Source organism: Calypte anna, chromosome 10 (assembly GCF_003957555.1).
Source record: "Calypte anna isolate BGI_N300 chromosome 10, bCalAnn1_v1.p, whole genome shotgun sequence".
NCBI classification, from domain to species: domain Eukaryota; kingdom Metazoa; phylum Chordata; class Aves; order Apodiformes; family Trochilidae; genus Calypte; species Calypte anna.
In genome coordinates, this window is record NC_044256.1 from 10,477,448 (window position 1) to 10,549,536 (window position 72,089).

Consider the following 72,089-nt stretch of genomic DNA (forward strand, 5'->3'; position numbering starts at 1 on the left):
TTGTCTTCACCTGTGTTTTCTCTTTGCCACCTCAAATCCAGCTGTCATATAACTTGTGGTCTTTCCTGGCCACCGATACTGGGTCTCAGATTTCTTGTACTGCAAATTTGTTTTCTCAAATCTCAGCAAACATAATCTTACCCAACTCAAATAATACTGCTAGAAAACTCCTTTTGCTAGGGTTTATTTGTTTTGTTTTTCTTTCCCTGTGTCTCTTTCTGACCATTACACTCAGGTGTTATGTGGCTTTCCCATTTCTCTTTTAGGCAGCTTATTGGTCCTTTCTCTATTCTGTGTCATCACTTGGTCAGTATGAAACCAGCAGCTTCAACCTGAGTTTGAGTCATAATGTCCATTTCCTTCTCAACTCAGATTTTCTATCCAGCACCTTTGTGGTTTCTCCTGTCAAAGCTTTTCAGACACTTCTGCAAAACTGGTTCTTCATCTGCCATCAAAATGTGCCTTTGCTGGGCTTCCTACCAAACTAATGCTTGCTGTAATGGGTAATTTTTTAAATTTTTTTTTTCTCCTACTTCATACTGACACGTTTCCTTTTGTCCTCAGTTATAAATTCTTAGAAATGTTTTTCACAGTGCCAAGTGCTAAGTGCTTAGAAAGGGCCAATACTGTGAAGTCCTGGTCCGTGAGCAGAACTCAGAGGTGCCATGGTAAAGTAAACAGCTCTGAGGAGAACAGCAAAGGCCAGGAGGAGTTGAAGTCATGGCTGTATCCCTGCAGAATGGGCCTGGCACAGGCTCTGAACAGTTAATATTTTTGGCAAAAACACAGATATGGAAACTATGTCCATGGCCAGATGTGCACACAGAGAGCTGCCAAAACAGTACTATACACTGTGAGCTGTGCTGTTTTCCCCAATAACGTATGCAGAGATGCTAGTCCTTACCTTGGAAAAAGTGAAACACTGAATAAATTCTAGGATCTGCTGCTATGGTTCTGGGGTGATTTAAAGCATCGTGAACTGATGTTTAACCAGCTAAGTCATTCCCTCCAGCACCCTTTTGTTGTAATCTCCCTCCAAAGATATTAAAAACACAGAAAGCTTGGCCAGGTTGTAGTTGATCTAATTTATAAAACATTTTCTGAGTATTAAAAGCTAGGGCAATAAACTAGTAGTTTTGAAATTGTGTTAAATATACTGTAAACTCCCAGAAAAAAACCTTTCATTGAAGATTATTGTATGAAGATTTGAAGATTAAAGTGTCTAGATTAAAGATTAATGTGAAGTGCGCTGGGAAATCGTTTGATGTCTAAGGAGCTATATAGTATATTAATCGTGCACTTTTGAAAACTGCCTCAGGGAATTAGACACCCAGTTCTCTTAAATGTCTTTGAAAATCTCACTCTAAGGAATTTGTTGTTATGTAGCAAAAATGGTAATATTTTCATTGGGAGCTTGTGTAAAAGAGGAAAGGATAGATGTGGAGGCTGCTGGTGTTCATCTAGGACTTCATGTTAACTCTTTACAGTTTTTCCTCTTGAATTTGCTCTGTTATTGTATAGATGCAACTTGGATTTGAGTGTTATGAATTTGTAAAAATAATCTGATCCAAGGACACTTCTCTGCCTGCCTATGTATTTCTTGTCATCAAATCAATTTCTTCTTTTCTTTCCCCTCAAGACCATTTTCATGTTCTCCTAAACATAAGTAATTTGAATATTTTTTTAATAACCATGTAAACCTTAATGAAACCAATTTATACATGTAAAAATTTGTATTTACAGTATAATATCCATTAATTAAAAGTAAAGAGCAAAAATAATCATATGTTATACATGCATTTAGTAAAATAATCCTTTTGCTCGAGCTTTTCTCAGCCATGTTTGTTTGTATAGAAATTTCAATACTTCAGTGAAAGAAATGTTCCACATATGGTAGAAATTACAAGTCTGCTCGTCCCTGAAGTGCTGCAATACAAATAAGCTGTTAAATGCCAACTCTCAATGTTATTTTTTAGATGTTAAGAGAGATAATCTTGTACTAAAACTATTAGGAGGCAAATTTGTTTGAACTTCAAAACCTCTTTGATCTGAAATGAAAATGAACCATGTATGAGTATGGTTCATTAATTTGGGGTTGGCCAGTTGTGTGCATTTTTGTTTGCTTGTTTTTTCCATGAGGCATCTTTCTAATGCATTTTATTAAAACTAGTAATGCAATAAACTGTTATTTTTCCTGATAAAATCTGCTGCTTTGCTGTCATGAAAGGAAAGTTTCTCTATAGTAGGTACCCTTTGGGAATCAATATTCAGGTTCATAGTCACTCGAAAAATCAATGTGCTGGTGTGTTGAATTCAGATCTACTTTAGTGGTCTTATCATTAAACCTGCAGTAAGCATTTAAAAAGTAAGACTTCCATGGGTACTGGGAATGTATGATTAAAAATAGTCATCTGTCTGATGAATATTTTCCTCTGACTTTTGGTAGGATCACCCAACTGAATTCCTGCCAGGCTCTACAGGAACACTGATGCCAGCAATTTAAGGATCTTCCCATTCGGTCTCAGTGGTAAGTTCTAAAGATGCCACAGTAAAACCACATTAGAATTTTACTGTTTTCTGTTGTGTTACACTGAAACTGAATCTGTGTGAAAAACAAAAGTATTTGTCCTTGACCAGTGCAAGGGCAGAGAAATACAAACATATTGATCTGCAAGAGATTGAGCTCAGGACTAAAGTTCTAAAATCAGAAAGACCATTTTTATTGTCCTCTCTACTAATGTGACTTCTCTTGGAAGGTTTGACCTCCTATATTTTAAGGAGTGTAACCATTTACAGAAGGATGGTGGGCAGGGTCCAAAGAGGAAGTAAAATGCAAAAATAGGTAGATGTGTAGTTTTGTCTGGCTGAAAACTGAGCAGTCATTGGAAAAATACAAATTATTTTCCCTCAAATGCTATCTTTGTTGTAACTAACCTGACTGCTTAAATCTTGAGTCACATTCTTCAATACTGCTGTGGAGACTTTGTGAAGGGATGTAATCTATCTGCATCTTGAGCTCAGAATTTCTTCAGCAAAGATTTTTTTCTCAGTTTTGGTAACAGCGAAAAGGAAGACAGAATATCTGAATCCCACTGTACTTTTGCATCCATTTGGAATGCAACTGGAAACCTGCTGTTGTGTAGTGTGAAGTATTCTTTAACAGGAAAACATGCTGGTGTGTAAGCATTCAGATTTTTGAGGAAAAAAGATGAACTTGTTAGATTATAATATTTTCTGTGATGATATTTTGGTCAAAGTCATTCTCACTGCTTTGCTGCAGACCACATAAAATACTTGGGGACCTGGGGAAATAGGAGGGCAGGGGGGACTTAGCATTGTGTGCTGTGTTCCTCCACTGGGCATCAGCTGATGATGACTGTCAGGGGCAGGAGACAAGCAGCCCTCTGACCTCACCCTGTCCAGTCATGCTGCTGCTGGCTTTAGGTCACTATGAAACAAATGTCAAGTAGCACTCCTTCCAAGTCCTGCTGATTCCAGGCTATTGAGCTTTATATATTTTTGAATTAGATTGCATGGCAAAACCTACAACTCTTCTGACATGGAAACACAACCTGTGTTCAGCATTGCTCAAGCAATTTATTGGCATTTACCAAGTAGTTCAATAAACTCTCTGCTTTAGTTTAAAGATGTTTGCAACAACAATAGCATTCCTATCCAGTCCTGCTCTCTTCAAATATACAAATATGAGCATAAAAATGTGTTACCATGAATCCTAAAGACAGATTGCATTTCTTTGTTGCTGGGTAACTTTCAGGATGTTGGAATGTGTTCCTAACAAAGGTCAGTATCTCCCTTGGAGCATACTGTACTAGTAATGGATTTTTTTAGAAATAAAAGAATACAGTGTTTGGATCATGTTGCTCGATCACATAACCAAGGTGCAGAACAACAAATTACCGAGGCAATTTTGTAGAGAAATAATATGTTTCCAGTGACACTATATTAAAGTTTTCAAATAATTGCTTGATACTGCTAAATTGTGTATGCATTGTAAGTCAGAGTGTTGAAAGTCAATGTTGTTCTGACAGACAGAATTCAAGGGAGCTGTAAGTGACTGGTACTGAGCTACTAGGCCTTTTTCCTCTGGAAACAGAAGACACAAGTAACCTAGTACAGGAAAGCAAGAAAGCTTCATCTACTGTATGTTAACTAATGCAAATGGAAATTCATTATAAGCCATTGAAAGTCTAGGCCTGTGACAAAACTCCCATTCAGTTCAGCAGGAGCAACTGCTTTAAGAAAAAGTTCTTTAGGATCTCGGAGAAAAATTTGCCAACTATAACTATATGCAGTGGAGGGCATTTCATATTCATGTTATGAGTAAATATTTAGCGTATGACTTGGAAGGATAATGACTTTCAGGCCATGCAGTTGATCAGTTTACTTGTTCCACTCTTATGGAGTCAAAAAATAGTTTGATACTCTGCATAATTAACAGAAAAGCATGTCTATGTGCACATGTGTTAAATTGAGAAATAAAAGTGTTCCTTTGCTTTTCTTTATTTTACCATCTCTTCACACTTCATTTCAGCTGTTATATGGGGGTTTTTTGTGTTTATACTTTGTTATATTTTCTTGAGGCAGAAAGGATTTCAATGAAAAGTTGATGAATGTCCATATTGAATCGGATCTCCTTTTTAAATTAAGTTCATCTAAATTTAATTTTGCAATTTTACTTCAGTAAACTCTTCTGACTCCAGATGTTGAATGTACTTTTCCTGTTCCAGCTTTCACATAATTGTACCTGTAAAAGATTTATGACTTAAAGTGACATTTCTGAACGCTTTCAAGTGTTTTCAGCATATGTTTCGTGGATGGATAGTAACACGAGTAATTAGCATCCAGGAATACTTCTCTGTGTCTAGGCTTACTTTTAATAGAATGTCAATTTTATTAGCTTGAGCTTTAAACAAATAATAATTTTAAAAGAAACATTATCTAAGCATTTCAAATGATAGATACTACGATCTACAGAAATTGTAAAAGTGAAAGAAAGGTCTTTAGAAACTGCAGGATGCCATAAGAAAAAAATATGACTGCAAATTACTCACTTTGATTAAAGAAAACCCAAAATAATTTGTGGGGTTTTTGAGCCTCTTCCTTTCATTACAGCTGTAGCAGTGAATTGTTTGGTGCTGTCGGGATGTGACTTACACATTGTAAACATGGGAAATAATCAAATGCTTACTGGTATTAAAGATATGAAAATGCATTTAATAATGATGCTAATATGACCTATGACTTCACAAATTAACTACCACCACATGCTTTTGATGTTGTGTCATGACTTATGGGTCAGTGTGAATGGTTCTTTTTTTTTAAGAATTACCCAGAATTGACTCTAAATCTGATGATATCTAATAGTATTGTATCTGACATACATGAGGAATTGCCTCACGAAGGCTCTGGTTCTCATCAGAGAAAGATACCCCAATTAAACTTTTGGATAATGCTAAAAAGAAAGTAGTCCAATGGTAAACAAAAAGGTGGTTATGCTCTCCTTTTCTTTTTTCATTAAAAATAAAGTATTTTTCCTTTAGATTTTTTTGCTGATGTGATCACTTGGGAACTGTTAACCTGAAATATTTATTTCTGCAGTAAACAAAACCATATTTGGAGATTTGTGTCAATTTAGGGCTGATAGGATGCCAACAGCTCTAGGCAAGATTGGCAGTCTGTCACTCCAGGTTTGTTTGGAGATTTCTTCAGAACAAGTAGGATTACCAGTACCAACTGGTACCAACTTCTCTGTTTTCTTTTGTATTCCTACAAGCCTCCACAATATAACCTGGCACTTCCTAAAAAATTCAAAGATGTTATTTCTGTGGTCCATGTACTCTTGGGGGAAATATTAAGTGATGCAGGAGGTCCTGTTTGAATGCAATAAGTTAGCTCCAAGACAGGCTGTGGAGCAAGATCTTTAATGGCTTTCCATAGTGAGTGGAGGGAGTCAGGGGGACCTTCTGTGGTCAGAACAAAACCATAAGCCCTGGAAGTTCAGTTCTCTGTGCTCAGACTGTATCTTTCTAGTGAAGCATGACTTTCTAGTGAAAATCTCATTTCTGTGTGAGTTAGACTTGAGCATCTTTCTCATAACACATTTTGCTGCCTTATTCTAGTTAATCTGTTTCCTAAAAGTTCTTTTCTCCAGTCAGTCATCATTAGAGGGTGCAATTTTGCATCATTTTCATCTTCCCTAGAATTCTCAGTGGTTCTGGGTTAAAGGAACTGAAATACCTGAGGCCAAGCAAGTATATGCTTACAGAGTTTGAGCAAAGAGGCTCGTGTAGCTCCTTTAATTTCTAGCAGAAGAAAGAAACATAATAATCCTCCACTGGGTGAAATGCTTCTGATCTTTAAAGGCTTTATGTAGGAGTCTGGATGGGACCCAAAGAAAGAAGCACTTTGAAATTACAAAATGACACAGTTTATGTTATTGTTAAATTGTCAAGATTTGCTATGTATTTGCTGAGATGGTAACCATACAGGGTGTTTTCAAAGACACTAACTAGAGAAGGGTATGTTAAACTTCCAAAGTCTTAAGAATGCCTAATGACTGCCTGCCAATACAGCTGGTTCCTGCTGGGTAATGGGGGAATGCCTACCATGTTAATATAAAGGGGTTATTTAGGAGACCCAGTGAGCTGTAAATTATTGCCTAGGTTGTCACACACATGTTGGGGAAAAAAAAAAAAAAAAGGCAAAATGAGTTTTGAAGAGCAAAGAACGTGCACTGAGTTTTGAATAAGTTTGTGAGAGGTTTTTTTTTAAGATGGATGGGGAAATTTATATACACTCTGTGAAGGAGAGATACCTGTTTCTTCAGATAGCAGAGGCAGCAGCCACCAAGATAACTGTGAAAAACCTGTTAGAGAAACAAAACTGTTATTTTTGTGCCTGATAAATGTACGAGTCAGAAAAAAATAATATTTGTCCAATCACTGAATTTAAGATCTGTATTGATCTGGCTTCCACTGAAGTCAGTGGGAATTTTTCCACTGGTTTAATGGGACTTGGGCTGGACCAGAGTCCCACTAGTCCCCATTATCTGGTGAGATAAAGAGTTAAGATCTGGATTAACAGAAGTAGCAGGGAATACTTTACAATCCAGTTGTATTGTTCATCATTAGCACAAAGCAGTTGAGATGTAAACTTGGAAATTTCTCCCTTAATGTCCTGAAGCTCATAATCTGAATCCCAAATAAAAATCTATATGGTATACTTCAAGTTTAGAAATTCACAAACACATTTTTAAAAACTGGAAGAATTTGACCTGACTTATGAAGCTCCTATTTCTGTTGTCCTCAGTCACTTCATCAGACAGAGAAATACCAGGGTAGTATGATATAAACAGCATGTTGTTTCTATTGTATTAAAGTCATACAATCTCTGTATTTTCTACCATATAGTAAGATAAATTTACTTATTGCATCTTCTTAAATGGAGTATGACAGTTTGTAAGCATGGTGACAGAAAGAGCATAGAAAATGAAACTAGCTTATGTCAGCTGTGTTAATTTTTTACAGCTGATTTGTGTAGCTGGAAATATTAACATGCTTTTCAAAATTAAAAATGGCTTTTCAAATTACAGCTATTCTTTTTTTTAATCCTGCTTTCAGTCGAATAAATAAAAACTTAGACAACAAAGACAATAAAAGGGGGAGACTTAAGACCACAGGAGAGAATATTTTTCAATTGGTTGGCCTTATTTTTCAATTCTAAAAGTTTGAGAAATCGCTGAAAATTAACATCTGAAATTAACAGGAAATGTAAATGTTTTTTCACCTCCATTAGGAGGTGGAGTAGAATTCTTCAGATTTCTCAGTAATTGTTGGTAAAGACCTTCTCTGTTGAGCTGAGTGATTCTAAATTAAATGATTTGTTTTTCAATATGAATAAGATTTTCTTATCAGTCAGCTTACATGTAATCAACTTAAATGCAGTTTTAGAAAGAGGTGAACCATGTAAATGTAATTCCCAAGATGACAAATGAATACCTGATGAACTTCATTCTTCCAAGAGAAAAAATAATGCATTACTTCAGTATTTTTTTCACCTGGTGATTCTGTTAAGTAGATGCTATGGGGTGGGCTCTTTTTACACGGAGAATAGTCTCTGTATAATATATACACACACTCTTCTTGTACCATAATCCCATTAGTGGTGAAATATCCCCAAATATGTTGAAGGTTTTATCAACAGAACTGTAAAGAACAATAAAAATAAATTTTAAATGACAAATTAGGCTAGTCAAAAAGGAATACTGGGTTTTGAACAAAGCCAGTAGTAGTCCCATGTAAAGGTATGTACACATGCTTTGAATCATTGCCTTATTTTTGTGAGGTTTCACTTGACAAAGGTGAAAGAAGAAAGAGTCTGAAAGTAAACTTGGGCCCCAAAGAGAAGGGGAATATTTATGGTGATGAGACAAAGTGAGGCATTACAGAGGATCTGGTGTTAAGCTGAGTTGAATTTCCTTCAAATCAGCTGTGAGATGACAGCACAAGAGTCAGTGAGAGATCTTGGGAGGGACTGCAGGCAGTTATCTGGGACCCTGCCTTGCAGTGTGGGTTATTTCTTCACTGCAGGGTAAGAGAAATAGAAAAAATGTTGTTAGAGTATAATGTATAATGTTAGAGTTAAAAATATATGTTAGAGTTAAAAATCTTATGAAAGTCTGGTGCTTCATGCCTGTAGGTTACATGTGCAGGAATGACCTCTTTGAAAACAATTCCCCTTTTAACCAGCATCCCAACTAATTGCCCAGTGTATCTCCATGTTATGGAGTGATAGGATGTTACTGTATCCCTTAAAAATTGAATGATTTCTTCATTCATGAGAATTAAGAATGCGCAATACAATAAATTCCATTTCTTCATAGTTCAACTGCTAACAAATAGTCATTAAAAACAAAAACAACAAGCAAACAAAGCCAAATCACAAAACCCCACTGGTTGCAGAATTATTAGTTAGAATGTCTTTAGGTATAAATAAATCTTTTATCCTCATTATAACTTCACTGTGTTCCTACAGTGAAGTCATCTACACAAAGCTGCTTATGGGTTGAAAGCCTCAATAGCCTCTTTTATTTATAATAAATATAGCATACTAATGTTAACAATGTCATTGTGTGATGTTTCAATAGAGGATTATGACTTCGTGTAATCAGCTTGATGTCCCCTCTGTCTTGTAATGGGGTCCATTTTCCTCACAAAGGAGATGAGAATCACTCATTCACAAACCTTGGTGCAAATATCCTGTGTACATACTGTGTTAACCCAATATTAAGGCAGGGCAATGAAGCTCAGAGACAGGAAATACAGAGTTAAAAGTTCACAGCTATATCTTAATGTACCCCTGTTGGGTGCACTGAAGTACTCTTTAAAGTCAGAAATCCTTATTTCCCCCAACATAGTATTTGAACAATGAATTGCTGCGTTTTCAGTTGTAATTCCACATATAGGTATATGGAATATTCCTGAAATGTGCATGACTATAAATAACATAATCATAAAAATGATTTTGTGGCATATAGCTAGTGTAAAGTGAGGATAAAATGTATTAATGAGCAAAGACTAAGGCAATTTTCTGTCACCTACCAGGGACAAACAACACACAGGGGAATAGGGACCCATCTCAAACAGCACTTAGGCACATGCTTAACCTCGATTATGGCATCAACAAGACTTCAGTGCAATCTTAAACACCAGGGGGAAAAAGGAACTAATGCATTGGCATAAAGGTTCATATTTATATAATAGTACAAAATATTAAGTAAACTGTAGCACAGTCATTTGTGATGCATGAATATAGATATCTTGTAATATTAACATAATACAATTGGATGCTTAGCTCCTGAATGTTTTCAAAATAATTTATCTAAATGCTCATGAGAGAAGTTCAGACTAAGATGAAAAGCATAAATCCACCTAACAGCTAACAAATAATTCACATAGCTGTCTGAAGACATGTTCAGAATACAGGATTTTCTGATAAATAAAGGGTGGAATATTCCAGCTCTTGTGAAATACCAGCTCTAATTAGCACAAGTTTGCAACTTAACACAAAAAATAAATTTAAATGAGAGTTACCCTAAAATAAAAGTTAAATAGAAACTGAATCCTTTTCAGTGGAATAGGAGATGTAGGATAGGAAATAGTTTCAGAACTAATGCTATCATTCCAATTTTTCTCATCTGTACAAAAAATAGATGTTACATTGTATAGGCCAGTGCAAGTACTGAAAATATAGATCTTTCTTATAGAGGAAGGAATGTGTGATACTCAAGAGAGAATTATTCTCACTTAAATTCTACCCATGTCTATTTTCATCAGAATATCACTTCTAACTCTACTGTATTCCTTCCTGATTTGTCTGGAGATCTGGAACATGCTTGTATTTTCATCTGTGTTACAGATGCGTTCTTAAAGAGCTATTTTATAATTTAGTAGTTGTAGGAACTGTTAGCCAGGTTTTGTTTGTGGTTGGTTTGGGGTTTTTTTTTGTTTTTTCTGCTGCTGTATATTTTAATATATTCCACAACAGTCAACTTCATTTTTAGACTAATGAATATGTACAGGATTAAGCATCTGTTCTCTAGTTGGTGTTTTCTAAGTTTAAGTGCATATTACTAACTTTTCTTGGAATATCCTTTTATTTTCATTAGACAATGTACTAGTTAGGAATAATTTTAAGCAGCAAAATGATGTGGATTCTTCTGTGATGAACAATACAGAGTATGTGTGCATGACACCCTCTGGCTGACAGAGATGAACAGTTCCTGGGCACACAAGAGATTGGTTAGGAAGCACCTGATCTTTTTGCCTGTAGTCACTGGCATAAGCATAGGTTTGAAATGTAAGTGGAGCAATGAACAGGTGTAGTTTGCTCCTGACAAGGTGAGTGTCAGCAGCTATCACTTCAAGGGCTGTGTAAAACACTCAGGTGGTGTAGATGTGGAGATCTTTCCCTCTGTAGTCATAGTTCAGATACAAAAATCCAGACTTTGTTCACTCCAAGATCAGCCTCAGTCTGTGTGTGACTCACTGTAGGATTCATAGAGTCTTAAAACTGTCATTAGCTCAGTTTTAATTTTGTGTTGCTGTACTTCGGTGGGGACTGTCCACCTGCTTAGCCAAGCACACTGTACATGTCTGCAGCAGCAGTGTTTGCCCATGGCTGTTGGGGCTCTGCCCTCTGCTCAGCACAGGAAGGGGCAGACAGTGCCCTGAGGTTTTGGTGTGATGTGAATAATAAACAGAAATGTGAGGCTCTGAACTTCAGCCAGATTTTGACTGCTCTTAAATGTATTTTAAAAAGCAGGAAAACTAGTAATTTGATCTCATTTTCATATCAAAAAAATTCTAAAGGTATTTTCCTCTGAAGTCCACAAATGTCTGCTGAAACCATGTAACAGCCCAGCACAAAAGCTGCAGTTTTGCAGAACTAAATACGAGTGAAAATGGATTTTTGCTGAGAAGATATTTTCAGTTTATGGGATGAGTTTCCATCAGGAGTTCCACCTGTTATCCCACAAACAAGGGCCAAAACCTTCCCATCCATGAGGGAATCCCCCCTTTGTACAGATTCACTCTGGCCATTATGATGGACATCAGAGGAAGAGCCTTGCTGGCAGGGGCTGCAGCTCTCCCCCACCGGGTTCTGACTCTTCTGGGGGTCTCACTGGGATCGTCCCTGTCCCACCCTGTGAGGCTGCAGGCCCCGCAGTGGCCGCTGTGCCCCACACCAGTGTCAGTGCTGGGCTGGGGTTACAGCCTGACTGCACAGCCTCTCTGCAGTGAGACCCCCTGTAAGGACACAATTGGCTTCACTATTAATTATGTGTCCAAAAATTGCCTGAAAACTGATGTTTCAAAAAGAAAAATTAAAAAACCTAATTCAAAGGTTCTAAATTTCTAGCTGCTCTCACCACATTCATTAGGAAAATCCTCCAAAAAAATTGTCTCTGAAGTAAATAAGCCTTCACTTAAACAGAGGAACTATATTTAGATTCCAGTTTAACACAAGGAGAAATTTGGCAAATCTGATGTTTTCAAATCAATTTGATATGTTTTATAAGAATAATGTCAGTGGAAAGGTTACTTTTTAAGTTTTTTATCTCTAAAAATATAAAGGAGAAGGAAGAGAGTTGGCTTTGATAAACAGAAAGGGGGTTCTTTAAATAGCCAGAGCAGTGATAAGGCAAAGAGTTTCTAAATAAATGAGGCGTGAAAGTTGTTTTTTTTTTAACTTGAAATGAAAATTGTGTATTCACCAGAATGGCTTTAAATTTTGTGGAACAGGACAGCAATATATTTTACAGTTTCAAGCAAAGAAAGAAGGGTGTCTTGCCATAATAGAATTTGTACTGCATCCCTGCAAAGAAGATAAATAACAGTATCTAAAGTGCTCTCACCTTGACCAAAGAAATTCTATAAGACAGAAGTAATTTTGGTTTTGCCACAATAAAAGAACATCAGATTTGGTGTTTGATAAAACTGTTTCCTTGCCTGAGATGTTTGTCTTTCAGTTGTGTTTGATGTGATATTTGGTTCATTTTGCCAAAACATTGTATGCCAAGTATCATTATTAAATCTCTTATGTTGCAGAGATTTTTGTCAACAGACACAGGATTGGGTTTTAAGTGGAGTTAATCATTGAACTTGGAGAAGAGAAACACTGGGGGAGTACTTCACTTGTACAAACAAACCACCATGCAATCTTCAGCTATTTCTATAATTATTACTCTGTTTTCAGAATAGCGTAGGTAAAACATGAAATCTGGCTTCCCCTCTGATCTCTATTCATGTTTAAGTCTTATAGAACCCATTACAAAAAATGGATAATTAAAACAGAAAAAGCCATGTATTTGCTGCAGCTGCTGGTGTATCAAATCTTTTGAAGTCTACTTTAAGCAATTATATCTAAGAACTTCTTTTGGACGCCTAAGAAATAATGTAAAATTTTCTGAGATAACCTTGTTTTCTGACTCTTTACAGTACTTGTAAATGCCAAATAGCATTATAATGAGAGATTAAACGCTAATCTATTTTGTCTTCAAAAAACAAACCTTAAAATCATCCCCATAAAATGAAGTAGTGCCCTGCCTTTTTTTCATCTACCCTCCAGCATACCCTGTACCAGTCACATTTTCAAATGATAATTTTAATTAGTGTTTCTGGTTTCATTTTACTATTTGTTTAAATTGTAAATTTTTGCATTTTTTAAATGCAGAGGTATATAGATATTGCAAAGGTGTGGTTAAGTGGTTTTGTTATTACTGTGCACTCAGTACTGGGAGTAGATTAGCCCTTTAATGGGAGCTGCTAATAACTGTAGACACTTTGTAAGTGATCCCTTTCCACACCAGAGAGGAGAAATAAGGACATACCTGTACATGGCTAATACTGAGTAATGTTTAGCAGATATCACTGTGGTATGACTGAAACTCTAGTTTATAATTCCTAGAGCAAGACCAACCCTCCATCACCAAAAGCAATGAGGTGTGGTAGTCAGTTGTGATTGTGATGTGGGATAGAAAATCCATGGCACGTTCCAAGACGTGATTATTAAATCTAGATCATAGCTTGGCAAGAGGGCAGCTCTTCCTACCTGATGAAGCTACAATTCCTAATGAGCTTGTCCTCCTGAACCAGAGAGCATAATGGATCTGAGCTGTTCTGGACTCCTTTCCCTGTTTCCCAGCACCTAAGTCCAACTGAGAGGAACTATGGCATAAAAGCATGACTGCTATTTTCCATTGCTGACTTTTCAGTTAAAATGATTTGTTCTTGTGTTTATTTTCCATAGAAATCACTACCAGAACTCCTTGTCCTGTAGCCTTTGTCTGTGGAAGTGACACCACAGTAATGACTCTGTCTAGAAAATGAGCAGGTAACATGAGAGCATCCCTGATAGGTTTTGTAGCACTCCATCCCAAACAGGGACAAAAAAAACATGAACCAAAAAGTCAACATGCTCAGAGCCTGCAGTTTACCAGGGCCAGCTGCAGGCCATCCCTAGTTTGGATTTTGATTAAGGCAGTGGGCAGTGGTCCTGTCTTTAGCAGCTGTCTGATCAGAAGGACCCTGGAGGGTTCAAGTGTGAAGTGGAATCCCGAGTCTTGTTTAGGAAACTGGTGCAGGGTACAACAAAGTGCTGACCTTCATTGCCTTTCTTTTGGTGTGCTAATAACTCCTTGGTAGCACAAGAGAAAAATCCCAGTATGGATGCTACAAATAATATTTCTTCCTACATGATGAGAGTTTTAATAGAGCTATCATCAAGTTTGCTGATGGCACAGAACTGGAAAGAGTGGCTGGCACACCAGAAGGCTGTGCTGCCACTCATTGAGACCTAGACAGGCCTGAGGGTTGGGCTGGGAGAAATTTAATGAAATCCAAGGGCAAGTGTAGAGTCTTGCATCTGGAAAGAACAACCCCATGTATCAGTACGGGCTGGGAACTGACCTATGAGATCAAGCATAGAGGGGAAGGGACCTGGGTGTCCTAGTGGACAGAAGATGACCATGAGCCAGCAATGTACCTTTGTGGCCAAGCAGTCCAGTGGCATCCTGGAGTGTACTAGAAAGGGTGTGCTTAGTAGATTGAGAGAGGTTGTTCTCCCCTTCTACTCTGCCCTGCTGAGGCTGTGTCTGAATATTGTGTCCAGTTCTGGGCCCCTCAGTTCAAGAAGGATGGGGAACTGCTTGAAAGAGTCCAGCACGGAGCCACAAAGATGAATAAGGAAGTGGAACATCTCCCTTATGAGGGAAGGCAGAGGGAACTGGGTCTCTTCAGCTTGGAGGAGACTGAGGGGTGATCTCATTAATATTTATAAATATGTAAAGGGCAAGTGTCAGGAGTATGGAGCCAGCTCCTCTTGGTGATGTCCAATGATAGGATAAGGGGTAATGGGTACAAGCTTGAGCAGGAGAGGTTCTGTGTAAATGTAAGAAAAAAGCTTTCTCACTGGGAGAGTGACAGAGCACTGAACAGGCTGCCCAGTGAGGTTGTGGAGTCTCTTTCTCTGAAGACACTCAAAACCTGCCTGGATGCATTCCTGTGTGACCTACACCAGCAGGTCCTGCTCTGGCACAGGGATTGGACTCTCGGGCCCCTTCCAGCCCCTAACATTCTGTGATTCTGTGTTCTTGAGCCTGGCCTGGCAGTACCCAGCAATAAGTTGTCCCCACTACTCACTTTGGCTGCAGCTCTTTCTGCTTCAGCTATAAGGCAGCATCTAAGACAGACAGACCTTGCACTAGTGAGCTTGCTATGCAGCTGCAGAAAGTTGAGCAAAGAGTAATCCCAGTAAATTGTTGGTTGAGAAATTCCTGTGCCACTTGTGCAGCTCCCTGGAGATGACAGAAAAGGCATAACAGTGACTCTTATAGAACATACAATTCCATTTCTTGTTTTAAGGAAGGTCGTGTGACTACCTTAAGCTTTGGGAGTGTGTGAAAAGGGGATAAATAGCAGCTGTCCAAGCCTTTAAACATTTTAAAAGTTGTTAATCACAAAGAAACTGTTAAAAAAAAAATATATATATATATATATCCTTCCATCAGAGATGTGTGTGTTGCAAGTACTTAAAAGTAGATCCCCGAACTGAAATTTCCAAGTTAAAGAATTTATTTCAAAATAAAATACTCTAGCACACGTTTTTCCTGAGGAAACTAATTTATCTCTCTGCTTATCTCTGCTCTAAGGGCAGTAAGGGCAGTGCATGATGCAGGTCTTCAAGTGCAGCTGGTAGCTCCAGAAGATGGAGCTGAAGAGCAGTAAGATGAAGAAAAAGACACACACCCCCCCCCCCCTCCTTATCAGCCTATCCACCCACGGGAGCTGTGGCTTGTGCCAGCTCTGGGGCTTTAGTTTAAAGAGGTTTTTTGTTTGTTTGTTTGTTTTGGGGGGAGGAGTTACCCCTGGGCTCCTACACTTGATTGTTGAGTACAGAACGAGTGTTTGTGCAGTCTGGGTTAGACAGCAGAGCCCGTGTATTTTTAAAATAGAGGAGAAAAACAGTCCAGTGTGCTGCAGTCCCACAGATGTCTGCTTTGGGCACAGTACAAAGGTAGAAATTAGGAAGATGAGGCAGAAAATATCTGGTTATTTTTAGTCAGAAACATTTTCCTCTGGGTACACAATGTGGTCTTCAAACAGTTATTTCAGCCCAGCTGGAGAGAATTCTGGTGTACATGGGCATCCATTTAGCCAAGGCTCCTTCACTGCTGTGAATGTAAATCCCTTGATTCAAGTCTTGAGAAGACCAAACCAGAAGTGGCAGGTTCTTGCACACCTGCAAGCCCATAGAAATCAAGGCTTGAGTTCAGCACCAAGATGTATTACTGTTATTTTCATTATCTGCCTCAATCATAGTATTCAGATGCCCAACAGATACAGCAATGCCATGCTGGCATATTTAAGTAAGGAATATTTTTTTGAACAGAAGTGGAAACAGCTGCTCTGTAATGGCTTTGAGTAGCCTTGAAACAAGAGCCAGAGAAAATGCAATGTGTCCCTTGCCTGTAAAGTGCCTGTGAGGTTTTAACTTTGTGCACATCAAAAGGGTTTTACTCTCCAAAAATTACTCCTCAGTTAAAAAAATGAAAGATGCCCTTTGCTACTTTTGCCTAGAGCCCAATATCTTCCAACATTCCATAGCAGCTGTGGCAGTGCTCAGCTTAATGCAAAGAACATCTGGGCTGCCTGCAGTTCTGGGAGAGAAGTGTCAAAAGTGTCACAGACGTCCTTGAGCAAAGAAGAATCTTCACTTTTATTACACAGAAGTGTCAAAAACAGCATTATTGAACATCAGCTTGCAATTTGGCGTGCAGGATATAAGTCTGAAAAGCTGTGACAAAACCTCTTCTAGGAAATTGCTGCATAGTTATTTTTTCCTAGTTTCTAATTCGTATTTTAAGAGAAAGAACAAATGGGAAGCAGCTAAGTAACTGACAATGATAGATCCTAGCATTCTTTTGTGTGTGTGTGCTTCCTACACAACCTCACTGCTGTCCACTGAGTGACTAAGACTGATTAAATCATTGTCATCATCTGTGAAATGCACTGCATTGATCCAGCCTGACTCACAAAGCCAGCCTATGTGACACAGCTAATTTGGTGTAATTGAAAGTTCCAGCTCCACAAGGTCACTGAGCTGGACTCAGGACACCAGTTATCATTTTGTCCTTGAAAAGGGTCAGCTCTCCTGATCAAGTACAATGGCTTTGTATCACATTTTTAATTGCTTATTCATGGTTTGTGTAGGGTAAACCTAAGCTTTCAGATTTTGATTGAATTTTTACAGTGGACAGAAGATAATTATCACCAATTTTTTTTTTTTTTTTTTTTTTCTAACTCTATACCAAAACATGGGATTAAGCTCTTGTTTCTTACTCAATTACAATTCTTTTAAGAAAATATTGGGATCAGAACAGTAGATGTTTTTAGGCAAGGATGGTACCATGGTACATACTGTTAAGTTTTTAATTTACAAAAAAAAATACAGCATCAGTTAAAAGTTTGTTGGAAAAGTTGTTGAAGGCAACATTCCACTCTTCTGTTACCAGATCTCTGTTTCCCACCTTCTCACCTTTGTCCAATTTCTTCTCTTCTCTCTAAGAGCTTGAGTTCTGCAGTCAAGATTTCAGGCTGAACCAAGCGTGAGCCTATGGAGTTAAGTAAACTCAAAGGTCAGACACATAGAACAGAGGAGTCACAAAAAGTCATGCAGACAGGCATCAAGACTTAGTTGTCAGCTTCTTAGTAATGCCAAGTGTTTCAGCTGAAATGCCTCTGAACAGTCCAATTTCATGATGAAAGGTTGTGCCTTCAAGGAAATGGCCACCAGGCCATTTACTTCGTGCTTTTAAGACAAACACCAAAATCCCAGGCCACTTTCAAGAAGTGTGTTTTAAGTAAGCAGTGCAGTATGAATATATATATGTGTATAAACTCTTTCTCGTAAATAAAAACAGTAGAACATGGAAGTGTTTGGAAAAATTGTTTCCTGATGCTTTACAGAATCCACTGGGCAAAGCTAAGAATTTTGGAAGGTCTTACAAGCTGTGTAATAGCTTTGTTGGCCCTTTGCTCACAGTGAAATTAGCAGAATATCTTTCATTCCATTCCCTGAGGTTGCTTTTAAAAAGTCAGCATATCCCAATAGCTCCCTTTGCTTCCCACTCCAAGTGCAGGTCAAAATGCCAGCTTTCTGTTAATGTCATGTATAATTTATCATAGAAAAAAATATTGATGAAATCTCTGTAATATTTTCTTCTTGCTTTGTTTTTCCAATAAGAAGTTTTTGTGTTTTGGAGGTTTGTTGGTTGCTTGAGCTTTTTTGGAAGCAAGCTTTCTATCAGCTCTAATGCAAGGAAAAAGGGAAAGGTACCAAAATGCTAATGCACTGGTAAGTAAGGCAAAGGATGGCTGCAGTGCTGCTGTGGAACACTAGCTTGACACAGGTTTTTTTGTAAAGGATTGGTATAGCTTAATTTCTGAGCTGTTCAGAAATGATTTTGGGGGAAGAATTCTCACAAAGCAAGTAACAGAGTCATTAGGAGTTTGGTGATACAAAAGTTTTGTGGTGATGAATAGCAAATTAAGATAGTTTGTGTACTGAAAAGTTTGAGACATAAAAACCAAATTAACCTTTATAGAAAGCTCTTAAAAATCTTGTGTTTGGACATACACACATAGAACTAGGAGGTAGGTCTGTACTGAATATGTAACTCTCTTTTAAAAATTAAAAGCTCAATCTATGACAAAGGGAAATGTCAAATATAAATACAATAGTTCTGATTGGTTTATGTTTTGTAGATCTTTCAAAAGTTTCATCCTAGATGCTTTTAAAACAGAATTTTAACTTGACAAATCCCACTAGGCTCCTATTTATAGTATCCTAATTTTCAAAGAAAGCAAATCAGGCAATGCTTTTTAACACGAATAATATTGCTCCCAGCATTCTGAGTACAGCCCACACATTGTGTTTTTTGGCACGATCGTGGCAATTAAAAAAAAATAAACAGTTCTTTTTAATATTTTTTATACATAAGCTATTACAGTCAACGCTGACACAGCTGGCAAAGAAACCCAGTGAAAGGTAAACATTCTGCTCAAAATGTAATATAACATATTGTTGCATTTCATTGTTAAAATGTAACCATCCTGAAAGAATATTTTAAAATTAATCTTGGGGTTTTAAAAATTTTTAAGAGATTTTCTAGTATCTAAATATCTGATTTTAAAAACTAGTAACCTTCTAAATAAATGACATGATACTGGATATATCAGTCAATGCCTTACTGAATTTTTAAAAATATTCTTACCAAAAATCAGGAAGAAAATGAGGTATGATGCTTTATGCTTCAGCAGAATGTAATAGTCTGAGCTAGTAAAATCAATTCCTTTTAATAAAATTCTGTCAAAAGCAGGAAGTTCAGTAATAAAAGTCTTTAACTATTTAAAAGGAAGAAAACTTCCAACAGAATTTAGATGAGTTTGTGACTTGCTGCAGCAACAGGAAGAGATTGTCTAATTCCTTGGCTTAATTACTGTGAGCATGAAGTGAGATTGTGCAGTGATTGTTTCAATACAGAAAACATGCAGAGATGTTTCTTTTCTTCCTATAGGTAAATAATTATCTGTCACGTATATCTAGAAGTCCTCGAGGTTTGGTTTTTTTTGGGTTTTTTTTGTATTTTATTTTTAAAAACTATGACTCTGTGTGATTGCTTATGATTAAGATGCTACACTCCAAACATTTTATTCCCTGCTGGAGGCAAATGCAGAGGCAGCCAAGCAGGGCTGGGTGCATGCAGGATTCAGGTGCTTTCTGCAGGGCTTGGGTGGATACTTGACAGGAGCCCAGCATTGCAAAACCCTCCTCCCCATGTGCTGCAAAACCACCTCTGCCTCAAAGTACAGTGGTGTTCACAGGAGAGCTTTGTGGGAAGTGTGCACAAACAAATCCAGAAAGCACCTGGTGTAACCATTGCAGGAACTTGTGAACAATTCATAGCTATGTGCAATCCATCTTGCTTGAAAGCTCAGTTAGGATTACTGAAAATCCTAAGTGATGTTTGCTGGCTGGTTTTTGGTAGCTAGAACAGCATTCTGGCTTTGCCATCAGTGTTCACCATAAACAGATACTGGGGGGCTGCTGGTGTGCACATGCCCATGATGGACAGACAGCAGGCTCTGCTTTTCCAGTCTAGCCCAAAGCCAATAGGAAAGGAAGTAATATGCTATGAAAGAATTTAAGTATTTTGTGATATACAGTACTATGATTATTATTATGGACCCTGTATTAGGGCTATGTAAAATGAGGTTGTTGATGGTAAACACAAAAATATCTGAGGTAATTTTATGTCCATTTGAAACAAAGACGGTCGAGGTAGAAGACAGAGAAAATGCAAGGGATCAATGTTTGCTTAATAGAAAAAACAGTGTCTGTAGGGAGAAAATTCTAATTCTGAGGTTTTTTAAGGCTTTTACAAAGAATAGAGAATAAGAATAGAGATGGAAAAAGCAATAAAATCTATAAACAATAATTCATAGCGTGCTTTTTTTTGAAGGATATGACATTTTTTTCCACAAACCCATTAATAGGGTTCTGAATATGAGTGTGGATAGCAAATCACTTTTTCCATCTCTGGGATCTATAGTTTTACCTCTATGCTTGAATAAAAATATGACCCAAGAGGCAGATACTTAATTCTTTTATTTATGCTCAGGAATTTTTCATCAGAAATAAATAATTAAATTTTTTATTGTAAGTATTGTAAATGCAACTTTGTTAAATACAGATGTATATGTGTCTCAGATAAACAAGATATTTATATCCAGATTTTTTTAGCCAAGTAACAGAATTTGTGAGGAGAGGCAGTAGGTAACTTCAGATTTGCTTGGTATATACTGTATTTGCTAAGGAGATTCAAATAAATTGTTATCTTTTCATTTTCTTTACATAATAGAAAGCAGTAGTTGGTTCTTAAGAAGAAACAGATTCACACAGGGTGTATTTCAAATCTTATAGCAAGCATGGGGTTTAATGTAAGACCTTCTAAAAAATCACAGAAGAAATATATTAAATAGTTACAGAAAGTAGAACTCCTGGTGCAACCAGAATTTCAAACACTCTTCTGAATGCATTTAAGTCTGATTAATCAAAAGTACTTATAATAGCTACCTGAGGTTGCATATGTAGTTATATATGTGCATAGGGAGCAGATTTGGGTTTATATTTGAGAAGAGAAAATGAGGCCTTAGTATTAAAATATGTATCTTATCTTGTAATATCTCCGCTGTTGTCTATTCCTTTACTGTTTTTTGCTCTATCTACTGTTGTCACCAGACAAGAGGTATTTTAGGAATTTCCTAACAATTAGCTGAACACCACCTTTGGGTCAGATGTACAAGCTATCAGCACATGAACCAATACTCAAACTGAGTGCTTGAGTGTGTTTGGATAGAAGGAGGATCCTGTGCCCATTCACAGTACTCTGCCATAGAGGGGCAAAGGTTAAATCAACCCACACTTATGTTCCTTCTCTTCCTATGGCACTCTGGCCAGGAATGGTTTTATTCCTAAGGGATGAGGACATGGTTCTTGCATGGTAGACTGTTGGGACTGGAACACTGAATATAGTGAAACAAGCTTTTGGAAGCTGGGAAGCTTTTCTTCAGATATCTGCAGAAATACAAATTTATTTTTGTTTGTTTTCAAATTTCCCATAGCAATTCCACAAAAATTTTGCCCCGGTGAAACAAAAGGCAGTTTCCTCTTTTTGCTCTCTCTGAGCATTCCTAGCTCTGAAGTGGAGCTGCACATCCAGCTGGCAAGGTGCTGACACCTCTGGCAGTGCCACCTCTCCAGCAGGCTGATGCTTTCCTTTGCATTCTGAGGCAGCCCCTTAGTGAGAGTCAGGCAAGCTCTGCTGCATTCTTCTTCCCAGCCACAGATCTAAATCCATGAAGCAAAGGAGTTCAAAATACTGTCTTGCGCCCTTGCTCTTCTCCTTATGCCAGTGGTGCAACTCGGAGTACTTCATTCTCACATACATCTCTCTTTTTCTTTCCATAGCTTTTCCAATAAAAGGGCTTAGTTTAATGAGCATGTGAAATGCTTCTCTTCTCTGAATCTCCCCACGAAAAGCAGTTTCTGCTGTGGTACCAGTAGAAGTCACTCAGACCCAGGGACAACAGAAGTTCTGTGGCAGCCAGAATGGAAGGTTGTGGTTTCATTTTAGACTTTCAGATTTTTTTAAAATCATTAAACTGTGAAATAGCTATTTTGTTAGCTTACAGTTTTTCTGCACGTAGCATTTATTCCTCTTGATCATTCCCTGGTTTTGCTTCTCATAGCTATTTGTTGCATCTTGCTTCAGGTGAAAGTGTAAACTCTGAGTAAGCCTCATATCTCCTTGCTCACTGACCTTGCATAATGAAGCCTCTGGCAACATCCACATCACTGCAAATAATGGTCAGCCCCCTCAAAGAAGGAATGGGTAAGCAATACCTTTCTCAGTGTCAGTGGTCACCAGCCATAGGTATGGTTCATACTGCAGTCCAGCATATTTCTTAGAAACTATATTCTGTGGAGCGTACCTTAATATGCATTTATTGGCTTAAAGCTATTATCCTAGAGGCTAAATTAACACATCTGCATTTTAAATGGAAACTAATCTTTTGGATTTAAACACTGTCTGGTGTTTGCAAGAGTGAATAAAATTAAATCTAATAGGAAACCCATAGTTTAGTATCCAATGTAATAAAGGCTAACAAATTCCTAAAAGCTCTCCAGAACTTGCAGTAATGTGCTCTCTCTTTCATTCTCATTAATGACAGTGGTAACACAAAATCCTTACAACTCTGTGAGTGGCCTTCCTCTGAGTTGTGATCAGAACTGGGCCTTTTCTTTGTATTGATACTAACTTACCAAAGGTCTAACTGACAAAGGAACTCCTTCAAGTTTTCTGAAGGACTGGAGGACTGAAAGTCCACTGTACTTCTGCAGTCAAAGGCACTTTGTAGTCAATGGCTCCTTGTAGCAAGCAGTCACGGGTTGAATTTTGTGTACCTCAGTTATCTTCCGGTTAGATTTCTTTAAGCTTCTGGAAGGATAAGTTTTAAATTACGTGTATTTTGTTAGAAGCTGAGCATGCCAAAAATATGCCCTTCTCTTTGCTTTATTCACTGTTGCAATTTGGAAATAAGAGCGCAGCTAAAAACGTTGGCTATTTTGAGACTGGTAAAGGATAAGTATCATGAAAGAACAAGGTTATTATTTCTGTGTGTTTTTCATTTAATTGCCAAAAAGTTTAGCCAGAATGAAGAAAAAGTGTTTCTGCCATATGGAGGCTGTGAGGTGAGTGTGATTATAAATCCTCATTCCCTCTTTTTCATCTATGAAGAACAGGACAGGCTTAGTGTGGCAAAAGAAAGTACAAGGCTGGTAGACTCAAGTGTATTTTCAGAATACTGGTGGATATGTGGTGTGCATCCTGGAATGCAAGTAGAAACATGGCAAAAACAAAACAATGGTAAACAAACACTGACAATGATTAATAATTAATAGTTCCCAGCTAAAGGAAGAAAGCATTTCTGGTGAAACTACAAAATAGGAAGGGTACTGAGCTCCTGCTCTGCCAGATGGAAAGAAGATGGGTTTTGGATCTATCATGACTTTTCCACACTTGGGCTGGAAAGCACAATGCTATGTGTGAAACAGCCAGTTAGCTGGTACATTCCCATGCCAGAGTCTCTTGACACTGCTCAGAAAGGCAGACATTTATTTAAACAAGAATGAAAAGATAGAACCAAAAAAATATGGTCGAATCCCTTTATATGTTAGTCTAAGTATAGCATAAATATCACAGGAACTCTTTTGGATATGAAAGATTATTTTTTTTTTCTGTCACAGTACAAGCCCTGGATGAGGTAAGGTTAATCCTGTGCACTGATGCCCAGTTTTGAGTTACCACAGCAGGTATCTTCCAGCCTGATTTTGTCTAGATTAGCTCACAGGGACCTCTGTGCCCACAGAGCTGGACTGCTTCTCATCTGGCAAAACTCAGGTTTGCAGATGCTCTGGGGGTGGTACTCCTCACAAGGCACTGGTCAGGACTGGGACAGTATTACAGTAATACAAATAATACATTATATTTGGAGGCTTTGAAAGAGAAATGTTTCAGTGAATTGAGCAAGTAATGATGTTTGATGTACCTCCAAGGTGGCAGTCAGTGGGTGAGCCTTGCAAAACTCAGCTGCTTCTCTCTCAGCAAGGTTCTGCCTTGTAAACAGTGCCTTTGTTTTCTGTCTATGTGGCCTCTGACGCCTTAGATTTCCCTTTGATGTATGAATGAATCACTCTAACTGGAGCTGGAAAAGCATAGAGGGAGAGAAGAAAGAAAGGAAAAGGAAAATATAGCTTTGAATATTCCCATTAATCAAACTGGTGAAATGATTTGTGTACAGGCAGGATGATTGCGTAGTTGCTGTTTGTGACCATTTGAGGCATTTGAGGCTTGTAGATATACTTGAGGTTGCTTAAGGTTTTTTCTGTTCACTAGCACCCACAAGTATGTAGCACAAAACAATGGAAATGATGACCACTGACTCACTGACCAGAAATGGTCTGATTTGCACCAACTATTTGAAGTGTGCACTTGTGCAGATAGTACATCAACAAAGAGCAACAGCAAGCTGTCTGCAAGCAGCTCAGTGGCAGAGCTTTGTTTAGGCAGAGCATCTATCAAATCAATCAATGCAGTAACTAATTCAGATGAAAACAGTAATCTGGTCTTGGACTAACTGCAAGCAAACAAATGGGCCAGAGACTGAGCTGCTGTGGCCTGTCTATGGGGTGGGGAAGCAAAGTGGCCACTCGTGGTGGGGAGAGTGCTTTGCACCTGTACATCCAGTGGCTTTTGATCTCTAAGGATCCTTTGTCCGACTGATTATTCCATATGGAAATGGAAAAGAAGAGATATGCCGTCACTTGCAATTGTGTGTTTATCTGTATGAGACAGAGAGTTGAGACTGTTTCCTGGGTTCAGAGTCTGGCAAGGCCAAGCAGAACAGTGTTCAGGACGGGCTGCCCTTCCCCTTTATGTCTCAGAGCTGTGAAACAGGCCAGCTGTACTGGCACTCGGTTTGTCTAATAAAGTTCTGCACTATAAATGGATCAACCAGTTGGGACTGGAACCACGGTCCTCAGGGAACCTTTCAACAAATTTGGCTTGAGTTTCAAGTTACAGTGAAATATGAAACGAGGTGGGTTTCATGTGGTTTCAGGTTTTGTTGAAAACCTTTCAACCATCTCTAGTCAGTAGCTGTTGGTTTTTCAGTTTCCTCCCTCTAATGTTTTTCTGGTATTTCTAGTTGAATGTTCCTCAGATTAAGGGCATTTAGGAGAAGGGGTGTTGATAAAAGCCCCTAAGTGTCACTCAGCACACTGGGAATTGACGAAGAGTGTGAAGGGTTCTCTTTCCTTATTAAATTCCTCTTTTGGTCCCCCCTTCTTGTGGAGTTTTACTGAAACTTGATTTTCGTATGGGGATTTTCAGACTCTTTAGCTAACTGTGATAACAGCAGCACAGATCACCCCCTAACTGGCTAGGGCAAGTGGAAAAGGAGCTTGCAGGCTCTGGCAAGTGGGCAGGAGACCTGGAGAAGCAGTTGGATTCCCAGCTGGGCTGTGGCTCTTGCAGTCGGGAAAGCAGTCTGCGTGCTGCGTGCCATGGAGCTGGGAGGCGAGGAGGTGCTCAACTTCCCAGCTGGCAAGGAGAGTGTGAGGCCTGGAGAAGTGGGCTGCTTTCCGTTTGGCTTCACAAGTTTAGCAAGAGGCCAAGAAATGAGGTTCAGTTCCCATTAGCCTGTCTGGTTCTTGATTTGCTTCCTTTAGTTAAAAGAGGCAGAGAATACTGATGATGTTTTGCCAGGCACAGGATTGAAGCTGAGTGGCACGGAAGAATAAGAGACTTAAATAAGCACAGCTCCCTGTCTCCACTTGCTTTTGTCAGTTCGTGTAACAACCTTGCTGCCAGCAACCTTCCTTACTAAATGGAGGAAAAAACAGGGGTCACTGGGAGGTGATTGTGCAGTTCTACGTTTGGTACTTAGGGTTGTTCTAAAATATTGCAGAATCATTTGTATTGGTAGAAAAAATGTTAGCCTAGGTAGCGTATTGCTACTTGAAATATTTAGAAAACTATTACTATATAGTCATTCCTTCCCAGGAATATTGGAAAATATACTTAATAGTTTACTGGTTAAAAGGTTACTTAAGTAAAACAGATATTTTATGTGCAGACAATTCAAGCTTAATCTCCCTGAAAGCATATTTATAGTATGTTAATTTTTTTAATACATAGTATTTGTGAGAAGCATAGCAATAGATCTTCTGCTGATATGTGGCTAGTGTCATTGTAAAAACTGATTTTTATTATTTTCCCCCTATTGTCTGTAGTTATTCCTTTGAAATACGTGGCCTGTTTTTAGAAATCGTTCCTTATTTCTGTGCCAGTCTTCACTGGAGTTTGTAATAATACACTGTAATTTAGGCAGCTCTCTGAAGTCCCATGTGTAAAGTTATCTGTGTAGCACTTGCATGATCAGAATCCAAGACAGCCCCATTTTCAGGGAGTGCAAGATATTAACATTTTTAAATTACTTCAGATCCATGAATCAGTAAAAGCCAGTGGATCCGGAGGTTCAGGTCTCACTGCCCTGCAGTCAGTAGCACCTCACTCCTAATACAGTGCTAATAGCCAAGGCTGGGGCAGCACATACTTCAGCTGAGAAGCACCCAAAGCCTTTGGAAGGTGTGAACAGTCTGGGCTGAAGATAGTGCTGAGGCAGCTTCCCTCTTGGTATCTGAGCTGGGCAGTGCCCTCACCCAGGGCATTCACAGGTGCAGCTTTCAGTTCACATCTGGTCCCAGTGGAGAGACAGCATGAGTTGCTTTTGCGTTTTACTCTACTAAGTTAAGGGTAGCAGGCCCATGACGAGGATAAACCACAGTCCAAAATAGGCACTCAAGCCTTCACTGAAGTCCATCAGTATATTCTTATTGAAAAGCACAACATCCTCATGTGCAAGAGCAACCTTCCTTTTGAAAGCACTGCTTTCGGGAAGCCAGCTCCAATGACATTTGAGGAGAGTAATAATAATGAATTATTATTCATTACCCCTGTGTTTGTTCCATTGGGGAATCAGTGTCATTGCAAAACAAAGGCAGCACAAGAGATTCTAGGAGAATTTATTCACCAGATTCCTACTTTTCTGGAATTCCTTATCTGCATGGGGAAAATGGGTTTGCATAACAAGTTCTCTGTCCACAGCCCACCTCCATACTGAAACATGTTATTTGTCCTGCCTTTACTGTCACAGCTTTCCACTATAACCAGTTTTTATCATAGTATTTATAAGTTGGTTCATTTTACTTTTTGTTAATAACTGCTGATTGCCACATTATATGGGCAGTAACCTATAAACTGGAATTGTTTCACACTCGTAAAGGCTTAAAATAGCAAGCCTAATTTGTTTATTAGAAAGTTATAAAAAAGAAGACAATGCCCCATGCTGAGACTTTGTACTCCACCTTTCATTCTGTAGGGCATCTTTATAACTGTTATAAACCCCTCGTAAATGAGTTTTGTAGTAAAAGTGCTGACACTACTTTAACTAGAGAATCTTGAACTGCAGCAATGCAATAAAAGATGAATCTGAAATGCTGGAGTATAAAGAAAGAATCTTGATAGGCAAAAAAGAGCAATAGGTTTTCAGAAGCAATAGATCCTAAGACAAAGATCCTAGATATTGACAAAAGAAATAATCTGACTAAGTTTTAAAGCAGCCCTTGGAACATTTACCATTTGACTTTTAGACCTCCTGCCCAGGTGGCACTGGGCTGTTGGTATCCATTCATCAGGTCTAGAGACATGCTGGAGCTCAGCTCACTGCAGTGGGTTTCTGTTGTCCACTTCTGGCATGCACAGCTGACTGTTCATGAACAGCAGTCAGTTTGTACTGCACAAAGCAATCAGTAGAGTTGGGACCTGAGAGAAATGTACTTCAGTCAGGGGGCTTTCCTGCAACAAATCCAGTGTAAGACATTCCTGCAGCAATGCAAGCTGGTTGCTGCCCATCCATGTTCCTTACAACAGCTGAAACAGCACCCAAGACAGTAACAGCTGTCTGTATTATAAAAGAATCCTTTCTGGGTACTGAATGCCAATCAAATTTTTACTGTTCCTTCACATTTGTCAGATTAAAGGTCTGTTCAAATTAGTGTAGATCGTGAGAAAAAATAAGAGTTTAGCCAAAGAAAAATAGCAATTGCATATTGTAATTGAAATGGCTGGGAGGCCCTTTTGGAAGTGGTCTGACTATGTCGTCACTTTGGTTTTGTTCAGCTTGGACGTACCTGTAATGTAGTGTACCTCACGCTACTGAAAATCAATTTGTTCTCTCTCAATTCTAAGCTACCTCTCAAATTAAGCCTTATAAAACATTTTGAATTGGACAAAGAAAGCTAGCTGAAATAATATTTCATCTTCTGAAATAAAGGTTTGTCAAAGCCAGTCGCATTAGATGTGGCCAAGGAGGACACTGCTCATTTGAAAGGCTATTGAGAATCTGAGAGCTCATAAGTTCAAGTCCATCTGCTGCAGACTTCATGCACTAGTGGCTATTACAGTAGCTTGACAATAATCTCAGCAACATCTTTTATTCCAGTCACAAAGGGTTGTCAAAAACCAAATAGTAAGAATTGCTATAAACAGCAATGGTTCAGTCTCAATGGCAATGATTCTATATTCTAGCAGTGTAATCGACTGCTCTACCTTTAAATTGGATATAGCATATGAAGTCTGTCAGCCATGCAGAAAGTGAAAATGTGTATTGTCAAGGCCTTTGCTGTCTGCAAAACGGCTGATGAAGAGTCACAAAAGGAGTTTTAAATGCCCTAGAAGAAATTCCAAGTAACATTAAAGTCACAAATAGCAAATTTGACAACTCCCTCTGGACTAAGAAACTGCTTTCAAAAGTTTTATATTAGCGTCATGCATCATTGTTATAATTTATTAATGTACAATTTTTAGTTTTTTCAGACTGCATGGCTGGGGAATGGTAACTATAACTTTTTTTCATGATAAACAGCTGTTGAAAAATTTGCCAATATTCCCTCCTCTTATAATTCAAAAATGAGTGCATTGCTTTTCATATTTCTGTTTCCCCAAAAGCATAATAAGATACTATATTTATGATTCAATTGATGAAACCTGTTCTCTATAGATATTACTACATTGTTTAGTTTGCTAATATGCATATTTCCACCTTATCTATTCAAAATCAGATATCATGGCTGCATTAGGGTATACACTGGGTGAAAGCCACTTTTAATGCTTAGGCTTTTTCAGTATTCAGTAATTCTCTGGCAATTCCTATTCATCTTTGATTGCAGTCTCAGGAGCTTGGAAGAAAGAGACAAAATTGATAGGCAGTAAAAATACAGAATTTTGAAAAGGTCACCTGCTAGCAGGATTAAAACTTTGATTCCACCTGCTCATTATAAAGAATGTACCAAACATGAAATGGCATAACTTGAATTTCTTCTTCCAGCAGCAATTGGTTTATATGACTACTAAATGCCATATACCATTCTTACAGCAGCCTGGGAGCAGAAACTTTTGCCCTGGCTAAGTATTGAGTACACCAACAGCTGATGCATGTGCTTTTCTAAGGAAGGACCTTTTAGGCTGCCCAGCTGTAGCTGCTGAAATTTGCAGTGAGGGGCTGCTCCCTGCCCTTGCAAGTGCAGTGTCTGTTTGGCTTTTTCACAGCCGAGTTTCTTCATGGACCCGCAGGGCACTGTTTCCAGGGCCCAGAGATGTATAGCATGTGCTTGAGCTTTTGTTCATCTCTGTGAAGCATGACAACCAAAAGCTATGGCAGTATTTTTATGAAATGTGTTTGAATTATAGCATCCTAGTTTAATCATACAAAAACCTCTCAACATTGGAGGTATTTACCACATTCCTTTCAAAGGAAAGCATTGTTCAGTTAGATGCCTAACTAAAATACTTGAAAAGTTAATTCGATGTAATTATTTTCTTAATATTTTTAATGGATAGATTCTTCACTTGATCCTAAGCAACTGTCAGGGTAGATGCAGGTAAATGGGAAGGGAGAAACCATTAATGGAATTTTTCTGCAATTTTCTATTAAATTCCATTCGTAGCATTGTAAAGGCTGGAGAGTGCACATGTCAGATTAATCCCACTAAAGGCAATGACAGAATTCTTGATTTTATTTTATCTTTTGTGTACTAGTTATTATGAACAATCTTCTTTCTGGTAATAGTTATTTGAAATCCTTCTGCCTGTTCCTGAAATAGAGTGCTGTGCTGTAAGTGGCAATAGTTGATCCACAGTACGGTGTAATGTAGCTACTGATACAAAAATGTAACACTTTTCTGCTTCCCTGCATCACTGCACATCACACTTTCTGCTTCCTCTGGTGCCTCCCTCAAGGATAGATTCTTTTTGTATTCTTGCAACCCCCGTACTAGTGTAAAGAAGTTCACAAGATATCCCTGAGGATTTTGCGTTACAAATGTTGTTTGTATACAAGCTTGCATCTCCCCTAAATATGGAGCAAAATTTATCTGTATTACAGAAGTACTAGAGAAGGCTTCAAAATATAATTGAAGGAGAAATGGAGTCAATCCCATAAGGAAATATGCAGTAGGAATGTGTGTGAAATATGAAGAGGGTGACAAATATTTTTCATCATTCATGTGCTTGTTTTTAAATAGTTTTCATTACAAAAGCTGGAAGGTCAAACAACCTCTACATTTGGGGTTTGACACTAAGTCATTGTCCTGCAAAAGCAGTTAACCAGTATTCCCATCCCCAGTTTGTTCTGCCCCATATCATTACAATGATACTGGAGAACAAAGATAGAAGTAATTTTGAATTCTTTTCTGCCATAAATGAAACGATTCAAAATGTTTCAAAATGTTTGCCCAGTACCTTAGATCAGCACAGTAACAGCAACACTTAATAATTACCCAGGGACAGATAAACTGATGGCACAAGCTAATGTTTGCTGGATAGGCATTTAGGCCATGGAATTAGTAAGTTACAATAAGATAAAGTAACATTATGTTTTGTTTCCATGGCACTGGCCTCAAGAATTGCAGTGCACTCTGTAACTCCATCCTTTACCTGCTTATTCACCCTAGCACATCAGGTCTACTCACTTGGCATACAGAGAAGGCATGCTGGCACTTCTGGCCAGGGTTCATATCCTTTCATAAAGAATTTAGGTTGAGGTAATCCCATTCATTTCTCTGGCACAGCAGTGATTTAAATGGAATGAATCTTCCAGAAGTTTATCTTCAGATCATCAACTCGGCAATGTTATAAAAAATTCCCAAGATTTATGTGGGTGTTGCATCCATTAGCACAGTGTCTGGGACCCAGCAAGTTTTGGTTTTAATGAGAGAATAAAGCGAGGAAGTGGGAAAGACACCATTTCAATTTTATTATAACTTCTTCAGGACTGTGCCTTGGGTGGGGGCTACCCAAATCTGAACATAGAATGGAGATGTATAGGAAGTGATAATTATGCCATTGTAAAGCATCCTAATCAGAAATGGGGTTCCTCTGACACTCCAGCTATATAAGAAATCAGTATTTTTCTTTTCTTAAGGGTTTGGGTAATTCACAAAGAAGACAGCAGAGATTCCCAACAGAATTAGGACAGTTTGGCATTTTGTTTTCCACATGTTCTGACTGTTTATTGTCTTGGACCTCATAGTTTCCTTTCTTTGTAGCATATGTTACTACTTTAGAGGGGCAGGAAACACAGTCTGCTTTGATATGAGTTCCATTCTGGTTTTATTTTAGAAATTGCTACATCACCAGTGGATACAAAAGAAATGAAGGCCATAATCTGTTAACAATGGCAAGTTAGGTAAAATTACTGAAATTAGTTATATAAAAGAAGGTGACTTTGGTCCCATAATAAAGTAATAAAATAGTTAAAGGAAGCGTTGGGGAGAGTCAGATATTTTGATGACAATCTAGATATTTTATCTATAGGATTAAAAAAAACCCAAACACACATCAAATCCATTTTAGTGAAAATAGGATGAGAATCTGAGCTCAACATGGCTTCTGTAATCTGTAAACTAAATAATTCCTTTAATATTAAAGGAGTGTCTGACCCTGCCTCTTTATTTCACCTCCCATCAACCTCCACCCTGTTCCTAAGTCAGACAATGCAGAGCTCACACCTCTGCCTAACTGGTGAGACTGTTTCAGGAATACCCCAGTGCATTTATGAATCCCTTTTGTAAGTATCACTCTTTATTACATGTAACTTTCTCTTATGATCACAGAACAAATAATTGCTAAGTTGTATAGTGTCAATTCTTTTATTTAAATATATTTTTTTTTAAAAGTAGTGCTTTAAAGTTCTCCTGTGGTTCACTCCCTTTTCTTCTTTGCCCTCTCACTAAAATCTTTTTTGATGGTTACTCTTCATTGATTTTCTTCTCATCCAGCATGCTCAGCCTCCTCACTGTCATTCTCTTATCTTCATCCAGTTCACTTTGATGGTTACTGCTCCTCCCTCTGACCTGCCTGTGCTGTATCCCAGGTAGTCACAGTTGCTAGAATTTGGAAGTGTGAGCATGTGGATGTACAGCATGCTCCTTGGGAAGGCTGCAATGAACTGTACTGTCCCAGGCAGAACTGAGCACCTTTTGGCCCAAAAGGTTAGCTGGGTGCCCAGCCTCACAGGCATTTGAAAGCTGAGGGAAGATTCACATCAAATGTGCAGACACTCTCAAAATAATGATAGTTCTAGGGGAGATGAGTGTTCTCAGACAATTCCTTCTTCCATTCAGCTTCTCAGTCCTGCCTGATTGAAGTCCATCCACCCATATGGTATGAAGATGTCTGGCTGGGCATGGTTGTGCACAGCTGGAACTTGGTTCATCTTTTCTCACCTACTTTGCAGAATTTTTGTACTAATAATGAATAATCTGGGAAGAGTAGTGAGCCAGGTGGGGGCTTTGAAGATCAAGAAATGGATCCTCAGGAGGAACCCTCAAACGGTACGAAACTTATCAATGAATTAAATAAAAAGCCACATAAACATCAGGAAATAATTTATGGTGTAGGAAACAGAGTAACCACTCCTTTGCATATGTGACACAGAGTACAACCACACAGCTCACAGCATTATAGCCAAGATCATCTTCAATGAATCCCGTGTTCAGTAAGAAATCTTAGAATAGTCCCTTCTTTTAGCTTTCCATGTTAAGAATTTTATTTGTTGAATGCATACGCATCTTTTGTCCTTTTTTTAAGCTCTGTATCAATGCTGCAGACAAGACAGAGACTGCCCATGCCACTGGGAAGAGGTTTGGAGGGTGACTCATTGTTTTATTTCTAATCTGGTAATGTATCATTTCCCTCCAACCTTCACTAGGATGCCATTGCAAGCAGCAGAAATTACTGCCTGAATGTACAAGCTGATGCCAGATTTCCAGAGTTAATTAGTGGAAATCTGCAATGGTTCTAGATGCACGAAATCACTAAAGAGAAAATATTATCTCTCTCTTAACTAAATGATTTTTCTAAAAACCATGATCCAGTGAAGAGTATCACCCAGTTACCCAGCCATAGGCCAGTCCTCAGTTATACCTCATGGTCTCCTCACTGTTCAGGCAAAAAGCTGTGAGCCACTAAGTGTGATTGCAAAAGCAAGCTGTATGATTTTAGAGTTCTTTGTTCCTTTCCCTATGGCTTTATTCTAGGTGAGTGCACATAAGCAATTACAATTCTTTCTGCAGATAATTGGCATTAATGGTATTCTTAGTTGTAATTATGAAAAAGCACTTTGACTCCTTATACAATTGCTGTAAGGTGCAGTGGTGTCAAGAATCCCCTAATCTGGCTCTGAAGTGGTTCTTTCCAGCCAAGTTTTCCCGATATACCTATATGCCATTTCCCTGTCTTCTACCCTGTAAAAGAAAAGGAAGCATCCGGGGGCTGAGGTATTAGTCACTGGCAGAGTAGAAACAATTTGTTTGTCTTAAATAACTGTAGTTCTCATATTGGTTTGCAGTATACATTACTCTGACTCTAACTGCTTTACTACATTTCAAATGTCTATTTCAGTAGGTATGAATCACAGAAAGTACTGACAGTTTGTTACAATTAGGCCTATAAACTATATTTTGGGTTTAGCCAGGCCTTTGGAGGAGAAGATACAAATAATCCAAAGTGAAAAGCCTTTATACTTTTTTCTCAACTTACCCTGAATAATGCCCAAACTAATACCACTTATTATTTCCAGTTGTTTTACACAAAGGCTGTTATATTTAAGGCCAGAATATGTGTAGCATATGTTAAGCTATTTATAGATTTACAATTACCTCATCAGACAGAGTCAGGCAGATGGTAAACATTACTACTAGGCATAAGTACATTTAGAATCAGACATTTAAATAAATTCAGATCTGTCTCAAGCTTATTTAAAGGATTTTATCTCTTAAGCCATTTGAGGTGTCTGGTTCTGCTGAGTATATTTGTATCCCATTCAGATATCAAGCTGTATGACCAACAGCCTATAGATAGCTGCAGAAATCAGATTACAATAATTCTTGGTTTTGAACCTGACATGGGCAATGGAACTAGTAAGCCAAATTAATTTGAGAATAAAGAGAATAAAACTTTTAGATTGAAAATGACAATGGCTGACTTTTATGCTGTTGAAAGAATATACGTGCTTCAGGAAACATCAATTGCTCTCTCTCTAAAGCTGAAAGACCTCATATAGAGATTAAAAACCTGACAAAGATACATGCCAGAAGGCCAAATTATAATCTTTCAACTTCAAAACCTCAGGCTATGGTGGCTTTTCACATGAATCTTCCCAAAGAATAAAAATAAGAGCTCACGCTAGATCTGAAAATTGAGAGAGCACTTTAGTTGAACGTGATTCAAGTTCCCCAGACTGCTTAAAAACATCTTTGGGAATCTTCAAAATTGTTATTTTAGGGAATTTGGAAATATATGTACAGTTACATGGTGTTAGCAAATGAAATGAAGCAGTCAGCCTTAGTCATTTGAATTGAGCTACCCCTGGATTTTGGGGTTATTTTTTATGTGTGTCAGAATTTATTTTCTGTGTTTCCCCAAAACTCCTCACCTGGTACACTGGGATGCAAACCTGCTGGGCTGTTTTTAATTTGGGTGACAGGGAAAGAATGCAATGATCCAAATCCTACCCTTCAATACTACAGTGCTAATCCAGAGCAATGCAATGAAAGGCAAAGCAATTCCTTCAGAACAGCTGCATTGTAGCTGAAAACAGATTTTGGCCTGAGGTCTCTTTAAGACACGGTCTGTCCCAGGGACCAAAATACAAACCAGAGGAAATATGAAATTACATGGCTAGAAATCCATTCTCTTAAGGTAGATAGCATTCCCTTAATGCTGGCTGCAGGAAGGAGGTGCTGCTGGAACATCCTGGGCTGGGCAGCAGTTCAGCCAGCAGTGTCAGCAATGTCCCAAGCCAGGGGCACCTTGCCGGTGCCCATGGTCACAGGGTCACAGGCTGCAGAGAAGGAGCAGCACCTTTCAGCAGGGTTCTGGCAGCTCACAGCTGCCCATCAAAGGTGAAGTCCCAGTCCTGGCCAGATCCACTCCCTATGGTACCTACTGACACCTGCCAGCATTTTTCCTAAAACATGGATTGGCTACCCCCCAGGGCACTGAGTAACAGAGGAGTGCTGTGTGAGCCAGCAGTCCTGCCCACAGAGTTCCTCTGTCCTGCCAATACTGGGAGCATGGAAGAAGGTTTACACAACCTCCACAAAAGAGTTCATGCAGTTACATCTGCTGTGTCCATCTGTGCTACTACAGACAGTCCTCTTTGTCTGCCTCAACTAATATATTTCATATTGGTAGCTGATCTATAAAATGGAGATCCACTGGGACATGACCATGGGCTGGAAGTATACCCAAATGAACATTTGGGACTGCCAGTCTTTCTAAACACCCGCTGGGGTTTTTCAGTGCTGGACTTCACTGGTAAGTTCAGGATACACTCCATGCTCTACTTGAGGGGTAATTCTTACTTTTGTTCAAGTATTTTCTGGGACTCTGGTTGCTCATTGAAAAGTCTGATTTGCATCCTAGAGTTGTTAGGCACAGCGTAATCATGCACACCTAGAAGAGAACTATAGTGATGTGTTTGCAACCATTTATAAAATGATAATGGTAATTTGCCATTTTAATTGCCACATAACTGCTAGGATGTTTGTTGGATTTTTTTGGGTTTTTTTTTTTTTTGTTTTTTTGTGTTCCAGAAGCTAAGCTTTTTCTGCAAGTCTAAACCTTCAGCTTTTATAGTCAAAAAGTAGATCTGTGAAACACTAGATCTATCTAAATGTGTAAGAACATAGTGAGCACTGCTGTGATTATATTGATTATATAGGAATCGGTTTGAGAAGGGTGACAAGGTAGAAGAGCATGAGCAGGGCCACTGCTCTACAATGCAGCAGTCTCTGCATCTCTTCACTCGTCTCTGCTGGGCTACCTGCAGAACACTGTCTTTAACAGTCAGATAGAATCATAGAACATCACAGGTTAGAAGAGACCTTGAAAGACCATCTCAGCTGCTCCAACCTCTGGGAAAGGGAGCCTAGATAAGACTTTCTAGCACCCTGCTAAATCACATCTTGAAAACCTCTGGTGACAGGGACTTCAGCACATCCTGGGGAGGGTGTTCCTGTGAATGATTGCTCTCACTGTAAAAAAAGTATTTTTTGTATCATGGTTAATCTTGTTTGTATTATATATTGATACAGACACAAAGCCATCCTACACACCCTGTGAACTTCCACATTCACACTGGATACATCTCATCATCACTCTTTCTGCACGTGAGACAGCAAACAAGGTGTCTTTATTTGGTCCATGAGTGTGTTAAATCCTAGTCAGGACTGAGTCTGGATACAAATAATCTTCATACTACAGCAAGTGATAAATAGAAATTGTTTTTCCAGCACTGTCATATCTATCAAACTTTTTAAAAAAATATAAAGTAGAGTTACTGTGGAATATACTAATGTGTTTAGATGTTATGCTTGGTTTTGTTAAAGGACTTGCAGGTCTGACTTTGGATAGAAAGAATTCTCTGGGGGCTTTAAACCATTTTCTTCCATACCACATTAACATGTTAAACTTAATCTCTACTGTCAAAGATGAAGAGTGAACAGAACTCTTTTAGGACAGGTGGTTCAATCCTCAGTTCTTGTTGTTTGAAATTCACTCTGCTCTTGTATTGCTGTACTTTGAACCCTCCCCTTCTTCTTCCATTGGATTTTTAATAACTGAAACCATGTAAGGAGAGGCAAAAAACAGAAATGATAATAAGCTTACCTTCAAAATGCTATCTGATAGTATAGATAAATCATGGAAAAATAGAAAACATCGTGTAGTGTGGCTAATTATAGAGGTATTAATACTGCATGTAGTCAAATTCTAAATATTTGGTTTTGTTATCACAGTAAAATGCAATTACTTCTACTGCATTTTGTTACTATAGAATCGATTGAATCACTGTGCTAATATGCAGAAAGCTTTGAAAGATGTAGTTTAGAGAGTAATGTTTTATAGTGGTCAAGTTATTTCTGAGAAGAATGCTGTTTTTTCTCATAAAGAAGGTCTTGCTAAATAACTAAACCATAATTTCTGTCTTCATGTAAATATAATAAGCTCTAAATTAGAAAAAACTGGTTGGTAATATGCAGTCTTGCTTTAGTAAGTTGTCAAAATAATTGCTAAATGGAAGTTAATCATTTAGGTCCTTGATGTGTTTAGCCTGTTTCTTATTAGTTGCTTTAATTTGTTTTTATGTAGTTAAGAGCAGGCTACTTTGATCTGAGATTGCTCCATTTCATTCAGTGTCTTAACTTCTAATGAGTGTAATTTTAGTGATAAAAGTGGTTCCTAGCCAAAGTGCTGTATCAAAGTCTTTATAAGGAAAGAAAGGAATTCACTGTTTGTGGAGAGCTAATCTTAGTTTTCTTTATGAATCTGGAAGAGAAAGGCGGAGAAGTAAATCTACTTGTCTGTAAACTGGCAAGGGCTGTTTCTATTTGAGCTTTTGAATTAGAACTCTGAAGACTAAAGAAAGGAAACTTTCTGTTTATAGATTCAGAAGTTTTTTGAGGAATGCAGAAAAACTGCTCGCAGAGAAATTGGAGGAAACATTTGTATTTTATCAAGTAATTATAAATACTTAGAGTGGTGTAGTATCTGGACTCCATTCAATACAATATAGTTTTGAAATGTCCAAAACCAATAACTGTTTTCAAAGGAGTTCAGCTCACTTCTGGGTCCTTAAGTGAGTGGGAAGTTTGGAAATCTGACTGGTGGTGTCACACTGAGAACTTCAAGTGGCTAAATGCTTTGAAAACTCTGTCCTTAATCTTGTGCCAAATGGGAGGTGAGCTCTTGATAATTTGGTCCACTTTGTAGTTCAAATTTTGGTTGCAAGACCATTTTGGAAAGTGGCCTTTAACAAAATGCCTAAACTTATCCCCTAAGTTTTGCTCTATTACCAAATGTAGTGAGCGGAACAGGAAATGTCTAACACTACAATTTAAAGCTAGGGAAGTTGAAAAAAAATGTTGTGTTTCTTCTCAGTTTTTCTTACAAGATACACACTGGAAATAAACTGTTCCAGTGGGGGCAGCAGTCAGATGCTGCAGAATAACTTTCAACCCGTGTACATGCAGAGCATAAAGCATAAATCAGGAGAAGAGTTTGCATATTTTGTATTTTGTGTCAGATGTAGACATGTGCAAGAACAATTCACGGAAATTCTGGGAGTGGATGCCAGAAATTTACCTTTTGCCTTCAGTGAAAGTGTTTGAAAATTTGCAAGAAGAGCTGAAGGAACAAAAGAGCTACAAGCAATCTCTTCACACTCGCTCTGCCACAGAATCCAGGGAAAGTCCCTGCAGATACAAAAGATATTATGTATCTTGCACTCTGCACAGCCTTTTGGTTGTTGCTGCTCAAATTCTTGGTGCTATCTTTTTGCCAAAAAAGGTCTTGTACAATAAAAGTGACTTACTGCTCCCCTGCTCACCAGGAGTAAGATTGCTTGGTGCTGGCAGGAGGAAGCCAGGGCTGTGCCATCCAGGCACCTCACACATGAATTACACCATACACGTGGGGTACAGTGTAAATGAAACAACACTGGCTGTGTGCTGAAAAATGTAACATGGCATACACATCCATTTTTAGCAAAAAAAAAAGCTTGATCCCATTTCATTGTCAGATGTAATAACTCATTGTGCAGATGCAAACCAAATGTTTTTAGTGGAAAGCCAACCTGCCCGAGCTTTCAAGGCTGAATGGTAACTTTAATAGCAAGGCTATCTCCTGAATATATTTCTGTTTATCTTGATATTTCACTGATTATGTTGGAGTCATCAAAAAAAGCAAAATATTCACCCTGCCATAAGGAAAAGTATGTGACAGGAACATGTCTTGCAACAGAGAGATTTCACAGCTGAGAAAAGTTCAGCTCAGTTCCCAGAGGCATGACTTCTTTTCAGAGGGCTCCAGACTACAAGACTACTGCTTCATGTCCCAGTAAGCTGCACATGCAGCAATAAAATCAGCCTTAGGATGGGTGATTCTGTTAATTGGGATTGGCAGGCACAATGGGGCTATGATCAGAGTCACATTAAAATGATGCATACTGACTGGGCTGAAAAAATACCCACATTAGGACAACCCCCTGGTGACATTACTCTTTTTTAAGAATATCTGAGAGGACACCAGTCAATGGATTCCTGTGTTTCCACCATCATTACTAAATAAGCTAATGAGAAATATTAAAAGTAGTCCATTTAATTGCTAGAGATGTAACAGCACCTGCAAATAGTTGTATGAATAGAGGCATGTGTTAGCCTGCCATATGTGTACAGTAACCAGTAGCCAGAAACTTTGCATGCAATAGGCAATTACTGGATTTTAAGGAATAAGGAATTAATGGCTATATTTTAAATGGTCATGAAGGAAAACATTTTTTACATATTTTGTTCCACTAGGAAACCTGATGAAATGATTCTGATAGTTAGAATAGGCTTCCACAGCCAAGCTTTTCCAGTGCATTTTTATTTAAAATGCAAGTCACTGCCCACAGCAGATGTGTCTGTAGAATTTCTGAAGGGGTGAAAACTGCAACATCAAGGGCACAACTTGGTGGTGGTTCAGGAGAGGGGGAGGTAGAACTCTGAAGCTATCCTGGCCTGTGGAAATGCTGTCATACGAAGCCCACTTTGAGGCACAAAGCAAAGTATAGCTTGAAAAATGCACATTTCACAATGCAGAAATCCATACATGGTACTAATACATCTTGCTCAAAAAAATATGATTGCAGAGATAAAAGCAATAACATAAGACAACAATTATTTACACTCTAAGGTAAAATCAGCTAATGTAGCCTGATATTTAGTAGGTATCATCAAAGTAGTTAGCTGTGTGTCTATGTTACAGGAATTCTCTACAGGAAAGACCAATTGTATAAACAGACCATTGCCATTTCACCATTATTACTGGGCAAGTCCAGAAATAGGCAGAGCAAGTGTTAAATTTTTAAGTGGTAGCAAATTCTGCCTTCCTGGGAGTGTGTGTTACAGCAGGCCCCTTGATGCATGGGCACACAGTGACTCAACCTTCTGCACAGAACATGTTCTTACTCTTCCTCCTCTCTTAAAAGGAAAGGGCCAGCACCTTTTGTAACTTTCAGTTATCCATAAAATTAATCTTAGGTGACTACAGCAGTACCCAGTGCTTCATGAACAGTCCACCACTCTTCCATCTGACTCTTCCCAACACGTGATGAGTTGGCCACAAGATGGGCCACAGCCCATTCGACCTCTGTACACTCTCACAGCCAGAGTACAAGTGGCATTCTGGGGATAAAGATGCCCAAAGATGGGTCAGGGTAACAAGGCTTGCAGGCAGAGGTGTGATGTGTGTCAGCAAAGCTGTGTGGGATTTGGTATTTTTGAGCATGCTCTCTGTCAAACCCAGGGACCTTTAATTCTACCCTCCCCAACATGGCCAAAGCAGGGAAGAACCTTGGCTTCTCTAACACAACATGAATGATGTGGCTTTTTAGGATCATAATGGCACTGCAGAATAAATTAGACCTCACTGTAAATTAATCTTATGCCTAAATTCAAGCAAATGAGTAATCCCAGTAAAGATTTCAGTGCTTTGCAGAATTGGGGTCTTCAAGAGGGTTGTTTCTCTGGGAAAGTTTCCTCTGTAAAGTTAACCAAATTCACTGGTGTGGGAACAATGATACAACTACGATTTATTCCAAGTAAGGAGAGCAGTGTGTAGTGCACAATCACAACGTGAACTTTAAACACCAAAGCAATTATGTCAGGGACTAAAAATCAAGATGTTCCCATCTCTCCTTCTCCCAAAAAAGATAATACAGAAGAAACCAAATAAATGTTTTTCTTCTGCCTTTTGCCAGACTATGGCCAAGAATGAAAAATGTTAGCATAAAAGTTTTTTGAAAGTGTTTAGAGAATATACAACATGACAAGGTAGCAAGAAAGTGTCATCTCAGCCTTAGCTCTCAAGTCTTTATTAAGTCACGTATTGAATTTCGTTTTAATTTCTGTTAACTGTAAAGTGTCAATGTTGGAGTTTTAAATTATAAATAAAATGTTTAGTTTGACATATTTAATAAGATCTCTTATCAACAGCCTGTCTGAATTGGTAATAGTTACCATAGCAACTTCACAATTTTTCTCTCTATCATTATTTGCAGCCTTTGGTCACATTTTAAAAGTTCAGTTTCTGTGATGGCATTGCTTAGCTGTAAATTTATTCATAGTGTTCTTTTTTTTTCTTTTTCTTTTTTTTTTTTCCAAAAGGCTACCCCATTTCTGTCTCTATGCAGAAGTGTCAAAGTTCCTAGCAGTTAAAAGCAAACTTGCTGTCACTTTTACAGCATTACACAGGCAGTGGCTAAAATAGTGGTTTGGGACTAAGCAAGAAACAAGCTGAGTCCATGATTAATAACTAGGTTGTGGTTAATTTTGATAACCTTGAAAAAATTGGAGTCAGAGCTGGGTGTTAATCAGGTTTAGGCTTTAATGACTGTAGATCTCAGATTTCCATCTATAAATATTTAAAGAGACAGGTAACTCTTTGTATGGATAACTGTTTGGGGTTTTTTCTCCGTGCTCCTTGTTTTGTGTATTAAACTGGATATTCCAGAAAAAAGCAAAAAGCTATTTTCTGTATGTAGGTACAGCATGCACTTGGTGTGGTCCTCACTTGAGCATTTTGTCCTAGTCCCTCTCTAAGTTCTTTATCTATCTGTTCAGAGTCCAAGTACCCCCAAAATGGGATTTTTGTCTCTAGATGATGCTTTGTGGTAATTGAGAAAAATTTTGGTACCTGGGACTAATTGTCACAGATGACTGAAGGGGTAGATTTTGTAGTAATTAAAACCCACATTTGACATGGTTAGCTAAACTTCTTTGTCTCAGGATAGTTTGTTTCATGCCATCTGAGAGACTTTCAGTTAGTTGATCTTTATGTGATATGTCATAGTCAAGATTTCTTTTTCTGGGCTTTAAAAAAAATTATTAGTAGGTGAAATTGGTGGGGTTTGTTTTGGTGGGTTTTTTGGGTTTTTTGTGGTTTGTTTTGGTTTTTTTGGTTTTTTTGGTGGAATATTGTTGGTAATTATGGTGCATTAATTGAATAAGGAAGGGTTTGATAATCTGTGAGATTCACAAATTTTTCTCTGGACACATGCCAGCTCTGAATGGATGGCTGTAACTAAAAGCGAATATGTGAAGCAAATAAATGGCACAGTCAGTAAGCTTTGCTTGCTGTTTCACCTCAAATGATCCTTTTTTTGGCTCTGTTCCACTCCTTGGAATGACAGCACACTCAATCCCTTTAGTCCTTATATTTTTCAAACCCTATATGCCCCTGGATGTGTTAGTTCTTACATCTAAGTAATACAGTTCTATATACATACTGTTCCTGGCATATCCCACAAAACCTCTCTGTATTAGTTTACTCTTGACTTTTATTCTGTGTCCTTTCATTTATGCCTGCCATCTCCTAATAATGACCTCAACTTCCATCCCCCTCTTATCTACTCCATCCAGTTGTCACCTAAATGTTTTTGTGCTTTCAGACAAAACGTTCCCCAAATGGACATACAGTCTTCAGATCAGCCACATGAGCAATCTTATTCTAATGGGGAAAGCTTTGACTTAGCAATATTTTACCATTTTGTTAAGTAGCAATGTATGAAGTCCAACAAGAGATACAAATGCATCATAATTTCTTGGTATTTTTTTCTCTACACCTTTGTCTACACAACAATTTCTTATTTGTGAATATTAAGGTAAGATTAAGTCTTTTAATAAGCAGCAATTGCCTGGCACATTGTCTTCCCTAAGACACAGAAAAAAAGAAGAAATATGAATACTTTCAAGGCACCTTCTCTACTATGTGTAATAACAAATATTAACAATTTTTAAATGCTCCTAGAAGCATTTGGAGGCACCTCAAATGTCCTGCATTCAATTTTGTACCCGTTTTTGCCATAAATTTTCATTGCTTAGCTTTTTTTTATTGGACTACCACTGACATGTTAGATAAAGCAAAAACTAGAACGAGCCCCACTTTAACAAGATTATCAGGATTGAAAGAAGAGTCAGGTACTGCTTCTTGGAAGGGTTTGGTGCTGAAGGAAAAAACCCCAGAATGACCTTGAACTGCATTGCCTGTTGCTTGCTGATTTTGTTCCTCTCCTGGCAGAAGTCCATCTCAGCATCATTGCAATCTTCTAGTGGGTGCTGCTATGGACACGGGCAGAAAAGAGCCAAGTGTGAGATAGAGAAAAGGAAAGACAAAAAAAGGAAAACCCTTGACTGAAACAAAGAGAAAAAATGTGATGGGTGCTATGGGTACTAATGGAACAGCTTTACAATTTCAGTTTAAATCCTGCCACAAACGAGATTTTCTACTGCTCTTCCAAAAGTGCTGAAAAAAACCACATCTGCAAATCATCTGTGGAAATAATCCATCTGTGTTTTAAAATGGAGAAGTACTAACCTCAAATGTTTCAAGAGTTCAAGCTTTAAACTGTTTTTCTCTACAGCTATATTCTCCTAGTCCTCCAAAAGAACAGCCAAGAGTGAAATGGGACAAATAAACCTGAGTTGGGATTGTATTTATTTTGTAAAGTGCTACTCTGTGTATAGACATGGAAGAGAATCTGAGTATTTTAACAGATCTGATCTTCTTCCTGAATATCTTCATTCTTACAGCTGCTTTCCCTTTAAAATCCTCACATAGGAAATAGTTTCTATGTCCCTTGAAGTCTGTTTCCTTCTGCATCCTCACTCTCAAACCCTTTAAGGGATTTCTTGGTTAGAAGACTATGCAGTAATTACTTTTGTTGCTCCAGTTCTGTGATAGATGAGACTGTGTAGCTCCCATACAGACTCACCACAGAAAAGGGCTGTTCATATTCCAGGACATTTTGAAGATTGTTTTCTAAGCGTAAAATCGCACAGAGCTACATGTATCAAGTCTTGTAATTTCATGTCTTAAAATAGCTTTGACCAAAAAAATATTGACATAGATCAGCTGCCCCTAACCACATGGTAAAGGAGCATCAACAGTTTGTTCTCCCCTCCCCCCATGTAAAAACAGAACCACAGAACTTGAGGAGCAAGAACAGCTCAGTTGCAGCCAGCAGCTGTGCAGGAGCCCTAAAAATGGGTTGAGCAATTGCAGAGAGTTGCCAGGGAGCCACCAGTTCCCTTTAGCTGTCCCATGTCCCCATGCCAGTTGTGGCAGGCAGGGCCCTTTCCCATGAGCTGTCCTGTACAGTGTCACAAGCCAGATGTGACATTTTACACATGAGGTCACAACAAAGTGCTATGAGAACTTCATGGCAGTGGGATGCATCTGGGGGGTGAGTGGGAGGGATGAGGGTAGCCTGGGGGTTATCTCCTGTTCAGATCTGCCCACGCTGCAGTCATTTCTTTGAGTGATAAAGAGATGAAAGTTCATGTGATGCAATTCCAACTCCATCCATGTGTCCAAACTTCCCCACAGTGCTATCAGCCCAGTGCCAAGCAGCATCCAGGGCTTCCCAAAGGTGAATTCACAGGCAACAATTATTTCATTGCTAGCTTCTTACTAGTGCTGCTTTTGGGCTTCTCTCTTGTCTCCAAGGGACTAACCTGGTCCACAGCTAGAGCTGGATATGGAGGCTTCACCAGGCACACACCACTGACCAAGCTGCAAGACACGGCACTGGGTAGCTGCAAGTTGTGTCAGGGACAGTTCCACACCCTCCTCTGGGAGCTGTCCCAAGGGTGGACTGTAGGGTCTCCAACATGCAGGTGGGGCTGGCAGTTCCCACTCTGTTTCAGTCTGTCTTGATCTGAAATTGATTCATGTTTTGGTGTTGGTTTTTTTCATTCTGTTTTGGTGGGATTTTTTCTCAAAAAAGTGTAGGAAATTGATTTGCAAATAAAGGTAAATCAAGCTGACCTACTGTACTATCTATCATCTTGTGAATTAAGTGGACATATATTGATTTATGTTGTATCTTCAGATAGCTCTTTGCAACTCAAAACTCTACATGTGACTGGATAGTAGGTGTCTAGTTCTTGAGGACATAAGTTCTGCTTTAGTCTTTTCTATCATCTTGTGTTGCTGATTGCCTGCTGTCACATCCCTTCATGTTACAACAGTTCCTGTGGCATTCTGACTGAAGGTCAGCAAAATAATATTACATAGTGGTAAAACTAGAAGGCAAATACTCCTGTCTTTGGATGAAATATTACACCTACTATCAGCTCAGATAGTGAAGAGTCAATCCCAGTTTAAGGCAGATAGTTAGGATTCTGTTATCTCCTAGAAGTGGGCAATTTTCTCTAACCTTGAACCATCCATAGAGACTGAATACCTGTCCTCTCTCTCTCTCATTGGTGCACTGCAGATGTGGCCAGTAGTTTGTTTTTTTTTACCATAAGGAAAGATAAAAGATAAACAGTTACTGCATAATAGTAATCATTCCACCTCCTATCCACAGCTTCCCAGGAAGGGACTGAGCACATGTGTGGTACAGGCCAGGCAGTGTGATGAAGCTTTGGTGTAAAGGAGGGGGAATCTGTCCCTTTCTGCCAGTGAAAGAACAGGAAATTGAGCAGAATGGTTGTCATAATGCATGCTGGAGATGAAAAACAGTTTGCAGTGATGCTTCCACCATTAGGTCTCATTCAGGAGCAATCTATAATACAAAAGTCATTTTGGATGGTTGCTTGCTTATTTTTCTGCTGTGTGTACATTAGCCAGAATTTTTAATGTGTGCGTGGTGGGTTCTTTGGGGTGGGTTGCTTGCTTTGTGTGCTTGCTTTGTTTTGGGTTTTCTGGGGGAAAAGGTGTTTGGTTGTTTGTTTGCTATGGCCAGCACTTTGAAATAATGAAAACAAGTCTTATGAATTTGTTGGTAGTACACATAGGTCTCCATAGTGTAGGGCCTGTGGGCAGCCCCCAACCCAACATCTAACACCATATCTTCAGGAGACAGACTGGTTTTTAAATTTAGTGAAATCTAAATTCAGCCCTTTTTTCCCTCAGCCAAAACAGACTTCACAGGAACCACTCACTTCAAATGCAGTCCTTTAGCCTTTGTAGGAACAACCCCACCAGACCACTTCCCACCTGGACCTGATAATTGAAAAGAGGTGACTGGCTCCCAGCCCTGGGGCTCTTTCTGAGGCAGACCACCTCCAATACCTTTTTCCCAAAACAACATATGTTTTTGGAGGGGCAAAAAAACCTTTTAAATGAAAGATGACGAATATTATTTTTAAAAAAAGTCCCAAAACATGTATGTTTTTAAAAGCTGTAAGATCTTCACAGATGTTTTGGAAGATAAACATACGTAGCATCTGTGCATATGTATCCATGCACATACAAGCACAATTGCTTGTCTACATTGCCCATGAAGAGACGTCAGGTAGGAAAAAAACCAGGAATCTTATAAAACTCTTAGTGTTTCAGGCATAGATGTGGACCTGCTCATTTTTTTCCACTTTGCAGTGCTCTGATACAAAATCATGAAAGAGATGGAGTCCAAATGATGAAAATTTGATGACCTGTCACACACATTCCCTCTGTTTCTGACTTTTCTGACTCTAGCACTCATCTTTCATGGCATCAATATGGATTGGGAATGCTGAGTTTAGGTACTAAGAGCCTACTGTCACCTTCCTTTTTCTGACCTCGTGATTTTTCCATTTTAGCCTTGGTGGTCTCTTTCTTTGAACTTTCATCCCTATGAGTGGGAAAAAACCACTAACTATAATTTCTGTATATATTTTGTGAAAAAGAAACATTCACAGTTAGGAAACTCTCCGAGGGGTTCTGATCCTGGTGGTACTCTGCTGAAATACCCAGGAATACAAGAAAAAGGCAGGTTTAACAAGGTCCTTTGCTAAGTCTAAGAAGAAAGAAAAAGCAAGTAAAAGAGAGCATCCAAAAGTCAGTTAAAATCACTTCCAAAGAGCAAAGAAGACAGGAGGTCAGTAGTCAACAAAATGACATTTGGGCTGTAAAGTGTCTTTATTGCTCCTTGCTCCTGGATCACATATCACACCATTGTAAGGGCTCTTTTCAGTGGGAACATCAGCTTTGCTTCTCTCCTTTTTTCCTCCTTAAGTGCCTCTCTGCTGTGATTCTTCCACAGAAGGGCCTTGAGTTGTGCCTGATTATTTGCTCTTATAGCTTTGCCTCCCATCATTTCTTTTCCAGACTGTGAATCCAGAGCAACCTTGAGGCTATGCGTGAAGATATAAAGATTTTTCCCATCTTGTTCCCCTTTCCCAGTAATCTAATATTGCATAAGGCCATATGAAGGTATCACTGAGCAGACTTCACCAGGGTGTAACAGTTGTGTTTGTTAAGAACAAACTGGTAGAAGAGCAAGTGTAACAGAGATCCCCAGATAACCCATACTGGGACATCTTGCTTCTTACTGCTGGCAAATTCAACAGTAGACAGCTGTGTTTTGTTTTTTTCCTAAAGGAAATTAAATGTAAAAGATCTGTTAGTGCAACCTTAAAGCTAAGGTTTAGGTATATTTTCCTGTGTTATGATTCCCACAGCAATTGTAATTCGGCTTCACTGCACATTCTACTGTAAGGCATAAAAATTAACATCACACTGTATATAGCAGAATATATTACCATAGCATTCTGAAATACTGTACCAATTTGTGAACAGCATTAAGTTGTGTCTACTCCAAGCTCTTGAATGAGTGTGTAACTTTAAGCATTAATATAGAAGTTACTTGGTTTTGGCTTATGTTTAAAGTCTACAGTCCCAGGTTAGCAAGGTTTTGTACTTGCAACACATGATTTTTTATTTTTTGTTTCCTGGGGATAACTCAAGTGCCTAAAATCACATGCCAGCTTAAATACCAATCTCCTGAGACAGAGGCCATTTCTGCTGAGGGTTTATTTGACCAGCTGCTTATATACTTTAAATCTTTACTTTTTTATGCAAAAATGTCCCATCCTTGGTGTCTAATATGTTAAAAAAATAATTTTAATAGAGCTTGAGCAAAAATAGTTCGTTGTTTTTGAGAATGAGATGAAGCAAGAAGGTGACTTTTCCCATTATAAAAATTGCATGTGGCTGTTATTGAACAGCTCAAAACCCACAATGGTTGGGAAGCTTAAATTTGGCAGGGATACAGGTGTTAGGGGAAGAGGTGCCTTCAAATGTTCCAGTAAAAATTTATTTTGCTTTGCTGAGCTCTTGGAAACCAGTGTTTACTGACACTTGGTCGTCCTTTAGCAGTAGCTTGCTTTCTCCACTGATGTTCCAAAAGCAAATGGGCTCCATGGCTAGTGAACAATGAGCCAATTAATGACTTAGGGAAATTATGATAAATTTATGTACCAGAAGAAGTCGAGATGCATGTCATAGTACCCACTTATATGACTTCTTCAGCTCTCCCTTCCACTCTTAATCTGCTGTGGGATCAGACCTTATGCTAAGCATGATTTTACACTGCATAAGCTTGCCTGGCATGCTGCTCCCACTAAAGAGTATAAAATACCCTTTAGTTAGTGTTTGTTTCTCGATATTTAAGACACTGCTGTACTGTTCTTTCATACTGAACTTAAAAGTACACTTTTATTCTGCATCAGTAAACTCTGTGGTAGCTCAGAAGTCCAGGTAGGGTTGCAGGCAGTTTGTAGACACCTTAAAGGCTTTGTGCTTGGATAGAGGAGCCCTGGTTTTTAGAGCAGAGCTCATTATTGCAGCATGTGAAGCCAGTTGGTGCTCTGCTGAGAGGACTGCTGGCTTTTGCATCTTCTATTATCCTAGACAACATATTGTAGCCAGAAATACCTCTGCCTGGACTAACTTCATTTATTTTTCTGGCCTCTTCATCCTTGAAGAGTATGAATATCCTGGGGAATGTGCACATATGGCAGCAAAGACAGCTGTACATGTGGGTGACTCTTGGTCATTAGTCATGCTGTCTGTTTCCAGCAGTACTGGTGGTGACTGGGCTGGGCCAGCAGGCTCACTAGGGGTTTTCCTCTGCCTTGGTGATGTGGATCAGGCTCCCCGGACAGTAGAAGGCTCACAGCCTGGCTGGGACAGCCTCTGAGGACACAGAGCACAGACTTTGTGAAACACACTGCCAGCTGGGTTGTGGTTACCACTTCACATGGGCTTGGTTGAGAAGACCAAAGGTGAAGGAAAGAGCATGAGCATTTCAACAGAGGCTCTTACACAGTAGAGTCTGAACTGGAACCCTAAAAGCACAAGGCATGGGAATGACTTGGTCTTGGGTAATGATCACCAGCAAACAACAACTTAAAATATGTCTTTGTGTATCTCTTAGGAAATTATATCATTTGACATTAAAATAGTGAAGTGAAAAGTTTTCAGTCAGATTTCTCTGCAAAAATGAAGAGGAACGGGCAAAGGGTTTCTGCACCACTTTAGTTCCCCAATGAACCTACGGACTTGGAGTTCACAAACAGAAGAACTAACAGTGCCTTTCCATAGTGGCATATAATGTTTTTCAAATTACAATAGCATGACTTGAATATTTCTAAGGATAACACATTTTCATTACTGGGTGGATATAGAAAATCTGAATTTCTCAGAAAGGGCTGAGAACATGACATAGTATTAAAGAGCAGGCAAAGAAAGAAGTTTGTAGAGCTACAAGCAGCTTCCTCTGGAGGCTCCTCAGAGCTTGCTTGTGACAGTAGTGGTAAATATGATGTGATTAAATAGATGCTAGTTTGAACTCTGTTGAGGCTGATAAAGGTAAATAATTGTTGTTATTTGGGTTGTTCACAGTGTTATCTGCAGCAGGCAACCCCCAGCCTCATGTGCCAAACATCTGTTTGAAGAGCCAGGTGCTCCGAGGGCTCCCAGTGCTCATTGCTGGGGATGAGCCAAGCACGTAAGGAAAGCTTTCCAGGGAAGCTCTTGCTGTGGCACCCATATAGCAAAGACAGGAAGGCTCCAGATTCCACACAGCTTTCCTAGAGATAAAGTCAGAAGAGATAATTATAGTCAGGCAAAATAGTTGTGGGGCCAGATGAGAATAGTTTACACTTTTGAACAATTTTTTTTCCCCTAACTATTCTGCAATCTTTTTTATCTGCGTTGACTGACAGAATATTGTTCAATCACATCATCCCAGATGAGATCAGTAATTGAGTTCTGAAGTTGTTTGAGCAAAGAACTGCCACATCATCTAAGAAAAAATGGTGATGTTTGTTCTTTTATCATGGATTTTTGCAAATTTCTCATGTTCAGGTTATTATTCCCCTCTCAAAACCAGTATCAGGAAATCATGAGAAATAAGGTTGTCTAATAAGTCATGTGGAGATAAAATTGCACCTCCAATAGGTCTCAAGGAAAGCTGATGGAACAGTGTCTTTTGGCTGTGTCTATCAGTTCTGTTTCAAGCCACTGTACTTGCAGGTATCTAGTGATAATGTACTTCTGTGGGTTAGGCATTAAACTCAAGCACTACCTCTGCATTGTGGGTTTGAGTCTTCCTTAGAAGCTTTTTTGACATAACTTGCATTTTGAAGGGATTCCATCTGAAAGATTTCTTTTAGCAGCATTTATACTGTAAGTCGGTATTTACGCTCTGGTGCTCTAAAATGCATTGTTATATACTGATTTTTCAAATTTGTATTTCTTCCTAATGTTGGAAGTGCATTGAGTGGGGCAGACTTGGAATCATTAGATTTAGGGAGTCTTCAATATTCAGACCCCTGAATAAACAGCTGCACTCTTCAGCAGATTATTATAATAATAAATACAATTTTATGGAACATGTGTGCCCAAAGGCCTCTTCAAAGCACATTTAAAATGTTAGCATATTGCAATCTCTTCTGCTTCTCATCACATTGCTCTAGCTGAATTGGGAAAGAACTGCCCACAAAACAGTCCTGCCAAAATGTCATAATAATCAGAGTTTACTGGGAAAATGGTAGGGTAAGAGAATAATGGGTGAAATATATATGATTACAGAAAATTCTTGGTTTCCATATAAACAACATTTTATCATTGTAAATTGCAAAAAAATACTGCTAATGCAGGTTTAAGGCTGCAGTGTAGTGCTCCTGCCTTGCTGAGAGCAGGACAGCTGGCTGGAGAGCAGGCACTGGTCTTTCCCTTCTACTTGGCATTTCTGACACAGCATCTGGAATATTGCAGCTAATTTTGGGGTGTCTGAGGACAACAAAGAGTCCAATAGCAAGCCACCAAGATAGGCAGGAGCTGAAACATACAATGTATAAGGGAGCTGGGATTGTTTAACCAGGAGGAGAGAGGGTTCAGGGGAATGGAAGCCATCTCTCACTACCTAACGAGAGGTTTACAGAAAAGATGGAGGTAGATCCTTCTCAGAAGTGCCAAATTAAAAGACAAGAAGCTATAAACACAGGCTGCAACAAGAGCAATTTTAGTTGGACATAAGGAAATAATTTTTCACAGTGTGTTGGATGTAAATACTTGGTTTTCACTGAGATTTTGCTGCCCATTCCTACCTATTAGCTAATTTGTTTGAATCTTGGCTTCTAAAATATTTTATGGGAAGAATACTTGGTGAACTAGTGCAAGCTATCAAAATTTTTGGTTCATAGCAATATGTACTGACTTTCCATTACTATTTTTGTTCTATATGCATGTTAGTAGCATAATCACAGAGCAACCTTAGTATCTTAGCACTAGAATAGAATGGATCAACAATCATACTTGAGACTCAGAATTAAAGAAGAGTCCATAGAATAAGTTTTTTTCCAGCAATCAATTTTAACTTGACAGTAGGGAATGTTGCCTTCTTTCAAACTTCATGTCCAACAATGAAGTATAGCTTCATAATATTTTGAAATTGTCATTGCTAAAATAAAGTATTTCTCATCAGCAGTGAAAAGCCTGCCTGTAATTCACAATGCATCTGCCCAAGTTAGCAATAAGCTAAGAAGATATGAAATAAATCCAAAAGAGGCTCCAAATCCAGCCAAGGATTTATTCCAGTGCTTAAATATCCCCCTGAGCAGCCACAACACTACTGTTGGAAGTGTGTGTACCCTCAGTGATCTCATACATGGTTTGGTACATCAAGACTGGTTTACACAGTTTCTGTCAGGGGAGAGATAAACATATTAAGATAATGCATTTTTGAGTGAGCGATGTTGCTTTTGATCAAAATATTCATGATTTTGTGGAGTCTTTGGGATTTAAAAAAAAATAATTATAATTAAGGTTGGATAAGCCTCCTTCAACCTGCACATCGTGACTCATCGTAACAGTACACGTTGTAGTCTTAATGAAATAAATTCATAGGGCTCTTATTCTGATCCGGAAGCCTGTGACACTGTCCTTGTGCTAGCATAAATAGCTGCAGTGGCAGTGGTGTGATGAGCTAATCTCCCAGTGTTTTTTGATGGTCTGAAGCTATATAGGGGCACAAAATCAACTGGCTCTAGAGACTGATAAACTGAAACATGCTTTACTTGAGAACATAGCTAGGTGAAACTATTGCTTAAAATTTTAGTGTTCATTTAGCTACTTCATCCAATAATTCCCTAACAAAGTAATCACAATGTGATATGCGCAAGGAGGAAAAACACTGCCTAGTTAAACACAGCAAATAAAGAACTAAGGTATCTAAAACTATTATCCAGTGGAAGGCTTCTGGGGGGGCTGTGTGGTTTTGGTTGTTTTTTTTAAACACAGCATGTTCCATGTGGCAGCATGGCTTTTAGGAAGCAATATTGTACCTTCCAATATTGTACAATATTTTCAAACATTCAGATGAAAACAGTGTCTGAGAATCTGCTGTCTCACTTACAAAATCACCTATAGACATGTAGGTAAGATTTTGCTTAAAAAGGGAGGCACGTCTGCTGCCTCATTAAGTGTAGCTGGTACGAGCACTGCATTAACTGACTAATGCACAGCAGAGTGCCAAAGGGAGTGGAATCAGAGTGGGTTCCAATCTATGGAAGAGATGAGCCAGCAACTTGAGGTTCCCCTCATCAAAGAGTGCTGAGATTGTCGTTAAATTCTATTGATTCGTGCCTGTCGTTAAATTATAATCTGAACTACGTTGTTTTCTCTGGTTTTGAGAAGGGAATCAGATATAGTTTGAAGGTACATACCAGTTTTAATTATGCTTCCTTGTTGAAAACTGAGTTTATGAACTTCTGATTGTAAAAAAAAAAAAAAAAAAGCGGTGGCTCTAGGAACCAGTAAAAGTTTCTGCTCTAACTGGGTAGTTAATGCACTGTGTTACAATTAACACAAGGTATCTAAGTGTGGGTATTTTGTACCTACATTAAAAGGTTTGAATGAAAGGGCAATGTTTATAAACAGAGTGCTGGAAAGGACTAGGAATGTGACACCCATCTTAGACTCAATTTTTGTCCTGGTGTAGTATCACCAGTCACCCCGATTTGTCTGTTTATAAATGGTCCCTGTAGTCACAGATACTGAGAGCACACAGTACCTCCTAATGGGTCACGACAGGCTGTCAGTTTTCCAGTAGGAAAACTTGATTAATCCCGTTTTATATGGCACATTATGTTTGCATTAGCATGAGCTGTTAGGCAGCCTATGTTGTTATTGCCCTCTTGAGCTATTACTCGGTGATATATTTAGTGAATCTTGCATGCAAACTTTTATGACTTGAGCTTTACCTTTAGTTGAAAAGGTCATGAGTTCATTTCCCAGTGAGAATGACTTTTCAACCCACTTACCTGAAATACAGTGTTGCCATTTTTAGCTGCACTGCAATGTTCATTCCACCGGAGAGAAAAACATCTTGGGGAAGCACTTAGAAATAAAGCAAAGAGCTGACCTTATCATATTCTGCTTTGCAGGGGCTTACCTGGTATCTGTGTAAATGGTCCCTATAGCCACAGCTATTGAGAGCACAGAATACCTCCTAATGGGTCACGACAGGCTGTCAGGTTTCCAGTAGGATGCTAATTGATTATTCAGCTTTCAGACTCACGATATGTTCATCCAAAGCCCAGCATCCTGCCATTTTGAGGTGAACGGTTTTCAGCCACACTGTGCTGGTTTTCTGGTTTCAGAGCCAGAAAACAGGAGGTGCATTTCAGGATTTTTTAAAAGTATATATTATTTGAACCTAAATTACGTGTTTTTACAGTCAGCTGCTGTGAAACTAATTATAAGGAGTCTGTGTGCATTCAGTTCTGCTTCTTTAAACATGCAAATAGGTCCCTTGTCATTGTCATGATTCAGTGAATAGGAACAGGGGTAAGGTGGGAGTTTAGCTATTGATTTTTGTGGGGCAGGAACTTCACTACAGAGCTCTCACTTCTTTGACTTGGGTGGAAATTGTGTAATACCATGACAGTCATTTTCTCATCTCTGCTACTTCAGCAATGTTTAAACCTGGGCTTCAGGTTCCCTAATTGCAAACTGGGAATGATGATCTCTGCATCCTGCTGAGGAGGGGTTAGGAATGGTGGGTGATTCCTGCATGCGTGCCAGTGGTCACTCCTCAAGTGAGCAAGGTACTTCATTGCTCAAGGTGAAATGGCAGATTCTTTTACTCTCTTACCAGCTCTTTCTTACTAGTGCTCTGCCAATGCTATCCCTTCAAATATACAATCAAAAAGGTGCTGCAGATTAAATACAATCATTATGGCAGCCACAATTAGTTGAATTCAATTTGCATGTTTTTCTGAGGGTTTCTTCAGGGGATTTTTATTTTCAGCAGCACCTCACTTTATCATTAATTCCACAGACCTGGCATGGATAAAAGTGCATGCAGAGTTATTACTGGTCTAGCAGGGGAGGCAGCAGTGGGAACTAAAGCCTATCCTTGGCTGAGATCCCACACTGCGGGTCTGCTCCCTCAGTGCACCCCTTGCATTTTTCACGTGTTAGGTTTCCAGTGTGAATTTGGTTAAACCAGAATGGGACATACTGACCCAGTAATTGGAAATGAGTTGAAAAGCTTCAGTCATGCTGGAGAGAAAGCTGGTACTGCAAAATGTCCTCGTTTGCCTGCCTGGAGAAAACCTTTCATTAAAAATGCATCTATTTTAAAATCTCTCTTGTAAAGTACGTTTTCATAGTGCTGACTGTCCCATTTCTTGTAGCACCTGTGTTTTCTCCATCAGGAGGTAAAGAGCCTTCCCTGACCCTCTGCACAGGGAGGAAGAGAGCAGAGCAGCCCAGCAGCTCTCCCAGTCCCAGAACAAGCTCTCTGCTGTACCTGCATGCAGGTTGTTCTAGAAATGGACTGTAACTGGCTTCTTGATGGCCACCAAAGTGTCTGAGCACAGCATGGGTTCTGATTCAAAAAAATGTAATAGTTTTATAGTATACATGTACTTCAGGAGTTGAGTTCTTAATGACCATTTTGTCTGTGCATCAAGCTAAAGGGAAGTGAAAGCCTCGTGATAAATATTGAATACAGAGCACTTCTTAAACCTGAATAATAAGGCAACGTGGTCTTTCTTTGATTCCATACTAAATGTTCTTTGTCTTTTGCATCTGTTCATGTCAGGCCTGAGCTACTGCCTGAAGGAAGGCTGATGTGACATGGCACAACACAATGTTCATGTCACCTAGTATTGCACTCTGAAAGGGACCTTGGTTTTTATTATATTTTTTTGTTGTTGATTGTGTTATGCTTGGGGATTATTAATTGTGATGCTTAGCTGCCCTATCATTTTGCTGCTAGTCACAGCTGTAACAAAAGCATCCAAGATTTTATGGCTAGAACAGTTCAGCTTTAGATTTACACATTCTATAAATGCCATAATGTTGTTGTTTTAATCTGTAAATCAGGTTTGTCTTGGGCTATACATTAAAATGGCTCCTGTGTCCAATATAACTCCTACTAGCCCCAATTTTGTTGGATAAGTGTTGATTTTAAAAGGACTCTTATGCCCCGAGCTCATCATACTCCTGACTGCCACAGAGCAGCCATACTATAGAAGATCAAGAGGGAAAAATATTTCCTTAGTGAAGCATTTATTCTAGGCAAGCTCTGATGGATTTTCAGGTCTACCATTCCCCAGAACTAAGACATCAGTCTTTCTAAAAGCTGAAACAAGTGGGAACGGTGGAACCAGCCTGAGCAGTTCTGTGCATGAAATTCCTTGAGTTCCTCTACAAGGAACTGTGAGGTTGGGGGGATGCCACGAGCACCCTCCATGCTGGCCAGTTGCAACCCAGCTCCAGTCTGAAAGGTATAAGCAGGACACTGAGCCTAGTTGAATGAGCTTTGTTCTAAGGCTGGAACCAGTACCTCAGCACTGCACTGACCTTGGAACAAAGCCTTGAGACCAGAGCTGGCCTGAGTGCAGGCAGCCTACAGAATACACTGTCTGAGCAGAGTGGGATTTAACAGCAAAAGGAAAAACAAAAAACAGCCTTGGTGATTTCATGTGAATGTGGGGCAGAGGAGAGTCAAAAAGGGCAGTACAGGAGTCAAGATACAGGAACCTCCTGTAGCAGAGGTCATGAGCAGGGTGAAAATTCACCCTCTACTTTCAGACCAAGGCCAAGAAGACATCTGGATAGTAAGAGCAGGGAAGGAGGCAGGGAACAGAGGTCAGCTCAGATTGCACAAGCTGCCTTTAGGTCCTGGCACAGCATTGCAGCTGCAGGTGGGTGCCCATAGCAGCTGGTAGGTGAGCATGTTGGCATCAGATGGGACCTAACAAACTGTGTGATACTGGAGGAGCTGCAAGAGAGGAGGCTGTCAGGAGAGAGAAGAAATAGACAGATGCATTGTGAGGCTGTGTGTTTGCTGGTATTTGATTTGTGTTGCCTGTCCTTAGGGAGCATGGCATCCAGGAGCTGCTGATAACACTTCCTCTTGGTTCCTTGTTTTGGCCCATCATTGTCTTCACCTACTCAGGTCAAGCTGCAGAGCAGTATCTTGAGTCTTCTTGACTAACTTAGCTGTCATTATATCTAAGAAAGGCAACGGGAAGTTTGTCACAGTGTGTGAATCCTGCATGGAGGGATCAGTACTGCCAGAGCTGAGTGAGGAGCGAGTGTTCCTTTTTGCTGTCAGGTCTAGGGGAATCTGTCAGCAGCTGTTGAGTTTTGTTCAGTTGCCTCCATGAGTATTTTAAGGTGCTCTTGAATTAATTTTGCATACTTTCTGTTCAGAAGAAATTACTTACGAAAATAGGCTGGTTCGTGATGAGTTGGTGTGAATCAAAAGAAGTATTGTTGCTCACATGTATGAGCTGATCATATTTTCAAAACTTCAGGAAGCCATGAATTCTGGAAAAACTTCAGTCTATCTTTTATTGATGCTACTCCTTTTCCTATCTTTTCATTAAACAGCATTTTCACCTGGTCAGACCAGCAGCTTTGTATTCTTATTTTTTAAAAGGAAAAAAATATATACTTTCTAGGTAGTGTTTTTTTCAGGTAAGAGTTATGGAAATGCCCTCCCTCCCCTGCTAAAGGAGATATTGGGAAACAAAAATTAGTATTTTTCCCTCGACTTTCCAAGTTGTACATGGGACAATTTCCCTAGTTACTAGAGAAAAGTTCCACTTAGACTGATCTTTTCCTTCCCCAGGCAGACAAAGAAGGTGTTTTGCAGTTGCTGATGAATGTTGCTCTGGTCACAGCTGAATAGAGCAGGACACCATTCATTTGAGCAGTGAAGCTAATCCTGTTATTCAGGACAAGGTTTCTTCATTACTTGGGCTGCAGGAAGACCTTGATTCCTCTCCCACCCATACTCAGGAAGCTGGGGCAGGAGTTGGAGGAGGACTCCCTGGCAAGGGCTGACCCCAGACCCAACCCAGGTGCTGCTGCCTGTGTCCACTGAGAAGCAGTGGGCATGGGACCATGTTCCTTTCTGCAGGTCTTATTGGTTATTTTCCATTCAAGAACTGTTTTCCTGGCTGAAGACAAAAGCATGTATTTCTTCCTAAATAAGTTTTCCAATTTAGATATCATTTCAGGAGCAATGAACATGAAAAAGTAGCACCATGGGGGTAGGCTGTTATGGGGAAGGAAACAAGACCTGTTCTCATGTGCAGGACAGATTTTAGATGTTTCAAACTAGAGAAGAACCCAAGTTACCTCTTTGCTATGCACTGAAGAATAAAAATCTGTGCATTTCCAGTAGCCACATGTTCTGATCATAAGATGTAATGGTTATAAAACAAAATTGTGCTCTGCCTGTGCACCAAATTCTTGAATGTTTTATCATTGTTTTGCCTTTTGATGCCAGCATTCCTTAACCTAGGAATCTTTCTTCCCTATCCGTATTTCAGAGCAAGTGAATTCACAGTAGATACACTTTTTATTAAGGCAGGAGCACTCTTTCCTTGAATGTCTGAGTAAGAAACATGCAGTTCTATTGTGTGGTGGTTCATGCAAAATGTTGAATGGGCACATGTAGTGTTTGGCCAGAGAAGAGAGCACAAGAGAGCATAAGTGCCAAAAACCCAAATGTGTGCATGCTGGCTCCCAGTGAGAGGAAGGAGGTAACCTGCCTTTCTCTGCTCTGTACTCGTTATGGTCACATTTTGTTCCCTTTGACTTAAGTATAATTAACAAGAGCAAAGTTTGGCCTCTGAACTGCAGAGACCCATGTGTGGCAGCCTTTTTGAAAACCTTCCCATATCTGCATGTGTGGATAATTTTGCTGTTTTAACACTGTATATTTCTGTGCTCCATTACAGAAAGATATCTGACCTTAGCCCTCTAATTGTGCAGTAATTAACATCTAAATACCACATAGAACTCCCTGCAAATCAACCAATTGAAATATTAATTCTTAATCTAAATTTATCCTTTTAAAAATGTAGATGTGCAAATTAAGTCAGTAGAAAACTGTTTTCTCTGCTCCTGGTATTTCTGTGCAATGAGGTGGTTTGTGTTTTGAGTGTATCCATACACACAGGAGAGTGAGTGCCTCTGAAACTGAATGTGGGAGATTTGATGCCTCCCCCTTGTCTCAAGAGTTTAGGCCCAGAGCCCCAAGTAGTTTGATTCTGCATCTATTCAAGCAAAATCCAGATGTGCATCAAGTCAGATCTTCAATTCCATTACTATTGACCATACCCCTATGACAGATCACAAGTCTTTTTTTGAGTTAGTACAACAGTCTTAGTGGTAGTGATACATTTTATCCAGACAGCTTTGTGGCAAATTGCAGTCATGAGTAATCTCCCAGGATATATCTAAGTAATGAATAATTAAAACCAGGACTCCTCATCTTGTAGACCGTGGAAAGGTGGTCATGTCCTTCACACTACCTACCCCAGAGCTAGAGGAGCTCTCACCTGGTGATGGCCTAGCTGCTCACGTTGTCTGGATTCAAAGAATACCACATTTGCTTTGTTTTACTAACTGAAAGGCATCTAGTAATTTTATGAGAGGAGAATTTAAATTACACATTTTAGTTTTGATTTTTAAAAATATGGACTTTTCAAGTGTGCAGACTACTAGAACAATCAGAGATAGTGAAAAGGCAAGGACACGGAGGAAAAAAAAATAACCAAAAGGTGAGTCAGCATCAGAAGAGATAGAGCCTAAGGGAATTTTCCACACTGAATGCAAGGTTAATTCAAAAAATCTACACTTGAAAATTGAGAGTAAAAAATCCACAAATGTCAAACTGTAAATAAGAATATGCTTTTCTGCTTTGAGCACATGTTGCTCTTTTATCAGGAGACACACACCTAATATTTGTTACCATTTACGTAACATTTCTTCCCCCTATCCCCCAAAAACTGTGCAGATATGTGGATCTGTAAGTACATTAAGATAATCAGCAAGGTTTTGGAACTTTGGTCATTTTAATACTGTGGTTGTATTTAGTATATCCAAGACTGAAAGCTTTATGTCATCAGTAGCAAAACATGAAATACTATATGAATTAGGCAAAATCCAATAGCAAACAGCAGGACACTCCATGCATACATATTGCTGTTGTGGTTATGAGCAAATCCAAGGCTGTACCTGATTAACAATGATTTATTCTTACTATAAACTCAGCAGAAGGATGTAGAAGAGATACTGTAATTGCATACACATTTCCTCCCAGAACTTAGAAGCAATAAAAATATGGTATTTTTGTATAACTTAAGACACAGTCTTTACCATTTAAAAATAAATAACAGGGTTTTAACAAGCTTCCATTGTTTTGCTTTTGCAGTTTTTGAAATAAGGTGTGTTTTGAATGCTGATATGTAATGAATTAGAAACAATATTACCTACAGGAACACTGTGATTGTTGTAGAGAAAGATTTTCTGAATTAATCTTAGCCACAAATAGGCAGTCACAGCTATTTTAACACTTTCTGGTTTACCCAGTATTTAGAGTTTTGGCTGAAATGGTTTTCTTACATCACATTTACTATGTCCCAGAAGGATATTTTAAATTGCACACAGTGTGTCTATATAAAGATAAAAATCAACCTCCAGAGCTCAGAAAGTGGATGGAAATTTTGACAATAATTAAAACTATGGAAACATCAATTGTCTCGATATTATTTTAAACTAAACATTTCTCTACTAAGTCCAAAAGTGTAATTAGAATGTATCTAAATATACACTTAACGGCATCAGAATAGCACATCCATCTGTGAGCTTTGTTCTAAGCTTGCTGAGCGAGTTGAAAATACGGAATGTGATCTGCAAACCAAGCAAGTTACTAAGGAGCTGTTGGAAAACTTATCTTAAGAAGTCGATTTGCTGAAGTTTCCCATTGCAGTTCTCACTGCAGCAGTAATGAAGTAATTTCAGGACAGTCTCAACAAATTCAACCTCTACAGCATAAGTTGTTCCATGAACTTGACCCTCTTCCCTCTCCTTTCCGCTTTCCAATTTCCTTGAAGGTTTTGTCCCCTTGGTAAGGTAAGGTAAGCACCTCTTGAATATTCATCGCCTTGGGCCAGTGCAGATGAGAAACTTTCATCAGCCATCCGTGTCTTTCTGCTGTGACAAAAAGGTTCTCTTCACAAAGCATTAATGTGAGCCTTCTGGAGTCCACAAAGTTACTTTTTTTGTTTGTGTTTGTGAACCGGGAATGCAAACAAATAAAACGGAATGTAGCTGCTGAATACTCAGATCTTTATCTGGAGAAAGCCAGTTTTTGTCTTTGGTTTTCCAGTCTGATTAATCCTTTTATGAAACTGAAAGCTGGTAACCTCTGTAGCTGGATCACATGGCAGGGCTCTTTTGTCTGCCCCTCTAATGCTGCCGTGCACCTTCAGGAGAGCCTGTTCTTCCGGGGGGGTTAAAGCAGGTTGCCTGCACAGATCACTGTAATGTTATATTTTAATTATGGTTTGCAGTGCACTTCAGACACTCCAGCAGGACTGCCTAATTAACAAGGTTGTTCAGCTTTCACAAAGTATCAATCAACTAGTTGCTGAAAATGTCTTGATCTCATTTTCTGAGATTAAAGTATAAACGAAGGACACTTTGCTCCATTGTTACTAAACTAAGGCACTACCATCTGGTTTGCAAATGTGGTATTAAAATCTCTGGAAATGTTTGAGGCCCCAGCACAACAAAGCAGTAAGCACATGCTTACCTTTGAATATGTAAGTAGAATAATTCTTTTCTAGGGAATCACATACTTAAGGTTGAATGTATGCTCAGACATTTTCTTCTAATCAGGTTTTCACAGGCTCAGTTTGAAATACAATACCAAACTTTTCAAAACAGACAACAGTTAATGAACCTATTTGTAACATTAAGGAAATCATAGCTTAAATAAATTGCCTGTCCTCAATAGCTTCCATTAATAAAAGGCTCAGTAGCAGTGTGTGATAATGTAACTTTAATTCAGAATTTTTCCACGGTGTTTTATATTTAGAGTCAAACTGTTTAAAAAGGTAATTTCAAGTTATATATATCATACAAAATGAGTGAAAGAAAGTGGTTGTAATTAGAAATAGTTTTTTTCCAGGATATTTGATAGTCAAACACTTACTTTTAATATCTATTTGAAACAGTGAAATTGTGCTGAGGATTGCTGTTATACTAACACCCGAGCAATGTTTCTAGTGCTGCATTATTTGGAAAATTCTGACTCATGAGATTAAAAACTAGATTATTTCCCTGAAATTTCAGAACAGTTTGTGGGTTTGCCACTGACCCCTAAAGGCAGTACAGTGGATCCAAGGATGTGTGATGATGCAGGAAGCAATTTATTTCTCAAGACTCAGTGAGTGTAATGGAGTCAGGGTACTGTGCACCTGCCCTTTCCTGGCAGGGGCCTCCTTGTGCCCTGGACCTTGCTGTGCTGGGTCAAAGCTTTGCCCACTGTCCCCTGTTCCTACTCTGTACCATGCAGGCCAGGAGAGGAGAGGAGTGGCAAGAGAGCAGCCTCCTGCAAGGACCTCTCTGTCTTCCCACTGTAAAGCATTGCATGGAGGGTGCGTGCAGTGGGGACAGATGGTGCTTGCTTTCTGAGCAGTGGCATCACGTGGCACTTGCAAAGGAGAAAGTGATGGCTGCATGAACGAAAACTGCAGATTTTGATTCTAGAAACTCAAATTCACCCCTCTGCAAAGAGCGGGAGCAAGATCTCTTCCTCACTAGCATCCCAGTCCAGTTCTGTTGTGATGGCATATGTGTGAGTTTAAGTGGTGCTCAGAGACTGATTTTACTCATAAAATCATAAATGGATTTCATTAAACCTATCTGGTCTTTAATACAGCAGACATAGTTGAGCCTCAGGAGTTTAAAAAAAAAAAAAAAAAAAAAAAGAAGAGAAAAAGATATATTGATTCATTCCCCTCTCCTCCAAGTACAGATCATAGATATTTCTAAATCAGTGCTGAAAAATAACCAAAATTGGAGTAAGGGCTACATAAAACCAAGGTGAAGTGGCCTTCCTGGGAAACAGAGTAAGTTAATACCTATATGGAGGTGGGGTTTCAAACCAGCAATAACATTTTTAAAGCTAATTAAAGAAATATAAAATCCTCCCTGTTTGGAGCCTGCAAGGAGAGCCAAAACAAGAGTCTGTGACCAGAGGAGACTGAGCATTCAGTGAAGCAGAGTAGAATACCATCTTTAGTAGTTTCACTGATTTTGAAAGAAAATGTTTCAGCATCCTTTCTCAGTCAGTTATACTTCCTTTCTTTAAGCTGTGTTCAGTTTTGATGTCTTGCAAAAGGCCAAATGGAACTTGTTCTTTAAACAAATTTTTAGAGGCATAAATTATGTTTCCATATGACATTAGACTTTTAAAATATTAAAGAATTTTTCCAATATTTAATGCATGGGTTTGAAAGGAGTGAGTTTTCTTATAAACACTGTTATTTTATTAATGTTCTGCATAAGAATATTGGAGCAAGTAATGACAGTTGTAAATGTGCTGAATAGATAGTAACTATTTAGATTAAAAAAAAATCTTTGTGTTTCTGTAGTGTGGTAATCTTGAAAAACCATGAAGCAGTAAAGCTTTGTGGATTAATGCCTTCGAATCAACAAAGCTGCTTCAGATTAACAATTTTTTTAGCTGCTGCCATGGTTTTTTACTATATATAATAACAAACATGATTAGCACAGAAGTGTTATGCTCTCCATAACCTGACAGTAATTGGGAGAATCTGCAGTCTGCATTCTACAGTCCAGCTCACACTGAAGATTGAAGTGTAATTACAGTACAGGCAATCTCATCGCTATTAATTACAGCTGTCACCATCAATCCAGTTAACCAGGATAACCAACTCTGCTGAGCCAGAGTTCACAAGCTTTCTGGCTAAACCCAGATTGCTGCATAAGAGTTTTTGTATCGTTTTTGATACTTTTTGATCGCCCAAAACACTAGGGCTTGAAAGAGTAGATAACACTGTGGATTATGGACTAAGAAACTGAAAGCGAAATCTAATTTCACTTCCTTCTCAGAACTGAAACTGGTAAATGTACCTTGCAAGGCAAGCAAGAAAAATGCAAACCTTTCATAAATGAGGTGGGTGTAGAAAAGGGCAGGATGACTTTCTGATGTACGGATGAGGGATTCACCTGGTTCTCTCAAGGATAATACTGTGCAGAACAAGAGGCATTGCCTGCTAGAGGGCATGTCTGCAGTGTCCTGTGAGAGGTTGTGGTCCTCAGCCATGAAGCCCCAGGTCCATCAGGTCTGTAGTCTTGGGTCTTTCATAGCAAAGGTCTTTCACAATTCAGCTGCAGGGCCATGCCAGCAGACTTCAGACCTCTGTGGGTTCTGGTTTGTGTGTCAGCCTTGCCTCACTCAATAGCACTGAAATGCAGCAGCAGTCAGTTCATCTGAGCAGCAGCAGACCCAGGATCTGTGTCCTGCTGCAGCCCTTAGGGAAGCTGTGCATGCCCGCTTGATGCTTCACCAACATGGAATTCTTTCAGTCTTGCTGTGCTATGACTGAGAGCAGAGTCTGGTCCAGTCCACAGACAGATACTAACTCTCCTCTCCTTCTCCACACACTGATTCCTTAGAGATGGTTTTAGATACTCATCAGAAATACAACACAGTCTAAATCATTTAAAGAGGAAGACAAACCTCAGTGTGAAGGTTAGAGTCCTAAAGTGCAGGTCTTCATCTTGGACCAAAAATAAAAGCCAGGAGACTTCTCAGTTCTGACCAGGAGAGGAAATATTCAGATATCCCTTCCAAAACCAATTATTTTACAGAATTTCACTTACAAGAGTACAACTTCCTCCACTATACTGCAGTAAAATAGTTTCCTTTTTGTGCTGTAACCTGAAGACAGCTGAAAACTTCCCAGTATGCAGCTTGACTAAGCCACTAGTGTAGGTCCTGCTGTACTACGAACCATTGCCTTGCTACCTTCTTGGTTGTTGGCACTCCAGATTTAGGTCGCTACTGTGAATTTTGTGTAACGAGGTAACACTCTCTTCAGGGTGTCTGTAGTGAGTTCACTGGACCACTTGAGGTATAAAATACTCTTCTGTGGGTTTAGAGCAGATTTTCAATAACGCAGAAGACTTTCACATTCTTTATGTCAGGCACTTCTCCAAACCCAAACTGGACTGTTAAAATGCAGTGCAGCCAGGCTGCCTGACTTTAAAAACAAAAGATGAAGCTGTAAGTGAGCAGCACGATTTGACACTTCCTTACTTCAGAAGACTCCACAGTATTACTATGGTAGGGCAAAGGTTTCAGTGTTGTATTTCTGTGCTTCCAGCTTTTTAGGAAAAAACACAGATTTTGAGGGAGTTTTCTATTCTCAGAATTTTTCCTGGATTCTAAGATTATGACTTGACAGAAGGTTTTGATCAGAACAGCACTATACTGTTTTTCTCACACAGTTTTGTCTAGATCTGACTTGATCTTAGCAACACTCTAAAATATGCAAAATGGCCATTATGACAGTGTTAGCAATGAGAGTTACAAATGTAAACTGTGAAGCTGGAAAGTTCAAAAATAGTTCACCATCAGGTCTAACATGTTTTAAGAAGTTTCTTTCTAAAATGTCACCAGGAGAAACCAGAAGAAAGTGACAGATGTTACTAAAATTCATCTTAACTGCATCCCAGACCACAGTGATAGCAGGGCAAAAAGCTACTAGGAAGGCAGTTGTACTTGATTCCTTAGAGAATTTTTTTGGAACACACTGGCCATGGGCAAATTTACCTTTCCATGAACAGAGGTATCAGTTTATTCAGTACACTGTCCACACAACAAAAACCCATGGCATCTTTCAGTCCTCACTAAAGCACTATATATGTACCTTATTCTGAGCAGAATATAAAATTATCCGCCAGATGCGGTGACTGCACTATGTGTTCCTCTCTGCGTAATGTCAAAAAAGTAAAATGTAAAAAAATAAATTAAATTTTGAGGCCAGGTCCCTTCAATAATGCAAGGTATTGTAAAAGGGCAATAAATCGAAAGGACATCTTGTTGGTTTGGGCTTTGGTTTGGTTTTGTTTCTTAGTGAACCTGTATATCCAAGAAAATCTTGCCGTGAAACAGTGTAGTAGTGGTAGCTGTTTGGGTTTTTTAAGAAATATTTTCTAGCTTTTCTCTGAGCAGCAAAACTAGCAGCTGGCATTAATGAGTAGGTGTTTTTTAACATCCATTCGAGTCTCTTTGGTTTTCTACACTTGCATATAGACTTCTAATGAGAAAGACGCCCTAGAAGTGTGCTCACTGTCAACTATAAACTGCAGTCTTTCCTTCCCTGTTCAGCCCTCTGCTGTTTTGCTGCAGCATCAGTCAGCAAGTCCTGAAGTCTTTGTGGAACACTGATTAATCTTGCAAGAGAAGGATGGGGAGCTGCTAAAGCATAGGAGCTAACTCTTCTCCCTTGGAAGCCAACAGTAAAACTCCTGTTGACTTAAACAGAAATTGAGGCATGCTTAGCACATCCGAGTATCCTCTTCCAGATAGAGAAAATAGATGCATGAACTTGATCCCTTCTTTGAATACTGTACACAGCACTGTGATAGATTGGGTCCAATAATCACATGTAAAGGGTGTGACAACAGAGAGCTGAACCTGTTGTCCTTCAACCACTGTCTCTTAGATATCTCTAGAACAGGTCAGTTCCACCTGACTTTATTTTTTCTGCTTTAGGTTCCCTTTGCTTTACATGGGCTAACCCCATTCAGTGAAACAATTTTCTCATGCTTGAGTGAATCATAGAATCATAGAATAGGCTGGGTTGGAAGGGACCTCAGAGATCATCGAGTCCAACCCTTGATCAACTACCGCCACAGTCACTAGACTATGGCACTGAGTGCCATATCGAGTCGCTTTTTAAATGTCTCCAGGGACGAAGAGTCCACCACCTCCCCAGGCAGCCCGTTCCAATGTCTGATCACCCTTTCCGTGAAAAAATTCTTTCTAATATCCAATCTGAACTTCCCCCGGCACAATTTAAGACCGTGCCCTCTTGTCTTACTGAGAGTTGCCTGAGAAAAGAGACCAACCCCCGCCTGGCTCCATCCTCCTTTCAGGTAGTTGTAGAGAGCAATGAGGTCTCCCCTGAGCCTCCTCTTCTTCAGGCTGAACAGCCCCAGCTCCCTCAGCCTCTCCTCATAGGATGTGTTCGAGTCCCTTCACCAGCTTGGTTGCCCTCCTTTGGACCTGTTCAAGGACCTCAATATCCTTCTTGAACTGAGGGGCCCAGAACTGAACACAGTACTCAAGGTGTGGCCTTACCAGGGCTGAGTATAGGGGCAGAATCACCTCCTTGGACCTGCTGGCCACGCTGTTTCTGACACATGCCAGGATGCCATTGGCCTTCTTGGCCACCTGGGCACACTGCTGGCTCATGTTCAGCTTCCTGTCAATCCAGACTCCCAGGTCCCTTTCTGCCTGGCTGCTCTCCAACCACTCTGTCCCCAGTCTGTAGCGCTGCATGGGGTTGTTGTGGCCAAAGTGCAGGACCCGGCACTTGGCCGTGTTGAAGCTCATCCCATTGGAGTCAGCCCATCTCTCCAGTCTGTCCAGGTCCCTCTGCAGAATCCTCCTGCCTTCCAGCTGATCAACACTTCTCCCCAGCTTGGTGTCATCAGCAAACTTGCTGATGATGGACTCAATCCCCTCATCCAAGTCATCAATGAAGATATTGAACAGGACTGGGCCCAGCACTGATCCCTGGGGGACACCGCTGGTGACCGGCCGCCAACTGGAAGCAGCCCCATTCAGTACCACTCTCTGGGCCCGGCCCTCCAGCCAATTCTTAACCCAGTGCAGAGTACGCTTGTCCAAGCTGTGGGCAGCCAGCTTTCTCAGGAGGATGCTGTGGGAGACGGTGTCGAAGGCCTTGCTGAAGTCCAGGTAGACCACATCCACCGCCTTCCCCTCATCCACCAGGCGGGTCACCTGATCATAAAAGGAGATCAGGTTGGTCAGACAGGACCTGCCCTTCCTAAACCCGTGCTGGCTGGGTCTGATCCCCTGTCCATCCTGCAGGTGCTGTGTGATTGCCCCCAGGATGATCTGTTCCATAACCCTGCCAGGCACTGAGGTCAGGCTGACAGGCCTGTAGTTTCCCGGGTCTTCCTTCCGGCCCTTCTTGTGGATTGGCGTGACATTCGCCAACTTCCAGTCATCAGGGATGTCCCCAGTGAGCCAGGAGTATTGGCAGATGCACCTGCATCTCAGACTTTTTCAGGTGCAGTCACTGTTGTACTTAATATTAGTGGAGCACAGCTAGCACATTCCACTGCCTCTGCAATACCATGCTCCACTGGGCATGTTTTCTGGCAGTACAGCTTAGTATGCATGTTTTATTAATATTCAGAATTAGATCTGTAAACATCTTAACAAATAAGGGGAGGGAAGGGGAGGGCGGAGAAATGTGAGCCAATATCTCTTTGTTTAGGTTTTCATTAGAGAAAAATTCTGACTTTCCTTTCTCCCAAGATGTAGATCCATAGCCTTTGTGAAAAAATACTGTCTTTCTCTGTTCTGCAGAGCTCATTAGCACTTCCCTCCTTTATTTCTGCTGCCATTTATTTCTTCTGATATCATATTATGCAAATATAATACACAGCCTTGTTGTATAAATAAGAAGCCTTCCTTAGCACTTATTTCTTTTTTTTTTCAAGCTCTACAAAGCACATTTCACAAGCACAGTTGTTCTAAAACAATTGCACAAATTGGATAACGGATTAAAAATATGCGTGAGAAGAAAATCCCCAAACACTTAATCTGAAAGGTCACAGACTAAAGTAGTTTAACTTCATAAAAGGAGACCCTGTGTCCTGAAGGCTGGCCAGGAGAACCTTGGAACATCTTCTGTGAGGAGAGGTGAAAATCTTTGCATGTCTAATGGCAGATTTATAGCTAGACAAGCTCTAAGGAAGTCTGTGGTTGTTTTTTGTAATCTTAAACACAGCTGTTTTGTTAATTGGAAAGACCTTTTAATAATACTGAATAATGGGTGCTTTTCAAGCAACCCAATTCAACAACTACATCTTTGGTTGAAAGCTGATGCAACAATGCTGCTTTTCCCAATAGTCTACATATTTGGAAACAATTGTTCAGTTTTATACATTTACCAGAATGTGTCAAGATTAGAGCTGAATTCTTCTGTTTTTGTCTAGCCTGGAAGAAATAAATTTAAATGTCTGTCTCAGTTGATGCAAAACATTTTGCCTGACCTGAGACAAAGAACTTTGTTTTCCAAGAGACTTTTTACTGTTTTTTCATCCCAAACCCAAAAGGGTCTGTCAGCTTCAAAATGCAGTGTAATTTTGGAACAAGAAGTCAAAATATTTCATCTAGAAAATGTCAGTGAATAGCATTTATACTTCTCTGGTTTTACTCATTTGGCCAAACTATTTTCAAACATGCTCTGACTTTTAAAATAGTTTACTTCCCTCTGAAACTTCACTTTTGTAAATTTTATGTAGCTTGAAAACATTTTCAACCTCCTCTCGTTAACATGCAGGCACTGCTAAGATTTCCATCAACTTCAGCATCACTCCAGAGAGGCACATTTTGAAGTCATAAGGTCTGACCCAGGCTGCCCACAGGGCTATGACCAAGGGCACTGGTTGGAGTAACTTGTCTGCAGCCAGGCACGGTCAAGCCCAAGTTAATCTCTCTTGCTTTCAAAATTCCTGTGTCAGCTTGCTCTGTGATGTTATCTCTAGCCCAAGTTTTGTTTTTCACTCATATCTACATGTATCTAGGGCCTTCTCCTGGAAATTCTTGGTTATACCAGTGAATTTCATTGCCAGGTTATTCCCTTTGAAAGCAAAGCAACTGTTTCCAATAAGCCCAGAAGTAGGTGTGGACAGGATCAGGTCTACAGTCAATACACAGAGTCAAACATGGCATTTGTATATATTAAGCTTTTACAGTGTTAAGGAAGTTGTGCTAGAAAAGCTCATTCTCCCTAAAGATTGTCAGCCTTAATAAGAGCTAAGAAATTAGAACAAAGTCATCATGAATTCTAATGTATTTGAACATATGGCCCTAGGACCTGTTATTACCATATCAGTCAGATAAAGAAGTGGGAGAGTGGTTGCAACAGCACAGAAGGAAAAATGTTAACACAGCAAAAGGACTCAATTTTAAAGAAATACTCAGTCTGTGAATTTAATTTCCAACTTTAAGAAACTCTTGTGGATGCTGTAAAGTTTTTACAATTCTTGTTTAAATAGTATCATCATTATTGCCAAAGCATTTCTTTTCTGTTTAAAATTGAGGGGGTTTATGTAAATCTACCCTTAGAGTGAAAAAGGGGATGTTTGAAATATTGTATTTGCTGATTGTCCACGGTAGGCTGGCAGGGTAGGAAAAATAATCTTAAGCAGAGAGAAGTGAATTCAGGTCAGAGTCCATTTCCAAGGCACATCTTAAAACCTAATCAGTTCATTTAGTCTCTTGTCCTCCAGCTCTCAAATGGATATCAGCACAGGGACAGGTACAGTTCCCAGGTCCCCAGACAGCAATCAACTGACTGCCAGTTCCATGTGTGTGTGCAAATGTATGAAACCAGTTAATTATATGTATTTGGGGCAAGAATTGGACCTGGGGTTACTATGAGTTTAATGCTATGTTTAATCAGGTTTGCCTGTAACTCAAGATCTAGAATTCTAGATCATCTTAGTCATGTGCAGTGTGACTTTTTGCTCTTAATTCATTGTAGGCATTATGATATTTACAGAATCTTTTCAGGAAGCAGAAAAGACTTTCTGAACACATTTTATGATTTTGTCCAATTTGCTCTAAGCATGGATGCCTGGCAGCAGGTTAGTGAGTCAGAATAAGAGGTCTACTTGAGTTTCATGAATGCAGATGGTGCAGAGCTAGGATGGATGTTAGTGTCTTGTGGTGAACTACTACCACCATGTTCCAAAGCATATTGCACCATCTGGATTGTGATAATTTGAAAATTTCTTGGTTTATATGCCATTAAAACATTTCTAAAGCTTTGCTAGAGTTTTATACCAATCTTTCAGCTAACTTTACAACTCAGCAAATATAGAAACATTTGGATAATTGCTTTTAATACTTTCATTAGTTTCCAAAGCTTGTTTTCAAAAAGTTTTCTGACAGTCTTCTAGTGTCTTCTCTCTTTCCTTACACAGTTATCCACATAAATGAGTTTACTCGAGAGAGGTAGCATTTGTCCTGTATAGATGACCATCACAAAGTCTCTATCATTTAAGAACTATATTTGTCTTTGAAATAAACTTGAAATGACACATAAATGCAGCTTAAAAAGTTGAGATGGCCTTCTACACCAGCTGGATTTCATCCAGCTTGGCTTAAGTAAAATTCAGGTAGAACAGAGCTGAGTGGGTTGTTCCCTGATTCTCTGGTAAAGTTGAGAAACTCAGGGTAATTATTTTGACCAATGACAGGCTCTTTGCATGAAGGAAACAGTGACAAGCTAGGGATATTTAAGTGGAATGCACCTTTGGGGAAGGGTGCTCTTAG